The 72,089-nt window shown below is 42.3% G+C and overlaps 2 long non-coding RNA genes across 2 annotated transcripts; one reads left to right on the top strand and one right to left on the bottom strand.

The window, feature by feature from the left end:
- Positions 1-41,706: 41,706 nt before the first annotated feature.
- On the bottom strand, positions 41,707-44,592 carry LOC131277085 (uncharacterized). Its single transcript, XR_009184288.1, has 2 exons — positions 44,208-44,592; positions 41,707-41,921 (listed from the first exon to the last, which is right to left on the bottom strand). It is a non-coding gene; the product is annotated as an uncharacterized lncRNA (long non-coding RNA).
- A 234-nt stretch (positions 44,593-44,826) lies between these two features.
- Positions 44,827-69,084, top strand: LOC131277053 (uncharacterized). The gene is made up of 3 exons (XR_009184241.2): positions 44,827-45,000; positions 68,370-68,504; positions 68,806-69,084. It is a non-coding gene; the product is annotated as an uncharacterized lncRNA (long non-coding RNA).
- The last annotated feature ends 3,005 nt before the right edge of the window (positions 69,085-72,089 follow it).

Genomic DNA, 72,089 nt, shown 5'->3' with positions numbered 1-72,089 from the left:
TTCTGCCAGAGTGGGTGACATCATGGGGTAGAAACCCAAGTAGTGAGAGTGGGGGTGGACCCACATCCTGGGGAGGACTAATGCCATCAAATAGAGGGAACTGTATCCCTCGAGAGAAAGGGTGGCTCCCAGGGCATTGGGGCAGTTGAGCAAGTTAGGCCCTGAACACTATTCCATCTATCTCTGGAAGTGGCTCCTCAGGAAACGGAGGTTGGCTGTCACTGTGGGCACCAAGGTGGAAGGGAAATGGACGTTAAATGTGTGGAACCAAAGTAAATGGGGGGTAAGAGAGGAGTTTCTTGAGAGTACACAAGGATGGATATAAAACATGTAATATTACACCATAACATATAGGAGATGACAGACTGATAATGTAAACCATAATGTAAAACATAGGATAACTAAAAATGTAAAGAACTGTGTATCCTAAAGTATGCACCATAATGTAAGCACAGATGTCACCTTGTTAGAAAGCTAATGTCTCAGACTCTGTACATCACTTTAAGTAAATATGATATGAATAGGGCGTAAGAGTATCACTGTGGAAGGGAAAAGGTTTTCTGGTGGATGTGTGGGAGTGCTGTATATTATATAAATGCATTGCTGTGGTCTAGGACTCCTGTGAAGAAAAGCTGAATAATTAGGGGAAAAAAAAAAAAAAAGAAAAAGATAGGATGTGGAATTTTTTCAAGTCAACATTCTTTATCTAAGTTCTTTATCTAAATTTATCCAAGTTCTTTATCTATCCTTTAAACCCATTGCTATATGCCATTCCCTAGTAAGGGACCATGACATTATATTGGGCTTCAAATTTCGGGGAGTTCTGGATCACAGAGTGTTTCAACAATGGCAATGGAGGGATACTGGTATGGGATACCAATGACAGGTGATATATGGCTGACAGGGAGCTGTACAGAACATATGTCCAGGGTGCATGGTAATGTTTGGATATACTCATAGTGGCAACAATTAAAAACCACAGTAGGGGGGGTACTGGGTTCCTGGCCAGTGGTGCTCTGTCGTGGTCCCTAGGGGAGCAGCGACAGTCTCCCAGGTACAGTGGCGGGGACCGGGAGGGAGTGAGGGTTCAACAGTGAGCCCCTGATGCTAATGACTATGCTTGTGAGCTGATAAGCCTAAAATAAGAACAAGGCCTAGAGCAACATTGTGCCTGGGAATTTCCTCCTGTCAGCCTTCATGTTACTCAAATGTGGCCAGTCTCGAAGCCAAACTCAGCATGTAAATGCAATGCCTTCCCCCCAACGTGGGACATGACACCCAGGGATGAGCCTCCCTGGCAATGAGGGACCACTATCAACTACCACCTGATGATGCAACTGGAAAAGGACCTTATACGGAAGGTTCAATGCGGATCAGCAGAATATCCCTGTCTACATAAAATAACATGACTTTAAAATGCTGTTTGACCTAAAGTAAGGGGGAAATGGAAAGGAGAAATGAGTTTATATGGCTACGAGTTTCGAAAAAAGAGTCTGGAGGCTGGCAGAAGGATTGCCCTCATGCACAACTGAGCAGAGTCAGAGAGACAGATATAGCAGATACAACCCCCAGATATTGGTTCCTTTGAGGGCTAAAGAGACCCATGGGAGTTATGGTCATGTCCGATGGGGTTAACTACCAGGTCAGATGGCCCCTCTTTGGAAATGGTGTTTATGTGTGATGAATCTGGACTCAGATGGGATCTTCCTTCATAAGACTTTCATGCTAATGTGCTGGAGGATCAGTTAATGTTGGGGTTTAAGATATATTTAGGGGATTTGAATCTCTGGACTGACAATGTGATAGCCAGGTCCTGAGCCTCAACAGACTCAAGCACCTACAATCTGATTTATTGGACTTACCACACTCAGCTAAGATGGAGTTGAAGAAGGTCAACCACCACACCATGGAGCCTGGAGTGATTACAAGTGAAAGGGGAAGGATTGCATCCAGCATCCATGTGGAATCTGAGCCTCCTCTTGACATAGAGGTGCAATGGACACAACCAATCCAATGTCCACATAGAAGAGGTGGCATTGGATTGGGAAAAGTGGACATGGTGGACGATGGGTATGGGGAAAGGCAGGAAGAGATGAGAGGTGGAGGCGTCTTTGGGACATGGAGCTGCCCTGGATGGTGCTTCAGAGGTAATCACCGGACATTGTAAATCCTCACAGGTCCCACTGGATGTAATGGAGGAGAGTATGGGCCATGATGTGGACCATTGTCTATGAGGTGCAGAGGTGCCCAAAGATGTACTTACCAAATCCAATCGATGTGTCATGATGATGGGAACGAGTGTTGTTGAGGGGCAGAGAGGGGGGGTGGGGGGGTGGGGTTGAATGGGACCTCACATATATATTTTTAATGTAATATTATTACAAAGTCAATAAAAAAAAGAATGATATCAGTCCTAAGTCCTAGAAAAATATCATTTTTTAAAGGAATTTTGTATCAAACTTTTATACATAAGTAACTCACTACCTTCATTTTATTCTGTGGTTTTGTAGCTTATTTTTCTCTCTCATGTTTGAATATATGATTTTTAGGAGCCCAAACTCCTTCCTAAATATCAAATGAAATCATTTTTTACTGCATACCATTCCCTGGAGACCCCTGTGGATTTTCACTTTCATAAATCTGTGGTAATGGAATTGATCGACCTTTTAGGAGCAAGATGCTACTTTGCTTCCAACATGTTAATACCCTATTGGTATACAATAGGTAAGTACCAGGGGATTTATTTACAGAACCTTAGTGGTTGTTATCTCTTTGGGAGACAGGTGGAGCTTAGTAGCCGCAGAATGCAAAATGGAATCTTCCCTGCCCTGCATGAGGCTCTAGAGTGTAGATGGTAGAATATAATATACAGACCGTATTTGAATCCAGCTTGTCACAGAGTAGCAGAGTGTCTTTGCACAGTGTATTTACCCTTTTTAACCTTTTTCTGTTTGCTTTCTCATCTGTAAAATGTTAAGTAAGAAGAATATTGACCTCAAACACCTATGGTAAGAAGGAATAAATGAGGGAATAACACAGTAAGTGCTCATGTCTGTTTAGCTGCTCTTATAGTCTAGGCCTGCACTGTCCAGTATAGTAGCCACTAGTGCAGATGGCTACTTAAATTTAAATTAAACATAAGTAAAGTTTATAATTCATTTCCCTAATCATATATCACATTTCAAGTGCTCCAAAGCCTCTCATAGCTGGTGGCTACCACATTAGCACAGATAAAAGCACACAAATCCTTCCAGAAATAGCTGCTGGACTATGCTGACTTAGAGTCCACGTCCTTCCTTTCATCAATTAAAAAGTCATCTCAAAGAGAACCATCTTTATAGGCTTCAAATGGTCACATGTACCACCTCTCCTGCTCTCATGGCCCTTTCTACAGAAGGAATGGCATACACCAGAGAGCTGGGAAGGGAATTCTAGCCATGCCCCTTGGCCACATGTTGTAGTCATGGGGTGCCACGGATATGGGGTGCATTAGCTCTTAGGAGGCACTGGAAGAGATGGATGTGTTGAGCTGCTTAGTTGCCTAATTTTTCTGAACTTAGAACATTTTCTTCACTGTCTGAATTGAAAGTGTGTAGCCATTTGTAAGGAGAAGGAGGAAGTGTGTGGTTCCTACTGCTCCCCTGTTAATTTGAGGACCTACTCCTTGCTTTAGCCCAGGAAGCCTCCCTAATTTCAGGCTGACAGGCTTGTTCTTGAAGCTGAGTGAGTGAACATCCTCGCCCTCATTTGGCTGTGGTCATTACTTTGCAGTCTTCTGTCCTATTCATAAATACAGTTTGGAAGAAACAAAAATATTACAAAGAAGTAAAGGAAGATAGTGTTTGTGAGGGTATCACATGAAGATTTTTTTCTTATCTCATCAAATATTGAAATTAAATTAGATAAAGAAGGATTTGTATTACCTTTTACAGTTGATGAAGATGTACACAAATGATAAAGAAATCGTTGTAGTTTTTATGTTAAAAGGCCTGTTGAGGTGAATAGGAAAGGATCATTTTCATAAAAAGGTGAGAAAAATAGATGATTCCAGAAATTAAAAGTACATTTCAGGATATGTTTTTTGGAAATTCCTTGTAAGATTTTATTAACAGCATCATTAATTAAGCCAAGTACTTTTTCAGTAGACTAAAAAGTAACACATTCATGATTGATGTGAGAGTATTGGCCATTAGGAAAAGCCAAATCTTGAGTATACTTTGGCCAAAATAATAATAAGAATATTTTGGATTGTTATAAAAAGTAAGTTTATTTCCCTTTGATTTTCTTTTCAGAGTAGCACTATGCATTAATGGCCCCAAAAGAGTTTGTTTTAGCAGCAAAAATTTACTAGGAAAAAAGGCTATTAAACAATGGCAACTCCATTTACTTAGTTATCAAGTTGTCCAGGTATGGTTCCATTCCCTCCACCCCCCAAAGTAATCCCTAATTCATACTTGCTTTTTCCAGGGTCCTAAGTATTCTGCTAGCCCAGTGGACTTAGAATCTTATATCTCTAATTGAAGTACCCACTTTGTTCATTAGGCTTTTCAGTGTACTTGATATTTTTTATAAATCTTTGGCTTATATTTTGAAATACAGAATTTTCTTTTTTTTTTAAGATTTATCTATTTTATTTATTTCTCTTCCCTTCCCACCCCCGACCCCAGTTGTCTGTTCTCTGTGTCTATTTGCTGCATCTTCTTTGTCCACTTCTGTTGTCAGCAGCACAGGAATCTGTGTTTCTTTTTGTTGCGTCATCTTGTGTGTCAGCTCTCTGTGAGTGCAGCGCCATTCCTGGGCAGGCTGCACTTTCTTTCACACTGGGCGGCTCTCCTTATGGAGCACACTCCTTTCGTGTGGGGCTCTCCTACGTGGGGAACAGCCCTGAGTGACAGGGCACTCCTTGCTTGCATCAGCACTGCAAATGGGCCAGATCCACATGGGTCAAGGAGGCCGGAGGGTTTGAATTGCACACCTCCCATGTGGAAGACGGACACCCTAACCACTGGACCAAGTCCGCTTCCCTTGAAATACAGAATTTTCTGACCTTCAGTTTTCCAAAAGCAGAATATGCCTATATTCTTCATAATTTATGCTCAACTCTGATTTAGAGTTATTAAATTATTGGAATATCTGTTTTAATTTTCTCCTGATGTAAGTGTAAGAATAGACAAGATGACTCCCTAAAACCAATTCCTGCTGTGTGAGATTTCTAGATGGTTTCAAGTGTTGAAGGCATACAAATCTTAATATTCCTTGATTCACTTCAAGGGTTTTAAAGGGTTTAGCACGCACAATAGCCATTTGATTAAAAAGTCTGAATCTCTGAACTCTACAAATCCTAATTATTTCTGAGTGCATTTTTTAACCAAGTCAGAAATTTCACTCTTCTCTGGTAGACTTTATTTTAGGTGGTATCTGTGCTATAAAGATTCACTCTCATAAACTTCACAGCACACCTTTTTTGTGTGATTGGAAATAGTCCCAACAGACTTCCTCACCTTCTGCTTTGACCTTCAAACTTGACTCAGGATCATATTCTGGTAAAAGGTAAAGAAGTGGAAAGCCGTTACTCTTTGCTTTTAAAAATTTTTAACAATGCCAAGGCATATAAACACTAAAATTAGTTAACCCCAAACACCTCCCTTCCCTGAAATAACAAATTTGTAACTGTGCTTTCTATGCCCAACATACACAAATATATAAACCAATTTTCTTTTCTCTTTATGTCCAGTATATCATATAATTTACCATTATGTCCAGTATACATAGACCTTCCTCAAGGCCAATGTGTGTGGATCAAATACGTTCTTTCTCAAAGTGGTGCAGTATTTTATGGGACTTACTCACCAGTTTCCCAGCTTATGATCTTTCAGGTTCTTTCCAACTTTGGTCTCTATCAGCAGTGCTGTAGTAAACACCCTTGTGTGTCATTCTACTGCAAACCATGTTCCTTTAAGCTGCAGACTAGAATGTTAAGAGTGGGACCAGTGGTGTAATGTCAGTAGGTAGTGACTCTGAATGGTAGACGTCACACCTCCCCAGCAGTGAGTGAACGTGGCTGTGTTTTTTTAGTCCTGTTAACTTTTGCCACTTAGTTCAGTGGAAAAGGGTGTCTTGTCATGTATTTAAATTGCATTTGAGTGAGCAATAATGAAGTTGAGCATTTTGTCAAATGTTTATTGGCCATTTGTATTTCCTAGGAATTGCCTTCCTGCTCCCTAATTCATCTTTCTATTGCTTTGTGTTTTTAAGTTTTGTGTGGCCAAATCTACCTGTCTTTTAATGGTTCCTGACTTTTCCATCATGCATAAGATTATTTCACCAAATATGTGTTAGTGCAAATATTTACTAATTTTTCCGCATTGGATCTTTAATCCACCTGTGGTTTCCAGGCCACCATAATAAAGTGAGTTACATGCATGTTTTGGTTTCCCACTGCACGTGTACTATAGCCTTTTCAGTATGCAAAAGCCTTATTTTTATTTTTAAATGTATACACCTCAATTAAAACATGACACAGATGAAGAAAGCACACATTGTTGGAAAACTGGAACTGATAGACTTGCTTGACACAGGATTGCCACAAACCCTCAGTTTATTTAAAAAAACAAACACTAATATCTGCAAAGTGCAATAAAGCAAAACTCAGTAAAAGGAGATATGCTCATAGTCTGAAGTTTGGTAGGAGTTTAACTCTTCTTTACTAGACAGATAACTAATTTTCCAGCACTAGTTGTTCCATTGCAATCCTTTATTTATTGAATTGAGATGTCAGTTTTATCATTTCTTCTTGGATTAAAAATTTTAACTGAGTGTCCTTCAGGTCCTTAAAGCAATTCTGAGAGTTTCAGAGATGTTTCTTGAATTTGACAGCATTGTCATGATGTTTATTGTTCTTTTTTCAGGGACTACATTTAAGACACATTTTAAGAATATTTTGAGCTATTACACTTTAACTATAACAAGAATATTTTTCATTGCTGTTAAGAAAGATATCAGTCTTAAGTCCTAGAAAAATATCATTCATTAAAGGAATTTTGTATCAATCTTTTATACATAGGTAACTCACTACCTTCACTTTATTCTCTGGTTTTATATTTTATTTTTCTCTCATGATTGAATATATGATTTTTAGGATCCCAAACTCCTTCCTAAATATCAAATGAAATGATTTTTTACTCCATACCATTCCCTGGAGACCCCTGTGGATTTTCACTTTCATAAATATCTGTTAATTGAATTGATCGACCTTTTAGGAGCAAGATCCTACTTTGCTTCCAAAATGTTAATACCTATTGGTATACAGTAGGTAAGTAACAGGGGATTTATTTACAGAACCTTAGTGGTTGTTATCTCTTTGGGAGACAGGTGGAGCTTAGTAGCCACAGAATGCAAAATGGAATCTTCCCTGCCCCACATGAGGCTCTAGAGTGTAGATGGTAGAATATAGTATATAGACTGTATTTGGATCCAGCTTGCCACAGAGTAGCAGAATGTCTTTGCACAGTGTACTTACCCTTTTTAACCTTTTTCTGTTTGCTTCCTCATCTGTAAAATGTGAGTAAGAAGAATATTGACCTCAAACACTTATGGTAAGAAGGAGTAAATGAGGGAATAACACAGTAAGTGCTCATGTCTGTTTAGCTGCTCTTATAGTCTAGGCCTGCATTGTCCAGTATAGTAGCCACTAGTGCAGATGGCTACTTAAATTTACATTAAACATAAGTAAAGTTTATATCACATTTCAAGTGCTCCAAAGCCTCCCATAGCTGGTGGCTACCACATTAGCACACATATAAGCACACAGATCCTCCCAGAAATAGCTGCTGGACTATGCTGACTTTGAGTCGAAGTCCTTCCTTTCATCAATTAAAAAATCATCTCAAAGAGAACCATCTTTGATAGGCTTCAAATGGTCACATGTTCCACCTCTCCTGCTCTCATGGTCCTTTCTACAGAAGGAATGGCATATACCAGAGGGCTTGGAAGGGAACACCAGCCACTCCCCTTGGCCACATGTTGCAGTTGTGGGGTGCCACGGTCATGAGCTGCATTAGCTGTCAGGAGACATGGAAGAGATGGATGTGTTGAGCTGCTTAGTTGTCTAATTTTGCTGAAGTTAGAGGATTTTCTTCACTGTGTGAATTGAAAGTGTGCCACCATTTGTAAGGAGAAGGAGAAAGTGTGTGGTTCCTACTGCTCCCCTGTTAATTTGAGGACCTACTCCTTGCTTTAGCCCAGGAAGCCTCCCTAATTTCAGGCTTACAGGCTTGTTCTTGAAGCTGAGTGAGTGAACATCCTCATTTGGTTGTGGTCATTACTTTGCAGCCTTCTGTCCCATTGGTAAATACAGTTTGGAAGAAATCAAAACAGAACAAAGAAGTAAAGGAAGATACTGTTTGTGAGGGTATCACATGAAGAATTTTTTCCTTCTCTCACTAGATATTGAAATTAAATTAGATAAAGAAGGATTTGTATTACCTTTTACAGTTGATGAAGATGTACACAAAAGATAAAGAAATTGTTCTAGTTTTTATGTTAAAAGGCCTGTTGAGGTGAATAGGAAAGCATCATTTTCTTAAAAAGGCGAGAAAAATAGACAATTCCAGAAATAAATCTACATTTCAGGATATGTTTTCTGGAAATTCCTTGTAATATTTTATAAACAGCATCATTAATTAAGCCAAGTACTTTTTCAGTAGGCTAAAGAGTAACACATTCATGATTGATGTGAGAGTACTGGCCATTAGGAAAAGCCACATTTTGAGTAAACTTTGGCCAAAAAAACAATATTTTGGATTGTTATAAAAACTAAGTTTATTTCTCTTTGATTTTTTTTTCAGAGGAGCACTATGCATTAATGGCCCCAAAAGAGTTTGTTTTAACAGCAAAAATTTACTAGGAATAGAGGCTATTAAACAACGGCAACTCCATTTAATTGGTTATCAAGTTGTCCAGGTATGGGTCCATTCCCTCAACCCCCCAAAGTAATCCCTCATTCATACTTGCTTTTTCCAGGGTCCTAAGTAGTCTGCTAGGACAGTGGGCTGAGAATCTTATATCTCTAATTGAAGTACCCACTTTGTTAATTAGGCTTTTCAGTGTACTTGATATTTTTTATAAATCTTCGGCTTATGTTTTGAAATACAGAATTTTCTTTTTTTTTTTAAGATTTATCTATTTTATTTATTTCTCTCCCCTCCCAACCCCCAACCCGGTTGTCTGTTCTCTGTGTCTATTTGCTGCATCTTCTTTGTCCACTTCTGTTGTTGTTAGCGTCCCGGGAATCTGTGTGTCTTTTGGTTGTCTCATCTTGTTGTGTCAGCTCTCCGTGTGTGCAGCACCATTCCTGGACAGGCTGCACTTTCTTTTATGCTGGGTTGCTCTCCTTATGGGGCACACTCCTTGCACGTGGGGCTCCCCTATGCAGGGAACACCCCTGCATGGCACAGCACTCCTTGCGCACATCAGCACTGTGCATGGGTCAGCTCCACACGGGTCAAGGAGGCCCCAGGGTTTGAACCGTGGACTTCCCATGTGGTAGACAGATGCACTAACCACTGGGCCAAGTCCGCTTCCCTTGAAATATACAATTTTCTAATGTTCAGTTTTCCAAAAGCAGAATATGCCTATATTCTTCATAAGCTATGCTCAACTCTGCTTTTAGAGTTATTAAATTATTGGAATATCTGTTTTAATTTCCCCCTGATGTAAGTGTAAGAATGGACAGGATGACTCACTAAAACCATTATCTTCATCACTACCTAATGTCTAAGACCTTATAGTTTCCTTTGCAAGTTACTTAATAAGGCATTATGATGATGAGTAACTAGAATGTAGATGAATTTCCCAAGTTCTCTAAGTATTGGTGCTAGTCTGATACCTGATTTCCTCTCTGGCTTACTCTTGTCCAGTTCATCTTGCACACCCCAGACTAATCTTCTGAAAACCCTCAGCATGCCAACCTGTGATCAGAAACCTTGTTTCTTTCCTACTCACGGGATACAGTAGAACCTCCTCTGCTCTGACTTTTGGGATCCCCTGAGGCTGCACCTTGTTACCTGTCTTCAAGCTGGCGGTCTCTTCTCTCCCACCTAACCCACTCCATTCTCTCTTGCCTTGCTCCTTTGACCAGGTGTCCCTTCTACCTCCAGACAGCATCTCCCCATGACTAAATTCTGTCCATTCAGCAACACCCCACTCAGGTCTCTTCTTTCCCCACAACCTAAAACCCTGACCTCCTCTGAGGGCTGGAATGTTGATTTTCTTCACACACTCTGCTTTGGCTTGTTGCATACCTCTAGTATTGATTGTGTCTTTGAGGACAGGAATCATGTTTGATCCTTTAAATATCCCTCTTATTTAAGCAACTAATATTTATTGAGCTCTTATTAAGTACTAAGCATTGTTCTGGGCTCTGGGAGTACACAAGTAAGATAGCTGTGACTTTGCCCTCGAGGAGCTTCCATTCTTATGTGTGTGCAAGCATTTGTGGGCAAGTTGTTAGAGACAAACAAGTTCAACATGGTAATTTCAATTGTTAAGGATTATACTAGCCAGTTCCTTTTTTCTTTATTCTTCCCATAACAGATCCATTTTCATGAGGCTGAGATGATAAAATCAAGGCTTGAATTTGTCAAATCTTTATCAAGAAAATTGTTTTCTCAAAACCCCGGGGTTCAGTGCTGACAAGAAGAAATAGTGACTTCAGAACTCAGATCATGAAAGAAGTTGTGTTTTTATGGGACTCAGCATAAAAAGAGCCTTATTTGTGAATTAGCCATTTTGCAGAATCATGGACTATTTGGTGATCTGAAAAGGATCTGTCTAGATCTTACAGAGACATGGAAGGAGCCTTTATTTTCCCTATACTGTGAATACTAAGTGTCAGTGATTGATTTAAAATTAAAGTTCAATTTAATATTAGTATCATAGATACTTGATTTTATATGTCAAACAGAATCAATCAAGTAGAATAAATGAATACAATGAATGACTATTTTTAAATCTGCCATCTTGTAACAGTTATCTGCTAAATGAAAAGAATATGCTTTTTAGAGACCTTCATTTCCTCCTCCTACAAATATAAGAAATGTTTTTTTTTCCCATTTCCTGATGTACTTTGTTAGCAGATATAATGTATGGTGAGGAGGAGCAATGGGAAAACAGATGACAGCACTTTGGATTACTATAACATTTATAATTGTAGAATTATACAGAAATAATCCTTTAATAAAATATAGGGAAGTGGATGTGTCTTAAGCAGCTGGACTCGTACCCACACTGTGGTAGATCCCAGGTTCAGTTCCCAGTGCCTCGTAAAGATGATGAGCCAAATAGCAAGCTGACAGGACTAGCTGACTTGGTGAGCTGATGCAACAAGGTGACTCAGTGAGCTGATGCAACAAGATGATGCAGTAAGAGACACAGTGAAGAAACACAATGAGACATATCAAATGGAGCACAGGTGGTTTGAGTAATTAGGTGCCTCCCTCCCACATTGGAGGCCCCAGGTTCAGTTCCCAGTGCCTCCTAAAAAGAAGATGAGCAGACAGCAAGTGCAAACAACCGGGGAGAGGGGTAAATTAAAATAAAATCTTTAAGTATATATATATTCCAGGAGTATTCTCTTTTTAAATATACAATGAAGTAAAGTAAATTTAGGTAGGGTTGTAAGGGGGCAGGTTTGATTGGGGGAAAATCTTCTAAAATGTAAATCATGAGTGAATTACATTGTATTTAGTGAAGTACAGATGCTTCACCCTCCAATTACGGTCAGGTTAAAGCTTGAGGGGAGAGTGAGACAAGGCAGGCAGATGTGGAAAGGGCTGCAGAGTCTGGAGACTGGGTTTCTACCTCTGGCTAGTTCTGGGGCCTTGGACAGGGAAAGGAGCTTCCATTTACTTTTCACCCGCTCTGTGCTGAGCTCTATGCTAAGCACTTGAACACAGGCTTGTATGATTTCCAGGGGCCTTGGACTTGGGCAGTGTTTCCTCTCCAAAGCTCAGAGATGGTCAATGCCTGCCTTGGATACAGAACCACGGGTGAAAATGAGACTTGAACCTTGTCTGAGCAGCGATGCAGCAGAGGACTGAGAATCTGTTCAGGAGTCAGGCACGTGGGGTTGATTTCAACCTCTCTTGCAAATTGTATAACCTTGGGCCTCATTTCCAAATGGCTAATCAGAAAATAAGGATGAAATGAGTTAATACACCTAAAAACATTTAGAAAAGGGCCCACCACAAAGTAATCACAGGACATATTAGCTAATAGCATCTGCATTTCTACCAGTATTAGAGTTCTCTGAAGAAACAGCCAACAGCATATGGGGCCATATGTAAATAGGAAGGGATTTGTTAGTAGAATTGGCTCAGTGACCCTGGGGATAGGCAAGTTCAGATTTCCTAGGGCAGGCCATGCATTGGAGATAGCCCAGGGGATGACTTCCTTGGGAGAAGCTGGAGAAGGAGAGAAAGGATTTGCCACTGCTGAGGGCCTTGGTGTTGCTTTAAGACCTCCAGCTGCCGGGGTGATGGGACTTCCCTCCTCGCTGAAGGCAGTCACCCTTGTTTGTGGATGTCATCAGCCATAGCTTCAACCAACTGCCTAATGGTCTAAAGCCACCTACAGAATGCCCTCACACTGGCAGGCCAGGGCTTGCATCATCCAATGACTCAGCACCAACTGGATGGTGATTAACCATCGCATGACCCCATCATGCTCTAACATTTTAGATCTCTTTATCTTTACTTTTTAAGGCTTTTAATCTTTAGCATAGGTTATTGAAACTCTATGAGTTCTAGAGCTCCAAGTTCACTTTTAAATTTTATGCTTCTTTGCAGAGAAGGAATGAGACAAATAGAAGCAAATGAAAGATTGACCAGGAGAGAGCTGCAATCAATTCAGATGTGTTCATATACCCAAGTGAATTGCCGCTCACCTGGGGGCCAGGCCAAAAGGATTCTCACATCTCTGGGAAAACTGTGAAGTGGTCTCACTTACAGGTCTTAGAGCAGTTCATGGCTTTGGGCCTGAGCACCATTCTGGATCATACTATGCCTCAGAAACCCTTCCACAGTCCCTCTTTGCTACCGAGACCAAGCCCAGTGTCACTTCTGCCTTCTGTGAGCTCTCTTGTCCCTCCCTGTCACACCCTATACTCACCACCCCCCTCACCCCACTCCAACCCCCATAACAACAATCTCCTCCATCATCATGAGACATTCATTGCATTTGGTGAATACATCTCTGAGTACCGCTGCACCTCATGGTCAATGGTCCACACCATAGCCCACACTCTCCCACAGTCCACCCAGTGCGCCATGGGAGGACATACAATATCCAGTAACTGTTCCTGCAGCAACATCCAGGACAACTCCAAATCCCGAAAATGCCCCCACATTTACATTTCTTCCTCCCCCTCCCACCCCCAGCAGCCACCATGGCCACTTTCTCCACACCAGTGCCACATTTTCTTCTATTACTAAGCACAATAGTTCATGAATAGAATATCAGTAAGTCCACTCCAATCCATACTCTATTCCTCCATCCTGAGGATCTTAGAACGGTTGTGTCCATGTGTAAGGAGGTGTAGGAGGAGCACAGACTGGCTTGCTGGGTCATACTTCTAGGGGTGCCATAATTTTAGGGTTCCCTATGGCTAGGTGTGCTGTACTTCTAGGGGTGCCATATTTCTAGGGTGCTGTACTTTTAGGGGTGCCACTGTAAGTGTGTGGTTATTGCTTTTGTTAATTAGCATCAAGGACATGGTACTGAAAAATCTCTAAAACCTCTGCCTGATTCAAGGACATACAGGCAAGAAGCCTCCTGAGACGGGTGCTCGTTTGCCCGGGCCTGAGATCGCCCCCTCTCCTGCCTGCCTGTCCACCTGCACTCCCTACTGCCCTCCCCTTCTGAAAGCCGCACTGTCCTTGTCCTCCCTTTCTGCCACCCGCACATCAATGGGCTCGGCCTCAGGGCCACCACAGATGCTCTTCCCTCTGCCTGGAATGACCGACTGTTCCCCAGATTTCACAAGTCTTGCCCCTCATTATCATTTATGTTTCAAGCCAGTCTTCCTAGAGCCGCCCTGGTTAAAGTATTCCCAAGGCCTGTTTAGTTCTCCTTTTCCTTTTTACTGATACACACACATCCCAGGCTTTAGAGTTAAGTGAATTTTCGACAGAAGGAACACACCTCTTGAACCAGCATTTGACTCAAGAAACAGCAGAGCGCTGCGGAACAGCTCAGTTTTGCCAGATACCACTTGACTGGATTCGATTAGTGCCGCTGCACACCCGCACCTGCCAGTACCGTGAGCGGTGCCCGCTCCTGGTGACCGAGGCGCTGAAAACAGACTCGTTGCACGTTGACACGATGCTGCTGCGGACACACTGAGTTAATATATGATGGCAGTGAATTCCACCTGCGTCTTCCACTACTGTTCCGCGGCTCCTGGAGGGTTTCAGATGCCGCGCACGGGGGGCCTGCACTTCTCCCGGACAGCCTGCTTGGATCGCTCCCGCAGCGCAAGGGCAAGGGCAAGTGCAAGCAGGCGGAGGCCGCCAGTCCAGCAGACGCGGCTCCTTGTGTCCCAAGTGGGCCCTCCAGGGACCCGCAAGGAGACGGGAGGGCACGGTCCCATCCCCAGCCCAGCTGCGCCCTCCGCCCTGCGCCCCTGGCCCTGAGCCCCAGCCCTGCGCCCGCCGCCCAGCTTTGTGACGCGAGGCCGCGGTTCCCCGGCAACTGCGGAACGCGGGCGCCGGGTAGCCAGGGAGGCGGACTCGGGCGGGGTCCCCGGCCGGGTGGGACCGACATGGCCTGGGCGGAGAAGCTGGACGCGGGCGGCCTGGGGGACGAGGAGGAGATCACCGCCGCCACGCTGCGGGCAAGCCCCGGCCGCCGCCCATCGCGGCGCTGTCCGCCTTCAGCTACGTCCCGCCGTGGCGCCTGGACCCCAAGGAGCGCAGCCACTTCTCCCGCCAGGCCCGGGTGAGGCGGGACCGGCGGCACCGCGCAGGGGGGTGAGGCGGGGCTGGGCGCAGGGCTCCCCTGCCAGGGAGAGGCTGGGGCGGGGCTATGTAACCCCGGAGCAGGGACTGGACACCCAGCGGCACTGCGAGGAAGGGGTCTGGGGGCCAAGCAGGGCTTGGGGGTGGGGACCGGGCAGGGTGGGGGATGCTTCTGTCGGGGTGAGAGCAGGACATCATAGTGGGAAAGGGCTACCGGGAAGGTCAAGTGTGTGTGTGTGGGGGGGGGGGCAAGGAGGGAGTGCTCACCAGGGAGGAAGACTCGATGGGGCGCCCGGGGGTGGAGGGGGCAGGGGCTGCTCGGCGGGTCAGTGAGATGGGCGCCTGGACCCGAAAGAGCAGAGCTTTTAGAACTGCGAGACACAGAGGCACCCCTCCCCTGGGCTGGAGGGGCCTTGTGGCAATCCGGGGGAGCTCGGACAGTCTAGAAAGGGAGCCCGGAGGCTATCCAGTGTGCAGGGTGCGGCCCCCTGAGCAGTATGTGCGGTGGTTCCCGGGGCCGTGAATAAGCAGCCAGGCTGCTGGACGGTCCTGGGCCACAGGAACACTCGGGCCCCTTCCCACCCGACAAGGAGAACCAGGAATAGGTCTGCACCGTCTGGCCCGGCCCCTCTGGGAAGGTGTGCGTGGTGGGAAGACCTTGGGGGTCTAAGCAGCCGAAGCACCCAAGAGAGGGTGGAAGGAAGGAAGAGAAGAGTGTTCAGAGTTGTCCAGGTCACCCATTCCTTTCTTTTCAACATTGTTTCTGCCCGTCCCCAGGGCGTTCCTCAGGGCATCTGATTAGATAAAAGCCTTGGTTGGGGACCCTCAGCCTGGCAGACAGCTGGGCACCTGGGCTATCCTTCAGCCCTCCTGGAGGGATGGGACTGCCAGAAGAGGGACACCTCACTTTTCTCAGGCTGCTGTCACAAGTGCCATGAACTGGGTGGCTAAAAACACCAGGAACTGCTCTCTCAGCCCTGCAGGCTGAAGCCACAAGTGCGTGGGCCCTGCTGGTGGGTCAGTCCTGGCCGCTGGGGCACCTGTCCCTTGGCCAGCAAGCCTTGGGTTTTCAGTGCCTCCTCAGTCACCCTATGGCCTGCTCTGTTTTCCCATGGTGCCCCCACCCCCCACTTTTATCTGTGCCCACACCCCCCTTCTAAAGACACCAGCCATCCTGGAATAAGGGTCCACCCACTGCAGTCGGCCTCATTCAATTTAAATGATTCTGCTTGCAATAACGCTTTTGCAAAAAGTTCGTGTTCCCAGGTACCCAGGATTAGAACTTCAAGGTATCTTTTTGGGGTACACAGCTGAACCCATAACGTGGAACACAGATTGCCTTGGAAAGGAAGTTAATGGTATATAAAATAATCCCACAAAATGCATCCTTCCTCTTCTCCTAGCCACCCACAATCAGTGGTGCCCAGGTGAGTCCCCAGTTCAGGTCAACTCTTGCTGGAGTACTGGTAGGAGGCCTCTTGAGTCTCATGAGCTTCACTTCACACACAGAAGCGTGGTTTCCAGTTGAATCAACCATGGCCCTCAGCCTGCCCCTGGGATGTCTCTTGAATCTGAGGTACCCCTCTGCCTGGCTTCTAGCATGTGGAAGAACTGGATGGAAGAAGGGGACTTCTGGGGCCGTCTGACAAGGTACCTGTCTCTGCTGACTGTTAAAACAGGAGGGGGGTGGAAAGGAAGGGTTCCTGACCTTCTGTAAACACACACCTTATCTGTTTTCTTCCTGTGAGCAATAGCTTTTGAACAACTGTAAATAGTTTCACTACTAAGTGGGGTTTACATTTTGAGTCTACGGTACCTATGATACTGCCAGTGAGTTGATGGCCATCACGAGATAATAGTCAAAAAGCCAAGACTCTTGGTGTATGAAGTTGTTCAAATCTTCTTTATCTAGAGAATATAAAATTCATCTGGATTTTCAGAATAACAAAGACAGTTCACACTACACCGTTTTGTTTGTACATTTGAGGAGTCCCTTTCCATAAGATGGACTGCAGGCTGCTCCTTGATGGGGTGTCACTGATGGAAGGTACCGCTGAGGACTGCACAGTGGGGCTTTTGGATTCTGAAGCTTAAATGTGGTAGAAATGCAGAGCAGAGCCCCTGCCCCCTGCGGGCCAGGCCCAAGAGGGAGAAGGGCAGAGTGAGCCTGAAGACTCAGTGTCTCCTTCCAGAATTTGGCTGTCTGATAAATGGCCCCGCCTTCAGGGCTAACTGAACAAGGGCCAAAGAGGGACCCCGAGGTAGGAAGTGACCTGGGCTCTATTTCTTGGTGGGACATCAGGAATGAGCCATAAGCACACTTTTCTATATGACAGGGTTGGCAAACTAAGGCCTGCAGGCCAAATCTGGCTGCCTGCCTGTTTTGATAAAGTTTTATTAGAACACACCCACACCCATTCATTTCTCTAACGTTCCTGTGCAGGATGTTGGGGTTGAGTGATAACGACAGAGCCCACAGGGCCAGAAGAGTTCCCCCCTGGCCCTCCAGAAAGAAAGTCGCTGACTGCTGCTCGAATGCCTTATTGCCTCCTGGAAAATGGAAGTGTCTTTATTTATTTATTTTTTTGTCTTTATTTTTTTAATATTACATTCAAAAAATATGAGGTCCCCATATACCCCCCCCACTCCCCTCACCCCTCTCCTCCCCCCATAGCAACAACCTCCTCCATCATCATGAGACATTCATTGCACTTGGTGAATACATCTCTGAGCACCGCTGCACCTCATGGTCAATGGTCCCCATTATAGCCAACACTCTCCCTCAGTCCACCCAGTGGGCCATGGGAGGACATACAATGTCTGGTAACTGTCTTTAGAACGCATTCATTCAAATGGGATTTTATGTGTTTAAAGCATTTCAGGGCAGTTTTGGTTAGCTGAGGTTACAGGCAAATTCAAGTCCTGGGGCTTTGTGCATGCCAAAAGGAAATTATGCAACTGAAATAAATATTAATTAAAATCTAAAGAAAAGAGCCTTAAAAGCAACAAGAACAGCAAAAGGCATTTCAAAGTCTACTTGAACCAATGTTCACACCATGGTATTGGGATTATGGGCACTGGTATCTGATCAGCTCCAGGGCTCCAGGAGCAGTTTCTCTGACCTTGGGATCATTGGTCATAAAGAGGGCGAATTCTGTACTACAGCTGATCAAACTCTGTACTAAAGCTGATCAAATTCTTCCTAAATCAATTTCCTTGGAGCACAGTTAACAGTAGTCAGTGTATTGGTTAGCAGCCCAGGATGAGGAGTCCCGAGTGGAAGTATCAGCTCTATGGTGACTAGCTGTGGAGCCTTCACAAGTCACAGCCTCTCTGTCTCACTTTGCCATTCTAGGACAGATCAAACAGAACTGACCTCATGGACCACTTAAGAGAATGAATGTGCTTAGTGCGCATACAGTGGCTCACAGTAAGTCCTGGGTCGGTGGAGCTCTAATTACTGTTTTGTTTTTATTTTTTTATTTTTTAATTATCTTTTTTCAAAGTTAATAGATCACACAAAATGTTACATTAAAAAATATAAGAGGTTCCCATATACCCCACTCCCCACCCCACCCCTATCAATTTTTTAGTTGTATTTTTTGAAGATATAGATCACAAAAAATGTTACATTCAAAAAATATAAGAGGTTCCCATATACCCCCAACTGCCTCACTCCACTCCTCCCACATCAACAACCTCTTTCATTAGTGTGACACATTCATTGTATTTGGTGAATACATTTTGGAGCACTGCTGCACCCCATAGACTAATTGGCTTTGGCTAGTGATGGTCAGTGCCCTTTTGCTGAGGACTGGTTCCACAGGAACAAGCCTTTCCTTCCTGATCTGATCACTGTCAGAGAAGCACATGATAGAACCTTCAACCTGGGGGCTTAAATAAGCAGTTCTGGGGCATTGTCAGACTAGCTCTGGCAAACTGAGACAGCGGCTAAAAGTAAAGATAGACTTCCCATGCCAAAAGGTGTGTGTGTGTGTGTGTGTGTGTGTGTGTATGTGTTTGTGTATGTGGCAGGGAGGCTCTGCCCAGTCCAGTCTCAGGAACCCAGGTGGAGGGCGGGTCACCAGTCAGGCTGTTGTCCTTTCAGTGTGAAGTCTCTGGAGCTCCTGGCCATGGGTGCTTACATGCTTCTGCCTGAAGAGTCACACATGGTTTCTTGGTCACATGCAAGCACCTAGCAGAGGAGCAGGGACGGTTACTCCTGTGGGTGACCAGGAGTGGAGGAGAATTGGCTATTGGTGCCATCTACCCCTCAGCTGATCCTGAACAACGCTCTGAGGTTGTGTCTCTGGCTCCACTTCCCACTGTTGGAAAGCCCTTGCTTCTCCTACCAAGTGCCCTTTCTCAGCCAGCAGCTCTACCTGCAGTAGCAAGGTCTCCTCCACTGTCACGTCTGTTTCCTATCCCCAGCACCAACAACCTCAGCAACCCTCCTTCTGTGTCACCCTGCACTTTGTTGACACCTCAGCTATTTTCTGAGGGAAAACTGATGGTAGACAGCAAGGGCCAAACCAGTATCAGGAAACACCCAATTTCAACAATACTCAAAACACAAAGGGCTAAATGGACATCAAGAGAGAAAACATCCTTCCCTTCCCCTTTAGGATCTTTCTCTCAGAATAAGAACCCTAGGGGTTAACTCAGCTCAGAAGGATCAGAGGAAGCACAAGCCCAGCCTTTTCCGGGAGGATCTTCTGTTTCCTTGTTCCCCTGCTGTTAGCGCTGCCCCCTGCTGGCTGCCCTGCTGCCCTGTCCCCTTTGGCACCAGGCTTTCAGGTGTGAGAGAGGAAGGTGCCTCCCACCTCTCCACCACGTGTCTGGAGACCTGGTCTATGTGTTGGACCCTGTGGCTCTTCTCCAGCCACACATGTGTTCCACTGGTGGGCTGGCCAGGAAGGACTTAAGCCACAGAATGACCAGGAGCCCAGCTTCCTTCTAAGTCCTTAATTTACTAGGCATATGGAGGTGATGTGAGTGATGGGGACCATGTTATCTTTTTTTCTTTCCAGATGGCCTCAAGTGGGCTGGGCAGTAACTCTGAACCTCAGAGGGGAGGGTCTGGATTCCAGAACTTTCCCTGACAGGACACCAAGTTCCTCCTCTGGAGAATTGACCTTGTATCATCCCAGAAGAGTGGGTGGGGTGCTTGGGCTTCCTTGGGTTCCTGAAGGGCCTTCTGATCTGGGGGTTTACCTACAAAGTTTCCTTCAAGAGGACATAACACTGCCAGCAAGAGGTGACTCTCGGCCAATCAACATCCTACGTTATGTATGTTAAAGATAATGTGATCTCTCCACGGTGTATTACATTTCTTAAAATGTTGGATTTTATTTGATTTAATTCAAATATCTTTAATTTTTATATAGTATAGCCATTTGATACTGTTTATGAATTCCAAACATAGATATTGGATTATGTTTGTAAACTGGTCTCTTCCTATGGGCATAATAGATTGTATTAACTTCAGAGGTTTCACTTTTACTTTGTTAAATTATGATCAGGGGTTGAAATGGCCCATGTCAGTAGGACATTGAGTCTTCACCCCTTGGTGGGCAGGGACTCACTAAGAAAAAGACATGGCAAAGGAAGTAGTTGGAGTTTTGATGCTGGATCCCAGGGAAGTAAACACACAGGAGAAGAACACAGAGGAACAGAGATGGCTCTATAGACATGGCAGAGGCCTGGAAAGAGAGAGAACCTGATGGTCTACTGTTGACCTTGTGGCAACACCAGAGCCACCAAGCCCATAAAGAAACAAGCCCCAGACAGAGAGACAAGCCTTATGCCAGCCTACAGCTGAGACCAGAAGAAGCTGGGACCATGGAGTCTGAAGAAGAAGGCTGAATCCTCACAGAGACCAGCAGCCATCTTGCTCCAACATGTGGCAACAGACTTTGGTGAGGGAAATAACTTACACTTTATGGCCTTGTGACTGTAAGCTTCTACCCAAAATAAACCCCCTTTGTCAATGCAAAAGATTTCTGGTATTTGCATCAGTACCCCTTTTTTGACTAAGGCATATAGTCAAAGTGTTTGATATTTTCTTTTTGATTTCTCCCCATTGCTTTGATGATTAAAAGACCCTTAGAGCTGTTTTTTCACTTACCTTTTAAAATCCATCCAGAATTTTCTTTTGTCTGCAATGAAGTGGGAAAATACAAGTTTATTTTTAACCCAAAGAGCTATCCAGTTTTCACAGTACCAAACACTGAAAACTTTATCACTGGCCATGGTTTGGGCTTCTTGTTAACCTAGGTGTGTAGGAGCCATACTGGAGGTGATGCTTTCCACAGAAGTGAAGGCCACAGTGGAACAGGGCACCCTGTGACCATGCCAGAAGTGGACAGGCACAGTGGACCAGGGCACCCTGTGACCATGCCAGAAGTGGACATGCTTGAAGGCCACATTGGGAGGAAGCTCAGGTGTGGTGGGCTTGTTCTGGCCAGTGGTGGTGTGTGAGCAGGAGCCCTGAGCCCATACTGGGAGGTTTTCTGTCCTCCCCATCCTGTAAAGTGACTTGGAGCATAGGCACACCAGATTTTCCAGCAGCTGTGAGACAAGTTCTTTTAGCATGGCACCCCTGGAGTTCTTAAGAACTTTAAGACAATACTAAGGATTGCCTTGCTGGCCTTAGCAGGGTGGCTGTGGACAACAACCAGGCTGACTTATCTTCACACCGCTCCCAGAATGACCAGGTGTCTTGCACAGGATGGAAGGTGTGTGAAGGGTCTGTAGAGACTCAGTTGAAGCTGCTTTCACCCAGTCTGAGTTCCTGGAGTCAGTGAGCTTGGGGGTTACTGGGTTTTCCAACATACTCTGCATATGTGCTGCATTCTCTTAACTGTACTTTCTACCTTGTGCCTTGTAGTTGGTAGAAATGCTTCCTTTTGTTACCAACCCAGAGGAAAAAAGTAAGGCAAAAACAAACTTAGGCAACCTGGCATTAGGTTCGAGACCTGATCCTGCCCAAATCCAGCAAGACCACGTGTCTGAGTTCACTGTCGGGAGGATATAAGCAGCCAAAGTGATATACATGGCTAACCAGGGGAGGATTAAAGAACAGCTAGCAAGTGCATTTCTTCATCTTTTTTAGATAATGAGGCAGACGTACTTTCCCTTTAAGGACAAGCTGGGATGAACAAATGGAGATATTAAAAGATGATAGCTGATGGGTGGGGCAAGATGGCACCTGAGTGAATGCACTTCATAATTGTTCCTGCAAAAGGCCGGCTGAGTACAGTTGGAATCTTGCTGCAGTGGGCTGTTTCAGGGACTTGCAAGGCAGGAAGTGTTTGGACATTGATTTGGAGAGACTGGAACAGAAGTCGTGCTTGCTAAGGGTAGAATTGTGGGTTTCTAACACTGAGGTCAGAAGTTGTGGAGAGGTGGGACTCTTCCCCCTAGGGCATTCCCTGAACTGTTAGTAGTGTGGCAACATTCCCAAGCCCTGTGTTCCCCAAAAGAATGGTCCCCAGGTCCATGACCTCTAAGCCACCGCAGCCCACTTTCCACAGACCCACAGGCCCCAAGCGGACAATATCCCAGACTTCCCACTCCCAAATCCAGCGCTCTGCCAAATCCAGTGCTCCCTGCCGTAAGGGAATGCACTAGCCATTCAGTTTTGGAGTGACTCTGTGAGTTGGAGGGTTTTGGTGGCAGGTGCAGAGGGGCCAAATGAGATGGGGGTTCAATTTTCAGGTCCTGACACCCCCCCTCTTTTTTTTTTTTTGAGCTGAGGAGCATTCCAGCTGGCTTGGGGAAAACTGGGGAAGAAAGAAAAGGCAAATCTGCCGAGAAAGCCCAATTTACCTAAAAGTGCTGGGATCGGAAACTTGGTCTGGGAGAAGGTGGAGTCAGAAAATCAACTAGGCAGCAGACTTGGCCCAGTTGTTATAGTGTCTGCCAACCACATAGGAGGTCTCCGGTTCAAACCCCCGGGCCTCATTGACCTGTGTGGAGCTGGCCCATGCACAGTGCTGATGCACGCAAAGAGTACCCTGCTAAGCAGGAGGATCCCCACATAGGGGAGCCCCATGTGCAAGGAGTGTGCCCTGTAAGGAGAGCCACCCAGCATGAAAGAAAGTGCAGTCTGCCCAGGATTGATGCCGCACACACGGAGAGCTGACACAACAAGATGATGCAACAAAAAGAAACACAGATTCCCGTGCCCCTGACAACAGAAGCGAACAAAGAAGACACAGCAAGTAGACACAGAAAACTGTGGGGGGGGGGGAGGGGAGAGAAATAAATAAATAAATCTTTAAAAAAAATTCAACTAGCCCTCCTGTAGTACAACTAAGGGAGATGGACTGTAAGATGTGTTTTGAGGGGACCGGGAGAGAGTCAGGGTTCAACAGTGAGCCCCTGATACTAATGACTATGCTTGTGAGCTGATAAGCCTAAAATAAGAACAAGGCCTAGAGCAACATTGTGCCTGGGAATTTCCTCCTGTCAGCCTTCATGTTGCTCAAATGTGGCCAGTCTCGAAGCCAAACTCAGCATGTAAATGCAATGCCTTTCCCCCAGAGTGGGACATGACACCCGGGGATGAGCCTCCCTAGCACCTAGGGACCACTATCAACTACCAACTGATGATGCAACTGGAAAATGACCTTATATGGAAGGTTCAATGCGGATCAGCAGAATATCCCTGTCTACATAAAATAACATGACTTTAAAATGCTGTTTGACCTAAAGTAAGGGGGAAATGGAAAGGAGAAATGAGTTTATATGGCTACGAGTTTCGAAAAAAGAGTCTGGAGGCTGGCAGAAGGATTGCCCTCATGCACAACTGAGCAGAGTCAGAGAGACAGGTAAAGCAGATACAACCCCCAGATATTGGTTCCTTTGAGGGCTAAAGAGACCCATGGGAGTTATGGTCATGGCAGATGGGGTTAACTACCAGGTCAGATGGCCCCTCTTTGGAAATGGTGTTTATGTGTGATGAATCTGGACTCAGATGGGATCTTCCTTCATAAGACTTTCATGCTAATGTGCTGGAGGTGCAGTTAATGTTGGGGTTTAAGATATATTCAGGGGATTTGAATCTCTGGACTGACAATGTGATAGCCAGGTCCTGAGACTCAACAGACTCAAGTACCTACAATCTGATTTATTGGACTTACCACACTCAGCTAAGATGGAGTTGAAGAAGGACAACCACCACACCATGGAGCCTAGAGTGATTACAACTGAAAGTGGGAGGATTGCATCCAGCATCCATGTGGAATCTGAGCCTCCTCTTGACATAGAGGTGCAATGGACACAACCAATCCAATTTCCGCATAGAAGAGGTGGCATAGGACATAGGACATGGTGGCTGATGGGTATGGGGAAAGGGAGGAAGAGATGAGAGGTGGAGGCGTCTTTGGGACAAGGAGCTGCCCTGGATGGTGCTTCAGAGGCAATCACCGGACATTGTAAATCCTCACAGGGCCCACTGGATGGAATGGAGGAGAGTATGGGCCATGATGTGGACCATTGACTATGAGGAGCAGAGGTGCCCAAAGATGTACTTACCAAATCCAATGGATGTGTCATGATGATGGGAACGAGTGTTGCTGGGGGGGGGAGAGGTGGGGTGGGGGGGGTGGGGTTGAATGGGAACTCACATATATATTTTTAATGTAATATTATTACAAAGTCAATAAAAAAATCAAAAAAAAAAAAAGATGTGTTTTGAAAACTTCCATTAGCATATTTGGTGTTCCTGGTGATGTGTGGGCATGCTCTCTTTGGAAATTAAGAGACATTGTTTTCTCTGGTGATTTGGTTCACCAAGGACCCACTTGATTCTCCTACTGGACACCTCACACAGCTTTCCTGCTGCCCTGGGAGAGAGAGAAGGGAAAAAGGGAGAAAGGGGGAAGGTCAGACTCCTAAGCATTTTATTTAAATGCAAAGAGGATTCCTTGCTTGAAATGTTGGTCTTTTTTATTGGCTTATTTTTTTGTTTTTCCTTCCTCTTTATAACCCCACAGCCCTTTCCTCCTCCCCCTCCTCCTTCTCCTCCTCCTCCTCTTCTTCTTCATCCCCCTTTTCTTGCTTGAATTTCCACCCCCACTTTTCCCCCTTTTTTCCCTTTCGTTTCTTTTTTATATTTTTTATATTAGGTGTGGCAGGGAGTGATTCACATTTGCTGTGTTTCCTCATCCTCTATTTCCTCTTTTCTGTGTGTACTGATTTTGGCTACCAATACTTACCCCTTTCCTCTACATCTTTCTATCCTCCATCATTTAGTGTTTCTCTTACATTCCACTGCTCTTAATTTAGCCCCCAATTTTTATTTCTAATACCTTTGTACTGTTTTCTGTCTTTTATTCACTCTCTATATTATTGTCCTTTCCTTTCTCTTCCCACTTTCCTGACCACACTGGTCTTTTAATTAATACTATATTCCTCACCATATTCAGGTTACTGTCTCATTATAGATACTCCATTTTTCTTACTGTTATAACTCTACACAGCTTACATGAGTCTAATACCCATTCTTCTAGATCTCACATGGTTCTTCTGCTAATATTTACTAACAATACTACTATTATACTTTTTTCTTTTCTTACTCTTTTTGCTTTCACTTACCCTAATATTTTCCTTCAAGTGAACTTAGCCAACAGGACAGAAATAGAATAAGAAGAACAAAATGGCAAAGAGAAGACTTAACACACATGAAAAGCAGCAACTAATTAAACCCTGACACTAGACAAAGAAGCTAATCAACCCACCAAGATAAAATGATGACCAGACAGCAATAAAAAACTGCAAACCAAACCAATAATCAGGAAAACATGACCCAATCCAATGAACAAACTAAAAAGTAGGAAGAAGAGCAGAACATCAAACAAGTAATTAAAGCTCTCAAAACATTTAATAGAGGCCAATTTAATGAGGTGAAGGAAGAGATAAGACTATGAAGAAAACACTTAGAGAGCATACAGAAGAAATTGCAATCATGCAAAAAAAAAGACAATGGATATGATGGGGAGTAACAGCACAATCCAAGAAATCAAAAATACACTCTCAGCAAATAACAGCAGATTTGAAGAGGGAGAGGAAAGAACTAGTGATGTACTGTCTTCCACTATGGAAGATAGTACATCCTAAATCAAACAGACAGTAGAATTGATAGATAAAAAGAGAGAAAAAATTCAACAGGGACTTTGGGACCTGAATGACAAAGCAAAATGTGAAAACATATGCATTATAGGCATCCCAGAATAAGAAGAGAAGGGAAAGGGAACAGAAGGGGTGTTGGAGGAAATAATGGGTGAAAACCTCTCAAACCTATTGAGGGAGATGAATGTCCACATCCAGGAAGCACAATGCACCCTAAATAGCATAAATCCCAACAGGCCTACCCAAAGACATATACTTGTCAAATTATCCAATGCTCAAGACAAAGAGAAAATACTAAAAGCAGCAGGAGAAAAGAGAAACATCACATACAAAGGAGGCTTCATAAAACTAAGTGCTGATTTCTCATCTCAAAACAAGGAGGCAAGAAGGCAGTGGGATGATATAGTCAAAGTACTAAAAGAAATAATTTCCAAAAAAGAATACTCTGTCCACCTAAACTGACATTCAATATTATAGAGAGTTCAAATATTCACAGACAAACAGAAATTAATAGATTATACCAACAAGAATACTGCCCTTCAAGAAATACTAAAGGAAGTTCTATAGGGGGAAAGATAAAAAACAGGAGAGACAGAGTTGGAGGAGAGTGTAAGAACAATAAAAAGACAAAAAAAAGTAAAAAACCAAACAAAATATAACAAACACAAATCCAAAGAAAATATGGCTAATATAAATAATTCCTTGAAAGTGATAACACTGAATGTCAATGGATTAAACTCACCTGTCAAGGGACTCAGACTGGAAGATTGGATAAGAAAGTATGATCTATCTATATGTTGTCTACATGAAAAACATCTTAGACCTAGGGATTCAAGGAGGTTGAAAATGAATAGCTGGAAAACATCTTACAGGCAAATAATAACCAAAAATGGGCAGGAGTAACTATGTTAATATCAGACAAAATAGACTTTAAATGCAAAATAATTGTGAGAGACAAATATGGACACTACATATTAGTGAAAGGAATAATCATTCTAAAAGGAAAGAACAGGTATAACCATTTATGCTCCTGGGAAGCAGACTTGACTCAGTGATTAGGGCATCTGTCTACCACATGGGAGGTCCACGGTTCAATCCCTGGACCTGCTTGGGGCCTCCTTGACCCATGTGGAGCTGGCCCATGCACAGTGCTGATGCGCACACGGATTGTTGTGCCAATCAGAGGGGGTGTCCCCATGTAGGGGAGCCCCAAGCGTAAGGAGTGCACCCTGTAAGGAGAGCTGCTCAGTGTGAAAGAAAGTGCAGCCTACTCAGGAATGGCACTGCACACACAGAGAGCTGACACAGCAAGATGATGCAACAAAAAGAAACACAGATTCCAATGCCACTGACAACAGAAGCAGACAAAGAAGATGCAGCAAAAAGACAGAGAACAGACAACTAGTGTGTGGGGGAGGGGAGAGAAATAAATAAATACATCTTTAACAACAAAAACAAAAACAAACAAAAACATTACACTCCTAACAAGGGTGCCTACAAATATGTAAGACAAACACTGGAGAATCTAAGGGAAGGAATTGATGCCTCTACAGTTATAGTGGGGGACTTTAATACACCACTATCACCTTTGGACAGAACATCTCAAAAGAAAATCAATAAAGAAGAAAAGACTTTGAACAATATATTAGAGGAACTGGACCTAATAGACATATACAGAACATTACATCCAAATAAAGCAGGATAAACATTCTTCTCAAGTGCACATGGATCATTCTCCAAGATAGACAACAGGATAGGTTGCTGAGAAAGGCTCAGTGAATTCAGAAAGTTTGAAATCATACAAAATAATTTCTCTGACTACAGTGGAATGAAGCTGGAAATCTGCAAAGGTCAGAGACCTGGATTTGGCAACAAGATATGAAAGTTAAATAACACACTCTTAGAAAAACAGTGGGTCAAGGAGGAACTCTCAAAAGAAATCAATAACTACCTTGAAACAAATGAAAATGATAATGAACATATCAAAACTTATGGGATGCAGCAAAAGTGGTACTGAGAGGGCAATTTATAGCCATAAATTCACACGTGATAAAAGAAGAGCTAAAATTGAAAAACTAACTTCACAGTTGGAGGATTTAGTAAAAAAAACAATGACAAACTAAACACAAAGGAAAAGGAAAGAAATAACAAAGATCAGAGCAGAACTAAATGAAAAAATAAGAAAGCACTCGAAAAAATAAACAAAACCAAGAGCCAGTTCTTTGACAAGATCTATAAAATTGACAAACCCTTAGCTAGACTAACAAGAAAAAAAAAGTTGCAAATACAGAAAATAAGAAATGAGAAAGGGGATATCACCACTGACCCCACAGAAAAAAAGACTATCATAAGAAGATACTTTGAAAAACTGTATTCCAACAAAAATGAAAATTCAGAGAAAATGGACAAATTCCTGGAAACACATAAGCAACCTATATTAATGAAAGAGGAAACTGACAATCTCAATAAATCCACCACAAGTAAAGATATAAATCAGTCATTAAAAGCCTCCCAACTAATAAGAGTTCTGGGCCAGATGGCTTCAGAGGTGAATTCTACCAAACTTTCCATAAAGAACTAATGCCAATCTTGCTGAAACTCTTCCAAAAAATTGAAACAGAAGAACATTGCTTAACTTATACTATGATGCCAATATTGCCCTAATATCAAAGCTGAACAAAGACGCCACAGGAAAGGAAAATTACAGACCAATCTCTCTAATGAACATAGATGTGGAAATCCTCAACAAAATACTTACTAATCATATTCAGCAGCACATTAAACGAATTATACACCATGACCAGGAGGAATTCATTCCTCGTATGCAAGGATGGTTCAACATAAGAAAATACACTAATGTAAACACCACATAAACAGATTGAAGGAAAAAAATCACATGATCATATCTGCAGATGCAGAAAAAGCATTTGACAAAATACAGCACTATTTCTTAATAAAAACTCTGCAAAAGATTGGAGTAGATGGAAACTTTCTGAATATGATAAAAGATATATATGGAAAACCCCCAGTTAACATCATTTACAATTTTCTAAAATCTGAAAATCTTTCCCTCTAAGATCAAGAACAAGACAACGATGCCCATTATTACCCCTTCTATTTAATATTGTGTTAGAAGTGCTTGCCTGAGCATTGAGGCAAGAACCAGACATAAAAGGCATTCAAATTTGAAAAGAAGAAGTCAAAATTCCACTATTTGCAGATGATATGACCCTATACAGAGAAAACCCTGAGAAATCTACAACAAAGCTTCTAGAATTTATAAATGAGTTCAGTAATGTCACAGGTTATGAGATCAATGCACAAAAATCAGTAGCATGTCTGTACAACACTAATGAAAAACCTGAGGAGGAAATCAAGAAAAAATACCATTTGCAATAGTAAATTAAAAAATCAAATACCTAGAAATAAATTTAACTAAAGATGTACAAAATTTATACACAGAAAACTACACAACACTGTTCAAGGAAATCAAAGAAGACTTAAATAAATGGAAGAATACTCCCTGTTCATGGATAAGAAGGCTAAATATTATTAAGATGTCTATCCTACCAAAACTGATCTACACATTCAATGTAATCCCAATGAAAATCAACACAACATTCTTTAGTGAACTAGAAAAACTCACTAAGAAATTTTTTTGGAAAGGAAAGAGGCTCCGAATAGCCAAAGACATATTGAAAAAGAAAAAAACAAAATTGGAGTAATTACACTACCTGACTTCAAAACATAGTACAGTAGTGAAAACAGCATGGTACTGGCACAAGGAGAGACACACTGACCAATGGAACCAATTTGAAAATTCTGATATAGCTCCTCATAGATACAGTCATATGATATTCACAAGACCACCAAACCCACTGAAAGAGGATTACCAACTCACACCTTATAAAAAAATCAACTCAAGATGGATCAAAGACCTGAATATAAGAGCCAAGACCATAAGACCATAAGGACCTTAGAACGCAATGTAGGGAAACACCTACAGGACCTTGTAATAGGAAATGGCTTCATGTACTTCACACCAGAAGCACGAGTAGAAGAACAAATAGATACATGAGACTTCTTCAAAATTAAAGCCTTTTGCACCTCAAAGGACTTTGTCAAGAAAATGAAAAGAGAGGCTACACCATGGGTAAAAATATTTGGTAACCATATATCTGATAGGAGACCAATATCCTTCAAATATAAAGAATTCCTATATCTAAAAAATAAAAAGACAACCCACCCATTTTAAAAAGTGGCAAGACTTAAATAGAAACTCTTCGGTTCCAACCATTTAACTTCCATTTTCCCTTCCACCTTGCTGCCTAAATTGACAGCCAACCTCCGTTTCCCGAGGAGCCACTTCCAAAGATAGATGGAATAGTGTTCAGGGCCTAACTTGCTCAACTGCCCCAATGCCCTGGGAGCCACCCTTTCTCTCGAGGGGATACAGTTCCCTCTATTTGATGGCATTAGTCCTCCCCAGGATGTGGGTCCACCCCCACTCTCACTACTTGGGTTTCTACCCCATGGTGTCACCCACTCTGGCAGAATGAGCATGTAGACATTCCCCAGGAGCCCGTCCTGCATCAGACCCTCCCCTCCGAGCGTTCTAAACAGGTAACCCTCTTTATTATATTTTGATATGATTTTCTCCACATTTTACTCTCCACCAACACCTGACCCTCTCCTGTGTTCGTATGCTACTCCTCCCTCCCCCCACTTTTGGGCATTGTTACCCATCCGCCCCTCCCCAGCCACCCTCAAACCCGCAAACCAAGGTAAATGGGGGGTAAGAGAGGAGTTTCGTGAGAGTACACAAGGATGGATATAAAACATGTAATATTACACCATAACATATAGGAGATGACAGACTGATAATGTAAACCATAATGTAAAACATAGGATAACTAAGAATGTAAAAAACTGTGTATCCTAAAGTATGCACCACAATGTAAGCACAGATGTCACCTTGTTAGAAAGCTATTGTCTCAGACTCTGTACATCACGTTAAGTAAATATGATGTGAATAGGGTGTAAGGGTATCGCTGTGGAAGGGAAAGGTTTTGTGGTGGATGTATGGGAGTGCTGTATATTATATATATGCATTGCTGTGGTCTAGGGCTCCTGTGAAGAGAAGCTCAATAATTAGGGGAAAAAAATAAAAAAGAAAAAGATAGGATGTAGAATTTTTTCCAAGTCATCACGTATTCTTTATCTAACCTTTAAACCTATCGCTATATGCCATTTCCTAGTAAGGGACCCTGACATTATATTGGGCTTCAAATTTCAGGGAGTTCTGGATCACAGAGTGGTTCAACAATGGCAATGGAGGGATACTGGTATAGGATACCATTGACAGGTGATATATGGCTGACAGGGAGCTGTACAGAACATATGTCCAGGGTGCATAGTAATGTTTGGATATACTCATAGTGGCAACAATTAAAAACCACAGCAGGGGGGTTACTGGGTTCCTGGCCAGTGGTGCTCTGTTGTGGTCCCTAGGGGAGCAGCGACAGTTTCCTAGGTGCAGCGGTGGGGACCGGGAGGGAGTGAGGGCTCAACAGTGAGCCCCTGATGCTAATGACTATGCTTGTGAGCTGATAAGCCTAAAATAAGAACAAGGCCTAGAGCAGCATTGTGCCTGGGAATTTCCTCCTGTCAGCCTTCATGTTACTCAAATGTGGCCAGTCTCGAAGCCAAACTCAGCATGTAAATGCAATGCCTTCCCCCCAGCATGGGCCATGACACCCGGGGATGAGCCTCCCTGGCACCGAGGGACCACTATCAACTGCCAACTGATGATGCAACTGGAAAATGACGTTATATGGAAAGTTCAATGCAGATCAGCAGAATATCCCTGTCTACATAAAATAACATGACTTTAAAATGCTGTTTGACTAATGTAAGGGGGAAATGGAAAGGAGAAATGAGTTTATATGGCTACGAGTCTCTAAAAAAGAGTCTGGAGGCTGGCAGAAGGATTGCCCTTATGCACAACTGAGCAGAGTCTGAGAGACAGATAAAGCAGATATAACCCCCAGGTATTGGTTCCTTTGAGGGCTAAAGAGACCCATGGGAGTTATGGTCAAGGCCGATGGGCTTAACTACCAGGTCAGATGGCCCCTCTTTGGAAATGGTGTTTATGTGTGATGAATCTGGACTCAGATAGGATCTCTCTTCATAAGACTTTCATGCTAATGTGCTGGAGGTGCAGTTAGTGTTGGGGTTTAAGAGATATTTAGGGGATTTGAATCTCTGGACTGACAATGTGATAGCCAGGTCCTGAGCCTCAACAGACTCCAGAACCTACAATCTGATTCATTGGACTCACCACACTCAGCTAAGATGGAGTTGAAGAAGGACAACCACCACACCATGGAGCCTAGTGTGATTACAACTGAAAGTGGGAGGATTGCATCCAGCATCCATGTGGAATCTGAGCCTCCTCTTGACATAGAGGTGCAATGGACAAAACCAATCCAATGTCCACATAGAAAAGGTGGCATTGGATTGGGAAAAGTGGACATGGTGGCTGATGGGTATGGGGAAAGGCAGGAAGAGATGAGAGGTGGAGGCGTCTTTGGGACATGGATCTGCCCTGGATGTTGCTTCAGGGGCAATCACCGGACTTTGTAAATCCTCACAGGGCTCACTGGATGGAATGGGGGAGAGTATGGGCCATGATGTGGAATATTGACCATGAGGTGCAGAGGTGCCCAAAGATGTACTTACCAAATGCAATGGATGTGTCATGATGATGGGAATGAGTGTTGCTGGGGGGGCAGAGGTGGGCTGGGGGTAGTGGGGTTGAATGGGACCTCATATATATATATATATATTTTAATGTAATATTATTACAAAGTCAATAAAAAATAAATAAATAAATAAAAAATAAAAATAAAAAAATAAATAGAAACTTCTCCAAATAAGAAATGCAAATGACTAAAAAGCACATGAAAAATGGTCAAAATCACTAGATATTAGGGAAATGCAAATCAAAACTACAATGAGATACCATCTTACTCCCACGAGACTAGTAGCCATCAAAAACACAGAAGACTACAAGTACTGGAGAGGATGTGGAGGAATGGGAACACTCACTCATGCTGGTGGAAATGCAGAAGGATACAGCCATTCTGAAGTACAGTTTGGTGGTTTGTCAAAAAAAACTAGCTATGGATTTGCCATATGGCCCAGCAAGTCCACTGGTGGGTATTTACCCAGTAGAACTGAAAACAAGGATACAAACTGATATATGTACACCAATGTTCATAGCAGCATTATTTACTATTGCCAAAAGTTGGAATCAATGCAAATGCCCATCAATAGATGAATGGATAAATAAAATGTGGCATATACATACAATGGACTACTACTCAGCTATAAGATGGAATACAGTACAAACACATGTGATAACATGGATGAATCTTGAAAACCTTATGTTGAGTGAAGCAACCCAGGCATTGAAGCACAAATATTACATGATAAGTTGTCTCAGAGAGCTATAGACTGGTTGATAGGCTTAAAGAAAGTTTGGAAGAGAGCTAACACCTACATGGGTGAAATCTATGATAAGCTGTATGTAAATATTTGTAGAGCGAAGGGATAAAATGGGGGCATAGGGATGCCTTGGGTGGAGCTTTAATGGCTTGACCGGGGCTAAGGATGGGAGGAAGGGTCAGATGGCCCTAGACATTGGGGGGAGGGTGGGGAAATATTTGGACATAGTAGATTGTCAGGTATGTGGTTGAAACTGTAATGTTGAGAAAACTTTTTAGAAAATATAATAAGGAAGTTTACATGTTTAAGATGCTTAAGGTGGGACATCTTACACAGGTCAGGCTTCCAGGTAGTGTGTGAATGCTCATTTTGTCATAGTGGGTTATATCACTTGGTGGCGATCCATACAATTAGTGTGAAGTTATACCCACATCCTGAGGACTGATGTTCTCAAACAGGGAAATGTGTCTCTCAAGAATACTGGTGGCTCTCAATGGGTTAGGACAGTCGAGTATGTCAAGCCATCAACACTGTTGCAAGTATCTCTGAATATGGTCCTTCAAGTAATGAAGACTGATTGTCACTGTGGGTGCTATGGGGAGGGGGAGAGGGATATTGAATAGATGGAATCAGGGTAACTGTAGGGTAATGGAAGTGTTCCACAAGATCATGCAATGATGGATATAGGACATGTTAAATTACACCAAAATTGTATAAACGTATATAGGTTAAAATGTAAACTATAATGTAAAACATAAGATACCTAAAAATTTAGAAAATTGTATAGTCTAAAATATAGATCATAATGTAAGCCAAAATGGAACCTTGGTTGCAATCTATGTTTCAATATCTGTACTTCAAGTGCAGCAAACACAATATGAACATGTAAAAATATCATTGCTAGGGAAGGGACAAAATGTTTGATTTGGATATGTGGGAATACCCTATATTATATATGTGAATTACTGTGATCTAAACATTTTGTGAAGACAAAACAAATAATTGGAAAAAAAGAAAGGATGTAGACACTGAGGAAGAAATGAAATTGCCTTGCCACTGTACATACGGGGCAACACCTATTGCATTAATGAAAGACAAAACATCAAAAATGAAACATTTTCATTTTTTGATACCCCAATTTATTTTACTTTATTTAGCTTTTCTAAATTACTATGTATTCTATATCTAACCTTTAAATCCATCACTATCTTCCACTTTATTATTTGTGGAACTTGACAATATATTAGGCTTCAATTTTTAAGAAGATTTTTTTTGTGTGTTGAACAAAATTTTAATATTCTAAATTTAATCAACATCCAGCAGGTTATTTTGACTATATATTGTACATTGGAAGGAAGAATCAATTATTTTCAAAATCACATTTAGATTTCAAAGAGTAAATATTAAAATAGTCTCAGTGTGAACAGAGAGGTTCAACTCTGGCAGGGGAGGAACACTGTGTGGGGTGTTATTGATGGGAGCCACATGGTTGGGAGAGAGTTCGCCAGGCATGTATAAAAATGTTTGGATATTTTCATAGTGGTTACAATTAAAAACTTCAAATAAGGGAATGTTGAGTTCCTAAACTAGGGAGCTCTATCACATTCCCCAATGGAACAGCATCATCCCCAAATGCAATGACAAAGACTAATAAGGATGGTCCAACAATGAGCCCTTTATACTGATGACTATGCTTATGAGCCTGTGTGCCTAAAATATGAACTAGGCCTAGAGGTGCAGTTTGCCTAAGAGTTACCTCCTGAGATCCTCCATGTTGGTCAAATGTGGCCACTCTCTAAGCCAAACTCAGCATGAAAATGCATTACTTTCCCCCAGCATGGGACATGACTCCCAGGGATGAGATTCTCTGGTGCTGAGGGATTACTACCAAGCACCAGCTGATGATGTAACTAGAAGACTTTGAATAAAAGGGTCAAGTCAGACCAGCAGAATATCTCAACCTTCACATAATAACGTAATAACAGTTGTTAAAAACTGTTTTTTGACCTTGAATAAAAGGGGGAAATGGAAAGGAGAAATGAGTTTATATGGCTATGAGTTTCCAAAAAAGAGTCAGGGGGTCATCAGAAGGGTCGTGCTTATGCATGCCTCAGCAGGGTCCCAGAGACAGCCAAAGTAGATAGAAGGCCAGGTACTAGTTCTCCTGAAGGCTGCAGAGACCCACGGGTTCTATGGTCATGGCAGCTGGCTCTGGAGTTCAGCACCATGTCAGTGGGCCCTACTTTGGAGTTTGTATTCCTGAGTATGATGGAATTTTACTCAGATGTGACCTTTCTGCACATCCTTCATTCATTTTTAATTTTAGTCATTCAACAACCATTTAGTCATCAAACACATCATGGAAGTTACTAAATAATATTTTGTGAATAAAGAGATAAGTAAAATATTCTTCCACATCTTATAGAGATTATGTGCAAGCAAAAATAGTAGTGACTACATGAAATACCCTGAGATGGCACTGACATCCTGGTGAAGTGGATCTAAAAGTTTATGCTCATTCTGGGGAGACAAGTGAAGGCTTCACAAGGGAGATGACTGCACTGACAATGAAAGTAGAGGTTGGGGTAACTTCAAGAGGAGAAAGGTGTAGAAGCACACCAAGAAGAAACAAGAGGGAAACAATCCAATCAAGGTAACCATATGGTGTGGTGAGGTTTTAAAATTAGTTCTTGCTATCTGATGAACAATGAAGGGGTAGGATGTGAAAAGGGGATAAGCAGCCTGACCAGTTTGGCAGTAGCCATAGTATAGAGAGCCTGGTGTTTTGTGCAGAAGATGGATATTTATGTTTTAAATTATTGAGAGTCAGGGCAGGTTTATAGAAGGTGATGGTCGTGAAATTACTTGCCATGATGAAAGCTTACTCTCAGTCAACATGACGATTGCTGTTGCCAAAACCCTACAGAGAGGATGAGGGATGGAAATAGCACAATTGTAGTGGGAAGTGAATCTGTGTGGGCTTGGACTACAAAGAAAAATATTCATTTTTATCCTAAGCACAATGTCAGGCATTTTGTATTCATTATTTCATTTAATTCAATTATTCCATGAAATTGTTTTTCACTATTCTGATTTAATGGAAGAATAATGTGAGGCAGCAATGCTATATTCTTATCCAAGGTATGTAAATGTAATTGTCATGGATTGAACCTTGGAGTTCAAAGTTTCTAGAATTTTGCACTTAACTAATAATTTATTAATAAAATTAATATTTTAAAACTGTGTTAGATTTACAGAAAAGTTGCAAGGATAGTAGAGAGGATTTTCAAGAACTTCTCACATACTTTCCCAATATCTTAACACCTCCAAGCCAGAATAGCAAATTGTATTTATTTTCAAATATTCTTAAGCCATTCAGGCAGTGGCAACGTCTCAGATTTTCTCCTCATGTTTTATGACTTGTATACTTTTGAGGAGTGTAGGTCGGGTATTTTGTAAAGTGCCCCTCACTCTGAATTTGCCTGATATTCTTCTCATGTTTAGACAGGGTTAATGGGATTTTGGAGGAAGATCCCAGGATAATGTGTTATTTTCATTGCATCATATCTAGGGTGCATCCTATCAACATGACTTATCACTCTTGATGTTGACCTTGATCAACAGTGTTTGGAGCTTCCCTAGCTTCCCCAATACTCATCAATTCTCTGCATTTCCATATATGGCTTTTGGAATGAAATTAATACATGAAGCCCACATTCAGGAGTGTGATGTTTGTGCCACTGCCTTGAGAGAAAAATATCTCCATATATTATGGAATTCATCTTCACAATAAATATGTATCTTTTAAAAATCAATTATTTATATTAGGATTGCCTCATGACATTTATTTCTTACTTTGTGTTGTGATACAGTACTACTTTATTTTGTTTTTCAGTTTATTCCAGTTTTGACCTTTGGAATCCTTTTGGCTATGTCCTATGTCTATTTGAAATTATCCCCACATTACCAGTTTTATTTTAACACATACTAACTTTTTGGTACTAAGAGATACTCCAGACTCTTTTTGTATATTTCTTGACCTAGTCCTGCAGGCAGCTATTTCTCCAAGAAAATTCTTATTGCAAAAATGCTTTTAATATCTAAAGTCTAGACACTATATGTGCCTTGCTACTGGGCCATCTCCATGGATATTACAAAAACACACATGTGTACACAATCCTATGTATATATACATATCTGCAAATATTTCTACAAGCAACCCTGTGTAACTATATTTACCTCCACGCGAATTCACACTGATGTGTCTGTCTCTAAATCATTAACAGAACAATCTAACATCCTCCCCTTGCTTATCTGAATCCTTCCACACCATGTTGGGAAGCATATTTCCCATATTCCATTGATTTACTTCATTGCTTAATTCCAGTGTACATGTATAAAAGTAAAATTTGTTAACCCATACCCTGATGGGACACAATATCAAATAGAGTAGCATACCTGTGTACAGTGCCCATTGATTTCATATTACAGACACTGTTCATATCCAATATTACTAATCCAGCATCTTTTCCTCCCATACCCCTCAGATAGGGCATTTGATGTATTTACAATACAGTTAGATTATTTTGGAACTTGGATGTTGTCAAGTTCAATGGGTTTTGAAAAATGCATAATGTCATATGCCTGCAATCCCAGTATAATAGAGAATAATTTTACTGTTCTGAAAATTTCTGAGCTTCACCTACTCAATGTACCTCCCTCTGCCTAAGGCCTGGGCAAACAGTGATCATTCTAATATCTCTGCTGTTTTGTCTTATCCTACTTAGACTGGTTTCTTTTTTAAAAAATATTTTTTTAAAATTATTTTATAGGTACTTAGATTACATAAATGTTACATAAAAAGTGTAGGAATTTCCATATGCCCTGCTCCTCGTAGCTCCCACATTCTCCCACATAAACAACATCTTTCATTACGGACATACATTAATTGCAATTGATAAACACATTTCAGGATATTGCTAATGAGCATTGATTATAGTTTACATTGTAGTTGACACTCTCTCCCACATAATTTTGTAGGTTATGGGAAGACATATAATGGCCTATATCTGTCATTGCAAAGCCATTCAGAACAACTCCAAGTCCCCAAAATGCCCCCGTGTTACAACTGTTTTTCCCTCTCCTTGCCCTCAGATCCTCCAGCGGTCACTGCCTCCACACCAATGTTATAATTTCTTCCATTGCTAGAATTACAATAAGTAACAATAAGTATAGACAATAAGGCTATAGAAGAATACCAGTAAGTCCACTGTAGTCCATAGTTCTTTCCCATTCTTAAGGATTCTGGGATGGTGATGCCCAATCCACTTCTAATTGAGAGGGGAGTTTGATCCCATATATGGATGGGATGCTCTTGCTGGCAGTTGTAGGCTTTCTTATTTCCTTGGTATAGTGGTTGCCCATCCTCACCTCTTTGTTAATTGCCCTGGGTGGGTCCAATGAACTGGAGAGTAGGTGTTGCAACTCCACTGAGGCTCAGGGCACAGCTGGCACATGGACAGTCCAAAGACTTAAGTTTCTTGGGTGTTCACCTACTAACACCATCACCAAGTATAAGTTCAAATAGAAGGGACAGATGAGCTATGTGCAGGGAAGTCATAACTGAGTCCCAACTCTGTCACAATGGGGAGCACAAACCCCAAGGTAGGCCCACTGGGAAGGTAACAAATTCCTGACATATCTACCATGACCATAGGACCTAGGTGTCTCCAGAGCTCTCAGGAGACTCACTATTTGGGGTAGTATCTATTTTGGCAGTCTATGAGATCCTGCTGAGATGTGCCTAAGTGCTACCTCTGAAATGACCTCCCAATTCACTTTGAAGTCTCTCAGCCTTCTGAACTCGTTTGTTTTTACATTCCCACCCCCACCCCCTTTTCTTTTACATCTTTTTCCAGTTACCCTGCTATTTGATTGGTGATGGTAATCCCTCAGTGTACAGAAGGCTCATTCCTAGGAGTCATGTCCTACTCTGGGGGGAAGACAACGCATTTGTATGCTGAATTTGTCTTAGAAAGAGGCTACATTTGAGCAACAAGGAGGATCTCAGAAGGTAACTTTTAGGCACCCTAAACACAAGGCTAAGTTTCAATTTCAAGAACAAAGGCTCATAAGCATAGTCATCAATATCAAGGGTCCATCAATGGGCCATTTTTCTTCACTAGTCATTGCCCCTATTCTTGGGGGATTGCTGCTGTTCCATTAGAGAGTGTAGCAGAGCTCTCCAGGATTAGAATTCAATATTCTCTCAGTTTTTGTGTGAGTCTGCACCCACTGTGACATTGCCACATGAATATTTGAAAACATTTATATACCTAGAAAAGAACAGTTAAACTCCTACCAAACATCAGACTATGGGCATATCTCCTTTTACTGAGTTTTGCTTTATTGCACTTTGCAGATATTGTGTTTGTTTGTTTTTTTAAATAGACTGAGGGTTTGTGGCAATCCTGTGTCAAGCAAGTCTATCAGTGCCAGTTTTCCAACAACGTGTGCTTGCCTCATCAGTGTCACATTTTATTTTGCCCGTTTTCCAACAACATGTGCTCGCTTCATCTGTGTCACATTTTAATTGAAGTATATGTATTTAAAAATAAAAAATAATGTTATAGCATACTTAAAAGACTATAGTATATGTGCACTGGGAAACCAAAACATGCATGTAACTCACTTTATTATGGTGGTCTGGAACTGAACCTGCCAAATCTCTGAGGTATACCTATATAATAAATCCCAGGTGGATTAAAGATCCAATGGGGAAAAATTAGTAAAATATTTGCAGTAACACATTTAGTGAAATAATCTTATGCATGATGGGAAAGTCAGGAACCATTAAATGACATGTAGATTTGGTCACACAAATCTTAAAAACACAACGCAATAGAAAGATGAGTTGGGGAGCAGGAAGGCGATTCCTAGAAAATACAGATGGCCAATAAACATTTGACAAAATGCTCAACTTCATTATTGCTCACTCAAATGCAATTTAAATACATGACAAGACACCCTTTTCCACTGAATTGAGTGGCAAAAGCTAACAGGACAAAAAAACTGTATGGTGGAGGTGGGGGTGACACAGCCACCTTCACTCTCTGCTGGGGAGGTGTGACATCTATCATTCAGAATCACTATCTACTGACATTACACCAGTAGTCCCACTCTAAACATTCAGTCTGCCGCTTGAAGGAGCATGGGCCCCAGTAGAATGACATGCAAGGATGTTTACTACAGCATTGTGGATAGAGACCAAAGATGGAAAGAACCTGAAAGATTATAAGCTGGGGAACTGGTGAGTAAGTCCCATAAAATACACCACTTCAAAAAAGAATGTATTTGATCCGCACACATTGGTCTTGAGGAAGGTCTATATATACTGGACATAATGGTAAATTGTATGATACACTGAACATAACAAAGAGAAAAGAAAATTGGTTTCCATATTTGTGTACATTTTGCATAGAAAGCACAGTTACAAATTTGTTATTTCAGGGAATTGAGGTGGTTGGGGTTAACTAATTTTAGTGTTTATCTTCATAGGCCTTGGCATTGTTAAAACTTTTTTAAAAGAAAAGAGTAATGACTTTTCATATATTTAGCTTTTACCAGAATATGATCCTGAGTCAAGTTTGAAGGACAAAGTAGAAGGTGTTGAAGTCTGTTGAGACTATTTCCAATCACACAAAAAAGGTGTGCTGTGAAATTTATGAGAGTGAATCTTTATAGCTCAGATACCACCTAAACTAAAGTCTCCCAGAGAAGAGTGAAATTTCTGACTTGGTTTAAAAATGCACTCAGAAATAATTAGGATTTGTAGAGTTCAGAGATTCAGACTTTTTAATCAAATGGCTATTGTGCGTGCTAAACCCTTTAAAACCCTTGAAGTGAATCAAGGAATACTAAGACTCATACACCTTCAACACTTGAAACCATCTAGAAATCTCATACAGCAGGAACTGGTCTTATAGGACAAGACAGAAATGGGGTCAATTTACCAAAGAAAAGGCCAGCTATTTCACATAGCTCCAAGTAAATGAAAGTTTTCCCTTTTAATAAAGTTATGGAGACAGGTCAAAAGAGAAGCGACTTAATTTTCAGAAGGGGCACAAGGAAACTGTTCGCCCTAAGTGAAATAATGCCATACACTTTTTGTTTTTACCTTATAGAAAGGATATTCTAGGACTGAGGCTAAGTACAGTTGTGTCAGTTGTGCTAGACTCAGTCTGTCCAGACATGATTCTTCACCTGAAATGAAAAGCATCCCAATCAGTTACATTTCAATTTTCCTACATGTAATGAAAAAAATCATGAACATCCAGCACTAATTAATTCATTCCAGAAGTGTGATGGATTTTTAAGTGACACTAGAAAATGAACTTGTTAGAATTATGCCCTCATGCTTGCTTAACCAGTGACATCTTATTTTGACTTCTACAAACCCAAGCTCCTAACTTCTGCCCCTTGTTGGGAGTCAGGCAGTTACAGCAGCAGACCCCTGCTAATGGGAGCATCTCGATGATCCCCCACAGGATCATGAATGGCCTGTTGAGGTGCTGATGTCTTCCACCTATAGGAAGCACATCCACCAGCCCATCAAGCCACTGAACCACCACCATGGCAGCGCCAACCATGTGAGGGCTGACTTCTAAGGAAGAACGACATCCCCAGCATCAAGGCTCCCAGCTTTAGGTACTTTTCTCCAGCCTGAGGGTCACCTCAGGCCCCAAAGGCCCAGGAGCTCCTTTCACGGGGGAGGAGGGACACCTGGGGCCTTAAATCCTCATTGTGCTGACATCTCAAAATTGCAGAGATTCCCCCATTTGGCCTTATGGTGGGGACAATGAACGACAAGAGATAATGGGCGATAATGCTGGGCCATCTGAATTTCCTCATATAGTCTGCCCATCAACCCTGTAGTGGTGTTAGACAAAGCAGGTGACATCTAGTAGCAAGTGAAACCAAGATTCAAACCATTTTAGTATTCACTGCGTAGCACTAGTCTCTGATGATGACCCTGAAGAATTTGAGGTGACATTCACATAAATGGTTAGAGATTAGCAAAACATTTCCCAGTGTCCCTGTTGGAAGTGTTGGAGCCATGCATATGAAGATAATTTTGAACACAGCATCTTCTTGCCATTAGTCTTCAAAATTAAAGCAGAGAAAGGAAAATGATTAAAAAGAGCTGTACTTGTGAGCATCACCTCTTAAGCAATGGAGTTATTCTCCGGTCAGTAGGCGGCAGCAAAGCTTAGATTTATTGGCCACCCTTGAAACTCTGGATGGTCCCTGGATCCTGTAATTGCTGGGCAGAGCAGTAGATGCAGAACGGTACAGTGACAGTTCCGGCTGAGCAAAAGGGGAGCAGTTTCTCTTGCACTGTTTACCTTCCTCCCAGTGAAGAAGCACTTTGCCTGAGCCAGGCCTGGAGGCAGAGGGATGGTGCTGCTGGGAGAGGTGCCTGTGGAGTGTGTGGTCCTAAAGTTGCTGCCTTCCAAGCCTTCGTAGGCTGGTGCATAAGGAACTTGGGGAATGCTTGTCAGATGGAAGGAAGACTAGGGAGGAGCAGAAATCAGTGTAGTTGAGATAGTCCTGGGGAAGAAGAGCAGTCAGTTCCCTCCAAAAATGCTACACCACCACAAGGGCTTGGGCCACAAATCCAGAGGGGATTTTGGCTCATTGGTGAACTGAGCACCTCTGGAGGCTGAGATATTCCCAAAATTTCAAATAAGTGTAGTCAAAATAGTGGAGGATAGTCAATGAAACATGCCATGGAATTGCTTAGGGCAGCACCTGGCAAACAGTGAAGGGAATGCTTAGTCAAAGGCAGGTGCTATCGTCGCTTCTCATAGAGGTGCCTAGGGTGCTTTCTTTTCCAGTCAGATTTTATTGACACAGCTTTTGGTGAGGGTATGTGTAAGGAAGGGTAGGAGGAGCACAGACTGGCTTGCTGGGTCATACTTCTAGGGGTGCCATAATTCTAGGGTTCCCTACTGCTAGTGTGCTGTACTTCTAGGGGTGCCATACTTCTAGGGTCCTCTACTTCTAGGGGTGCCACTGTGAATGTGTGGTTACTGTTTTTGTTAATTAGCATCAAGGACATGGTACTGAAAAATCTCTAAAACCTCTGCCTGCAGCAAGGACCTGCAGGCAAGAAGCCCCCTGAGAGGGGTGCTCCTTGGTCCCAGCCTGAGACAGCCCCCTCCCCTGCCTGCCTGTCCACCTGCACTCCCTGCTGCCTTCCCCTTCTGAAAGCTGCACCGTCCTCATCCCCCCTTTCTGCCGCCTGCACATCAATGGGCTCAGACTCAGGGCCACCACAGATGCTCTTCCCTCTGCCTGGAATGACCGACTGTTCCCCAGATTTCACAAGTCTGGCTCCTCATTATCATTTATGTTTCAAGCCGGTCTTCCTAGAGCCGCCCTGGTTAAAGTATTCCCAAGGCCAGTTAAGTTCCCCTTCTCCTTTTTACTGATACACACACATTCGAGGCTTTAGAATTAAGTGAATTTTCGACAAAAGGAACGCACCTCTTGAACCAGCATTTGACTCAAGAAACAGCAGAGCGCTGCGGAACAGTTCAGTTTTGCCAGATATCACTTGGCTGGATTCGATTCGTGCTGCTGCACACTAGCACCTGCCAGTTCCGTGAGCGGTGACCCCTCGTGGTGACCGAGGCGCTGAAAACTAACTCGTTGCACGTTGACACGATGCTGCTGCGGACACACTGAGTTAATATATGATGGCAGTGAATTCCACCTGTGCCTTCCACTACTGTTCCGCGGCTCCTGGAGGGTTTCAGATGCCGCGCTGGGGTGGCCTGCACTTCTTCCAGACAGCCCGCTTGGGACCCTCCGCGAGCTCAAGGGCAAGGGCAAGGGCAAGCAGGCGGAGGCCCCCAGTCCAGCAGACGCGGCTCCTCGCGTCCCAAGTGGGCGCTCCAGGGACCCGCAGGGAGACGGGAGGGCACGGTCCCATCCCCATCCTGGCAGCGCCCTCGGCCCTGAGCCCCTAGCCCTGCGCCCCAGCCCTGCGCCCCCCGCCCAGCTTTGTGACGCGAGGCTGCGGTTTCCTGGCAACTGCCGAACGCGAGCGCCGGGCAGCCAGGCAGGCGGACTCGGGCGGGGCCCCCGGCCGGGTGGGACCGACCTGGCCTGGGCGGAGAAGCTGGATGGGGGCGGCCTGGGGGACGAGGAGATCGCCGCCGCCACGCTGCGGGGCAAGCCCCGGCCGCCGCCCACCTCCGCGCTGTCCGCCTTCAGCTACTTCCCGCCGCGGATCCTGGACCCCAAGGAGCGCAGCGACTTCTCCCGCCAGGCCAGGGTGAGACGGGAGGGGCGGCATCGAGCGGCGGGGGTGAGGCGGGGCTGGGGGCAGGGCTCCCCTGCCAGGGAGCGGCTGGGACGGGGTTGTGCCACCGGAGTGGGGACTGGACACCCAGCGGCACCGCGTGGAAGAGGTCTGGGGGCCAGGCAGGAGGTGGGGGCGGGGCCCGGGCAGTGTGGGGGATGCTTCTGTAGGGGGTAGGAGCAGGACATCATACTGGGAAAGGTCTACCGGGAAGGTCAAGTGACGGGAAGGGGGAGGAGATTGGTCACCAGGGAGGAAGACTCGATGGGGCGCCCAGGAGTGGAAGGGGCAGGGGCTGCTCGGCGGGGTCGGTGGGACAGGCACCTGGACCCTGAAAAGCAGAGCTTCTATTACTGAGAGACACAGATGCACTCCTCCCCCCCAGAGCTGGAGGGGCCCCGCGGCAATCCGGGGGTGCTCGAAGAGTCTAGAAAGGGAGCCCCGAGGCTATCCAGTGTGCAGGATGCGGCCCCCTGAGCAGTATGTGCGGTGGTTCCCGGGGCTGTGAATAAGCAGCCAGGCTGATGGACGGTCCTGGGCCACGGGAACCCTCGGGCCGCCTTCCCACCCGCCAAGAACCAGGAATAGGTCTGCACCATCTGGCCCGGCCCCTCTGGGAAGGTGTGCGTGTTGGAAAGAGCTCTGGGGTCTAAGCACCTGAAGCACCCAAGAGAGGGCAGCAGGAAGGAAGAGAAGGGTGTTCAGAGTTGTCCAGGTCACCCATTCCTTTCTTTTCAACATTGTTTCTGTCCGTCCCCAGGGCGTTCCTCAGGGCATCTGATTAGATAAAAGCCTTGGTTGGGGACCCTCAACCTGGTAGACAGCTGGGCACCTGGGCTATCCTTCAGCCCTCCTGGAGGGATGGGACTGCCAGAAGAGGGACACCTCACTTTTCTCAGGCTGCTGTCACAAGTGCCACGAACTAGGTGGCTAAAAACACCAGGAACTGCTCTCTCAGCCCTGCAGGCTGAAGCCTCAAGTGCGTGGGCTGTGCTGGTGGGTCAGTCCTGGCCGCTGGGGCACCTGTCCCTTGGCCAGCAAGCCTTGGGTTTTCAGTGCCTCCTCAGTCACCCTTTGGCCTGCTCTGTCTCTCTTCCCATGGCACCCTCCCCTTCTATCTGTGCCCACACCCCCTTTCTAAAGACACCAGCCATCCTGGACTAAAGGTCCACCCACTGCAGTCGTCCTCATTCAGTTTAAATGATTCTGCTTGCAATAACGCTTTTGCAAAAAGTTCATGTTCCCAGGTACCTGGGATTAGGACTTCAAGGTATCTTTTTGGGGCACACAGCTCAACCCATAACGTGGAACACAGATTCCTTTGGAAAAGAAGTTAATGGTGTGTAAAATAATCCCAAAAAATGTCTCCTTCCTCTTCTCCTAGCCACCCAATATTAGTGGTGCCCAGGTGAGTCCCCAGTTCTGGTCAATTCTCACTGGAGTACTAGTGGGAGGCCTCTTGAGTCTCATGAGCTTCACTTCACACACAGAAGCGTAGTTTCCAGTTGAAGCAACTATGGCCCTCAGTCTGCCCCCCGGGATGTCTCTTGCATCCAAGGTACCCCTCTGCCTGGCTTCTAGCATGTGGAAGGACTGGATGGAGGAAGGAAGGAAGGGGACTTCTGGGGCCATCTGACAAGGTACCTGTCTCTGCTGGCCATTGAAACGGAGATGGGTGGAAAGGAAGGATTCCTGACCTTCTGCCAACACACACTTCATATATTTTCTTCCTGTAAGCAATAGGTTTTGAACAACTGTAAATAGTTTCACCTATTAAATGGGGTTTACATTTTGAGTCTACGGTACCTATGATACTGCCAGTGAGTTGATGGCCATCATGTGATAATAGTGAAAAAGCCAGGACTCTTGGTGCCTGAAGTTGTTCAATGCTTCTTTATTGAGAGAATATAAAATTCATCTGGATTTTCAGAAAACAAAGAGAGTTCATGCTACACCGTTTTGTTTGTACCTTTGAGGAGTCCTTTTCCATAGCACCCTAAGGTGGATTGTAGACTGCTCCTTGATAGGGTGTCACTGATGGAAAGTACTGCTGAGGACTGCACAGTGGGGCTTGTGGCTTCTGAAGCTCAAATGCGGTGAAGAACAGAGCAGAACCCCTGCCCCCTGCGGGCCAGGCCCAAGACGGAGAAGGGCAGAGTGAGCCTGAAGACTCAGTGTCTCCTTCTTGAATTTGCCGGTCTGATAAGCAGTCCCACCTTCCAGGGCTGACTGAACAATGGCCGGAGAGGGGACTGGAGGTAGGAAGTGACTGGGGCTCTGCCCCTTGGAGGAAAATCAAGAATGATCCATAAGCACGCCTTTCTATATGACACTGTTGGCACACTAAGGCCTGTGGGCCAAATCTGGCCCCCAGCCAGTTTTGATAAAGTTTTATTAGAACATAGCCACACCCATTCATTTCTCTATCCTCCCTGTGTAGGATGTTGGGGTTGAGTGATAGTGACAGAGCCCCTGGGACAGGAGAGTTCCCACCTGGCCCTTCACAGAGAAAGTCGCTGACTCCTGCTCCAATGCCTTACTGCCGCCTGGAAAATGGGAATTGTCTTTAGAATACATTCATTCAAATGGGATTTTATGTATTTAAAGCATTTCATAGCCATTTTGATTAGCTGGGGTTACAGGCAAATTCAAGTCCTGGAGCTTTGTGTATGCCAAAAGGAAATTATGCAACTGAAATAAATATTAATTAAAATCTAAAGAAAAGAGCCTTAAAAGCAACAAGAACAGCAAAAGGCATTTCAAAGTCCATTTGTACCAATGTTCACACCATGGTATTGGGATTATGGGCACTGGTATTTGATCAACTCCAGGGCTCCAGGAGCAGTTTCTCCAATCTTGGGATCATTGATCATAAAGAGTGTGAATTCTGTACTACAGGTTTGCTGAAGGACCAAACTGCCCCAAAATTCATTGCAGGTACTTTCAGCCCCTAACAAAGCTGATCAAATTACTTCTTAAGTCAATTTCCTTGGAGCACATTTAACAGTAGTCAGTGTGTTGGTTAGCATCCCAGGCTGAGGAGTCCTGGGTGGAAGTATCAGCTCTATGGTGACTAGCTATGGAGACTTCACAAGTCACAGCCTCTCTGTCTCACTTTGCCATTCAAGGCAGATCAAACAGAACCGACCTCATGGATCAATTATGAGAATGAATGTAATTAGCATGCATACAGTGGCTCACAGTAAGCCCTGGGTCAGTGGAGCTCTAATTACTGTTTTGTTTTTAGTTTTTAATTTTTTAATTATCTTTTTTAAAGTTAATAGATCACACAAAAAGTTACATTAAAAAACATAAGAGGTTCCCATATACTCCACTCCCCACTCCCATCAATTTTTTAGTTGTATTTTTTAAAGATACATAGATCACAAAAAATGTTACATTCAAAAAATATAAGAGGTTCCCATATACTCCCACCCCCCTCACTCCACTCCTCCCACATCATCAACCTCTTTCATTAGTGTGGCACATTCATTCTATTTGGTGAATACATTTTGGAGCACTGCTACACCCCATAGACTAATTGGCTTTGGCTAGTGATGGTCAGTGCCCTTTTGCTGAGGACTGGGTCCACTGGGCCAAGCCTTTCCTTCCTGATCTGGTCACTGTCAGAGATGCACATGATAGAACCTTCAACCTGGGGGCTTAAATAAGCAGTTCTGGGGCATTGTCAGACTAGCCCTGGCAAACTGAGACAGTGGCTAAAAGTAAAGATAGACTTCCCATGCCAAGGTGTGTGTGCGTGTGTGTGTGTGTATGTGTGTGTGTGTGGCAGGGAGGCTCTGCTCAGTCCAGTCTCAGGAACCCAGGTGGAGGGAGGGTCACCAGTCAGGCTGTTGTCCTTTCAGTGTGAAGTCTCTGGAGCTCCTGGCCATGGGTGCTTACATGTTTCTGCCTGAAGAGTCACACATGGCTCCTTGGTCACATGCAAGCACCTAGCAGAGGAGCAGGGACAGTTACTCCTGTGGGTGGCCGGGAGTGCAGGAGAATTGGCTATTGGTGCCATCTACCACTCAGCTGATCCTGAAGTGCCCTCCAGGGTTGGGTCTCTGGCTGCATTTCCCACTGCTGGAAAGCCCTTGCTTCTCCTACCAAGTGCCCTTTCTCAGCCAGCAGCTCTATCTGCAGTACCAAGGTCTCCTCCACTGTCATGTACGTTTCCTACCCCCAGCACCACCAACATCAGCAACCCTCCTTCTGTGTCACCCTGCACTTTGTTCACACCTCAGCTATTTCCTGAGGGAAAACTGATGGTACACAACAAGGGCCAAACCAGGATCAGGAAACACTGAATTTCAACAATACTCAAAACACAAAGGGCCAAATGGATATCAAGAGAGAAAGGTAAATGGAGTTTGTTTTGCTTTGTGTTTTTATTTTTTTAATTCATTTTTTAAAATATTACATTAAAAAAATATGAGGTCTGCATGTACCCCCCATCCCCCTAACCCCACTACTCCCCCCATAGCAACATTCTCCTCCATCATCATGACACATTCATTGCATTTGGTGAATACATCTCTGAGCAGCGCTGCACCTCATGGTCAATGGTCCACATCATAGCCCACACTCTACCACATTCCATCCAGTGGGCCATGGGAAGATCTACAATGTCCAGTAATTGTCCCTGCACCACCACCCAGGACAACTCCAAGTCCCGAGAATGCCTCCACATCTCATCTCTTCCTCCCATTCCCCACACCCAGCAGCCACCATGGCCACTTTTTCCACACCAATGCCACATTTTCTTTGAATACTAACCACAATAGTTCATGAATAGAATATCAGTAAGTCCACTCTAATCCATATTCTATCCCTCCATCCTGTGGACCTTAGATTGGCTGTGTCCATTCCACATCTATGTCAACAGGGGGCTCAGATTCCACATGGATGCTGGATGCATTCCTCCTGCCTTCAGTTGTAGGCACTCTAGGCTCCATGGTATGGTGATTGACCTTCTTCATCTCCATGTTATCTGAGTGGGGTAAGTCCAATAAACCAGAGTGTAGGAGTTGAAGTCTTTTGAGGCTCAGGGCCTGACTTTCACGTGGTCAGTCCAGAGATTCAGATGCCCTAGAAATATCTTAAACCCCAGCACCAACTCAATTCTGATAAATTAACAGGAAAGGCTTGTGAAAAGAGATCACATCTGAGTCCAGCTCTATCACACATAAACACAAACTCCAAAGAAGGGCCAACTGACATGGCACTTAACTCCATCTGCCATGACCATAAGACCTGTGGGTCTCTGTATCCCTCAGAAGAACCAATACCTGGGGTTGTATCTACTTTATCTGTCTCTGAGACTCTGCTCAGGTGTGCATAATGGCAAACACACTGAAAACATCCAGGCTCTTTTTTAGAGACTCATAGCCATATAAACTCATTTGTCCTTTCCATTTCCCCCTTGATTTAGGCCAAAAAGCATTTTTAACTCCTGTTATTATATGTAGACAGGGATATTCTGCTGGTCCGAGTTGAACCATTTATTCAAGGTCATTGTCTAGTTACGTCATCAGGTGGTACTTGGTAGTGATCCCTTGGCACCAGGGAGGCTCATCCCCAGGAGTCATGTCCCATGCTGGGGGAGGGAAGGTAATGCATTTACATGCTGAGTTTCGCTTCGAGACTTGCCATATTTGAGCAACACGGAGGCTCTCAGGAGGTAACTCTTAGGCACACTACTGCTTTAGGCCTTGCTCTTATTTCTGGTGCACAGACTCACAATCATAGTCATTAGTATCAGGGGCTCATTGTTGGAACTTCATTCCTTTTTTGTCTTTGCCGTTGCATGCGGTCACCCCTCGGGCTGAAGTGTGGCCCGGCGGGGGAGCGGCCGCGGCAGGCCAAGCCGCTGCCCCCATAATAGGGTGGCTGGTTGGACTCACCGCCACCCCTGAAGGGAGCTTGGCATGGGCAGAGTGCCCTCGGGTCTCCCCTTCTCGGCAGCCATGCTTCCGTGGCTGCCCCTCCTCCCGGATGGCGCCACACGATGCCTGTGGGGCAGTACCCTTCTTCTTCTTTCTCCCTGCGCAGGTGCAGGGCGGAAAATTCCAGTCTGCCCTTTTCCCCTCCCCCGACAGCAGCAACAGCCAGGCGTGGGCGGAGAAATCCAGTCTGCCCTTTTCCCCTCCCCCGACAGCAGCAACAGCCAGGCGTGGGCGGAGAAATCCAGTCTGCCCTTTTCCCCTCCCCCGACAGCAGCAACAGCCAAGTGTGGGTGGGAAACTCAAGTCTGCCCTCTACCCCAGCAACTGCAGCCACCAATCCCTAAACCCTGCCCCTTCCCCCAGCAACAGCGACAGCCAATCCCTAACCACCACCCCTCCCCCATCCAGTACCACCCACTGACCTTTCGCCAGCAACCAATCAGAACAGGGCATGGCTTCGACCAATCAGCCTTCCCCAGCCCCTATAAAACTGTTGCCTCTCCCTCAATAAAGTGGACTTGCGTGTTTACCTTGTCTCCGCGGTAGTTTTTCTGCCGTGCGCCCTCCAGTCCTGAGAGCCCCCGACAAGGGCCTGGCCTCCCTTGTCCCCAGTTCATCACCTGCTTCTCCGGGCGACCCCTTTGTCGCCTGCTTCTCCGGGCAACCCCTTTGTCGCCGGCTTCGCCGGGCGACCCCGTCAGCCGAACCGCGCAACCCCTTGTGAGACCGATCCCTCGTCTGCTGCCGGACCGACCCCTCATCCCAAGCGGGACCGACCCCTCGTCCAGAGCTGGACCGACCCCTCGTCCGCAGCCAGACCCCACCTCTACCGACCGAGCAAGCCGTCGCAGTTGCACTTGGGGGATTGTTGCTGTTCCCTTAGGGACTGTGATAGACCTCCCTGGTTAGGAATACAACACTCCCTCAGTAGTTATTTTTAATTGTTTCCACTAAGAAAATATCCAAACATATATGCCCTGTAGAACTCCCTGTCAACCATATGTCCCCTGTCAATAATATACAACACCAGTATTCCTCTGCTGCCATTGTTGAACTACTCTGTGATCCAAAACTTCCTGAAAAGTGAAGCCCAATATATTGCCAGGTTCCCTTAATAGTAAAATGGAATACAGCAATGAGTTTTAAGGTTAGATATAGAGTACATACTAATTTGGAAAAATTCAACATCCTATCTTTTTCTTTTCTTTTTTCTAATTATTAAGCTTATCTTCACAAGAGTTTTAGATCACAGTAATTCATATATACAATATACAGTAATCCCACATATCCATCATAAAACCTTTTCCCTTCCACAGCAATAATCTTTTAACATAGTCATACCATATTTACTGAAACTGATGTACAGACATTGAGACAATAGCTTTCAAACAAGGTAACATTTGTGTTTACATTGTGGTTTATACTTTAGGCTATACAATTTTCTAATTTTTAGTTATCCTATGTTTTACATTATGATTTACATTTTAGCCTATCAGCCCCTATGTATTTTTGGTGTAATTTTACATATCTTATATCCATCCTTGCGTACTATTAAGAAACACTTCTATTGCCCTCACAGTTATGTTGGTTCCATCTATTCAATGCCTATTTCCCCCTCCACTTAGGGCCTACAGTGACAGTCCATCTTCATTTCTTGAAGAGCCATGTTCAGAGATACTTGCAACAGTGTTGAGGGCTTGACATGCTCAACTGCCCTAATGCCCTGGGAGCCACCATTTCTCTTGAGAGATACAGGTCCCTCTATTTGATGGCATCAGTCCTCCCCAGGATGTGGGTATAACTTCACTCTCATTATATGGGTCTCTACCCAGTGATATAACCCTCTCTGGCAAAATGGAAATTCACATATTCCCTAGGAGTCTGTCCTGCATCAGATTTTTCCCTTTAAGGATGTTAAACAGGTCACTTTCCTTATTATATTTTTGAAAAGGTTTTCTCAGCATTATACTCTCAACCAAATACCTGACAATCTTCTATGTTCGTATGTTGCCCCAAACTCCCCCCAATTTCTTGGCAATATTACCCATTTGCGTATCCCTAGCACTCCTAAAGCCCACAAAGCCCCAACCAAAGGTAACCCTATGCCCCAATTTTATCCCTTCCGGGTACACATATTTAACTCCAGCTTATCACAGATTTCACCCATGTAGATGTCAGCTTACATCCTTCCTCTACACCACGATTTCCTGTAAGCCTATCATCCAGTCTCTAGCTCTCTAAGGCACCTTGTGTTTACTTATTTCATATGATTAATGTCATGTAGTATTTGTCCTTCAATGCCTGAGTTGCTTCACTCAATATAAGGTTCTCAAGATTCATCCATGTTATCACATGTGTTTGTAGTGTATTTGTTCTTAAAGCCAAGTAGTATTCCATTGAATGTATATACCACATTTTGTTGATCCATTCATCTGTTGATGGGCATTTGGGTTGATTCCAACTTTTGGCAACAGTGAACAATGCTGCTATGAACATTGGTGTGCATCTATCAGTTTGTGTCCTTGTTTTCAGTTCTGCTGCGTATATACCCAGCAGTGGAATTGCTGGGTCATATGGCAAATCTATGGTTAGTTTTGAGCAACAGCCAAAATGTCCTCCAGAATGGTTGGATCCTTCTGCATTCCCTCCAGCAGTGGATGAGTGTTCCCATTCCTCCACATCCTCTCCAGCATTTGTACTCTTCTGTTTCTTTCATAGCTACCAATCTTATGGGAGTAAGATGGTATCTCATTGTAGTTTTGATTTGCATTTCCCTGATAGCTAGAGATTTGGAGCATTTTTGCATGTCCTTTTTAGTCATTTGTATTTCTTCTTTGGAGAAGTGTCTGTTTAAAAATTTCCCCCATTTTTTAAATGGGTTATCTTTTTATTTTCAAGATATAGGATTTCTTTATATATGCAAGTTATAAGTCTCCTATCTGATATATGGTTACCAAATATTTTCTCCCATTGTGTAGGCTCCCTTTTTACTTTCTTGACAAACTCCTTTGAGGTCCAGAAGGCTTTAATTTTCAGGAAGTCCCATTTATCTATTTGTTCTTTTGCTGCGCGTGCTTTTGGTGTGAAGTTCATGAAGCCATTTCCTATTACTTGACACTTATATTTAGGTCTTTGATCCATCTTGAGTTGATCTTTGTATAAGGTGTGAGATGGTAATCCTCTTTCATTCTTTTACATATGGATATCCAGTTCTCCAGGCACCATTTGTTGAATAGGCCATTCTCTCCTGGTTGAGAGTGTATGGTGGCTTTATCAAATATTATATGGCTATATATATGAGAATCTATGTCAGAACTTTCAGTTTGGTTCCATTGGTCTGTGTGTCTCTCCTTATGCCAATACCATGCTGTTTTCACTACTGTAGCTTTGTGGTATGTTTTGAAGTCAGGTAGTGTGAATCCTCCAATTTCATTTTTCTTTTTCAATATGTCTTTGGCTATTCCAGGCCTCTTTCCTTTCCAAATAAATTTCACAGTTAGTTTTTCTAGTTCCTTAAAGAATGCTGTGTTGATTTTTATTGGGATTGCATTGAATGTGTAGATCAGTTTTGATAGGATAGGCATCTTAATAATATTTAGTCTTCCTACCCATGAACAGGGAATATTCTTCCATTTATTTAGGTCTTCTTTGATTTCCTTGAACAATCTTGTGTAGTTCTGTGTGTATAAGTTCTTTACCTCTTTAGTTAAGTTTATTCCTAGGTATTTGATTTTTCTATTGACTATTGTAAATGATATTTGTTTCTTGATTTCCTCCTGAGCTTGCTCATTATTGGTGTACAGAAATGCTACTGATTTTTGCGCATTGATATTATAACCTGCGACTTTACTAAACTCATTTATGAGTTCTAGAAGCTTTGTTGCAGACCTCTCAGGGTTTTCTATGTATAGGATCATGTCATCTGCAAATAATGAAATTTTGACTTCTTCGTTTCCAATTTGAATGCCTTTTATATCTGGTTCTTGACTCAGTCCTTGAGCAAGTACTTCTAAGACAATGTTTAATAGAAGACGTGATAGTGGATATCCTTGTCTTGTTCCTGATCTTAGAGGAAGAATTTTAGGATTTCACCATTGTAAATGATGTTGGCTGTGGGTTTTTCATATATACTCTTTATCATGTTCAAAAAATTTCTTTGTATTCCAATCTTTTGCAGTGTTTTTATCATGAAAGTGTGCTGTATTTTGTCAAATGCTTTTTCTGTATCTATAAATATAATCACCTCATTTTTTTCATTCAATAAGTTTATATGGTGTATTACGTTGATTGATTTTCTTATGTTGAACCATCCTTGCATACCTGGAATGAATCCCAATTGGTCATGGTGTATAATTCGTTTAATGTGTTGTTGAATATGGTTAGCAAGTATTTGTTAAGTATTTTTGCGTCTAAGTTCATTAGAGAAATTGGTCTGTAATTTTCCTTTCTTGTGGTGTCTTTGTTTGGCTTTGGTACTAGAGTATTGTTGGCATCATAGAATGAGTTTGAAAATGTTCCTTCTGTTTCGGTTTTTTGGAAGAGTTTTAGCAAGATTGGTGTTAGTTCTTTCTGGAATGTTTTGTAGAATTCACTTGTGAAGCCATCTGGCCCTGGGCTCTTCTTAGTTGGGAGGTTTTTAAAGACTGACTCTATCTCTTTACTTGTGATTGGTTTGTTGAGATCAGTAATTTCTTCTTTTGTCATTGTAGGCTGCCTATGTGTTTCTATGAATTTCTCCATTTCCTCTGAATTGTCATTTTTGTTGGAACATACTTTTTCAAAGTATCCTCTTATGCTAGTCTATTTCTGTGGGGTCAGGGGTGATATCTCCTTTCTCATTTCTTATTTTGTGTATTTGCATATTTTCTGTTTTTTTCTTTGTTAGTGTAGCTAAGGGTTTGTCATTTTTATTCATCTTCTCAAACAACCAGCTCTTGGTCTAGTTTATCTATTCAAGTGTTTTCTTATTTTCTATTTCATTTAGTTCTGCTCTTATCTTTGTTCTTTCTTTCTTTCTTCTTTCTATGGGGTTACTTTGTTGTTTTTTTCCTAATTCCTCCAAATGTGCAGTTAGTTGTTTAATTATTGCTCTTTCTTCTTTTTTGATGTATGAATTTATGGTTATAAATTTCCCTGTCAGTACTGCTTTTGCTGCATCGCATAAATTTTGGTATGTTTTGTTATCATTATCATTAGTTTCAAGGTAGATATTAAGTTCTTTTGAGATTTCCTCTTTTACCCACTGTTTTTCTAAGAGTGTGCTGTTTAATTTCCATATCTTGGTGTGAAATCTGGGCCTCTGGCCCTTGCAGATTTCCAGCTTCACTCCACTGTGGTCAGAAATATTATTTTGTATGATTTCAATCTTTCTGAATTCATTAAGCCTTTCTTTGTGGCCTAGCATATGGTCTGTCTTGGAGAATGATCCATGTACCCTTGAGAAAAATGTATATCCTGCTGTATTCTGGTGTAATGATCTGTATATGTCTATTAAATCCAGCTCCTCTAATATACTGTTCAAATATTTGGTTTCTTTAGTGATTCTGTTTTGAAATGTTCTGTCCAAAGTTGATAGTGGTGTATTAAAATCTCCCATTATACAGATGGGGCTCACTGCCATGTCAGATGGCCCTTCTTGGAGTTGGTGTTTCTGCATGATGGAACTGGACTCAGAGGGGATCTCTTTTCACAAGACTCGCATGCTACTTTACTGGAATTGTAGTTGGTGCTGGGGTTTGGGATATATTTGGGGGATTTGAATCTCTGGACTGACAACATGATAGCCAGGCCCTGAGCCTCAACAGACTTCAACTCCTACACTCTGATTTATTGGACTTACCCCACTCAGCTAACATGGAGTTGAAGAAGGTCAACCAAAACACCATGGAGCCTAGAGTGCCTACAACTGAAAGCAGGAGGATTGCATCCAGTATCCATGTGGAATCTAAGCCCCCTCTTGACATAAATGTGCAATGGACACAACCAATCCAAGGTCCACAGAGAAAATGTGGCATTGGTGTGGGAAGGGTGGCCATGGTGGCTGCTGGGTGCGGGGAATGGGAGGAAGAGATGAGATGAGGAGTCGTTTTCGGGATGTGGAGTTGTCCTGGGTGGTGCTTCATGGACAATTACAGGACATTGTAGATCCCCCCAGGGCCCACTGGATGGAACGTGGGAGAGTGTGGGCTATGATGTGGACCATTGACTATGGGGCACAGTGATGCTCAGAGATGTACTTACCAGGTGCAATGGATGTGTCATGATGATGGGAGAGAGTGTTGCTGTGGAGGGAGTGGGGGGTGGGGGCGGTGGGGTTGAATGGGACCTCAAATTTTTTTAATGTAATATTTTAAAAAAAAATCTCCCATTATAGTCGTAGAGGCATCTATTCTTTCTCTTAGTTTTTCCAGTGTTTGCCTCACGTATTTGGAGGCACCCTTGTTAGGAGCGTAAATATTTATGATTGTTCATTCTTCTTGAGAGATTGTCCCTTTCACTAATATGTAGTATCCTTCTTTGTCTCTCACAATTGTTTTGCAATTAAAGTCCATTTTGTCTGATAAAAATATAGCTGCTGCCTTTTTTTTTTTGGTTATTCTTTGCTTGTAAGATTGTTTTCCAACTATTCACTTACAGCCTCCATGAATCACTGGGTCTAAGATGTGTTTCTTGTAGACAGCATATAGATAGGTCGTATTTCCTTATCCAATGTCTCAGTCTGAATCTTTTGATAGGTGAGCTTAATCCATTGACATTCAGTGTTATTACTTTCAAGGAATTATTTATGTTAGCCATATTTTGATTGGACTTGTGTTTGTCATATTTTGTTTGTTTTTTTCCTTCTCTTTTTGTCTTTTTTGTTGCTCTTACACTCTCCTCAAACACTGTCTCTCCTGTATTTTCCTTTCTTCCTGCAGAGCTCCCTTTAGTATTTCTTGAAGGGGAGGTTTCTTGTTGGCATACTCTTTCAATTTCTGTTTATCTGTGAATATTTTGAACTCTCCATCATTTTTGAATGCTAGTTTAGCTTGGTAGAGTATTCTGGGTTGGAATTTTTTCTTTTAGTACGTTGACTATAGCATACCACTGCCTTCTTGCCTCCATGGTTTCAGATGAGAAATCAGCACTTAATCTTATGGACCCTCCTTGTATGTGATCGTTTTCTTTTCTCTTACTGCTTTTAGAATTTTCTCTTTGTCTTGAGCATTGGATAATATGACAAGTATATGTCCTGTGGTGGGCCTGTTGGGATTTATGATGTTTGGGTGTATTGTACTTCCTGGATATGTACATCTGTCTCTCTCAGTAGATTTGGGAAATTTTCAGCCATTATTTCCTGCAACACCCCTTCTGACCTCTCTCCCTTCTCTTCTCCTTCTGGGATGCCTATAATACGTATGTTTGTGCATTTTGCATTGTCATTCAGGTCCCTAAGTCCTAGCTGGATTTTTTCTATCTTTTTATCGATGAATTCTAATATCTCTTTGATTTCCGATGTACTGCCTTCCAGTTTGCTAATTCTCTCCTCTGCCTCTTCTAATCTGCTATTTGCTGCGGGTGTATTTTTGATTTCTTGAATTGTGGTGTTCATTTCCATCATATCTGTTACCTTTTTGTGTATGTCTGCAATTTTCTCTGCAAGTGCTTTCTTCATATTTTTAAACTCTTCCTTCACTTCATTAAGTTGGTCTCTAATATATGTTCTGAGACTATCATAAGAGGATACTTTGAAAAACTATATTCCAACAAAAATGACAATTCAGAGGAAATGGACAAATTTCTAGAAATACATAACCAGCCTATATTGATGAAAGAAGAAACTGATGATCTCAACAAACTAATCACAAGTAAAGAGATAGAATCAGTCATTAAAGACCTCCCAACTAAGAGCCCTGGGCCAAATGGCTTCACAGGTGAATTCTACCAAACTTTCCATAAAGAACTAACACAAATCTTGCTGAAAATCTTCCAAAAATTTGAAACAGAAGAACATTGCATAACTCATACAATGATGCCAAAATTACCCTAATATGAAAGCCAAACAAAGACACCACAGGAAAGGAAAATTACAGACCAATCTCCCTAATCAACATAGATGTGGAAATCCTCAACAAAATACTTACTAATCATATTCAACAGCACCATAAATCATTTACACTCCATGACCAGGTGGAATTCATTCGTGGTGTGCAAGGATTGTTCACCATAAGAAAATACATTAATGTAAAAACCACATAAACAGATTGAAGGAAAAAAATCACATGATCATATCTATAGATGCAGAAAAACCATTTGACAAAATACAGCACTATTTCTTAATAAAAGCACTGCAAAAGACTGGAGTAAAGGGAAACTTTCTGAACATAATAAAAGATATATATGAAAACCTCCAGTTAACATCATTTACAATTTTGAAATCTGAAAATCTTTCCCTCTAAGATCAGGAACAAGGCAAGGAACCCATTATCACCCCTTCTATTTAATATTTGTTAGAAGTACTTGGGTGAGCATTGAAGCAAGAATCAGACATAAAAGACATTCAAATTGGAAAGGAAGAAGTCAAAATTTACTATTTGCAGATGATATGATCCTATACATAGAAAACCCTGAGAAGTCTACAACGAAACTTCTAGAACTTATAAATGTGTTCAGTAATGTTGAAGGTTATAAAATCAATGCGCAAAAATCAGTAGCATGTCTGTACACCAATAATGAAAATTGTGAGGAGGCAATCAAGAAAAAAAATACCATTTATAATAGTAAATTAAAAATCAAATACCTAGGAGTAAATTTAACTAAGGATGTAAAAAATTTATACACAGAAAACTACAGAACACTATTCAATGAAACCAAAGAAAACTTAAACAAAAGGAAGAATACTCCCCGTTCATGGATAGGAAGGCTAAATATTCATATGATGTCTATCCTACCAAAACTGATCTACACATTCAATACAATCCCAATAAAAATCAACACAGCATTCTTTAAGGAACTAGAAAAACTAGCTATGAAATTTATTTGGAACGGAAAGAGGCCACGAATAACCAAACATATATTGAAAAAGAAAAATGAAATTGGAGGAATCACACTACCTGATTTCAAAACATAGTACACTAGTGAAAACAGCATGATATTTACACAAGGAGAGGCACACTGATCAATGGAACCAATTTGAAAATTCTGATATAGATCCTCATAGATACAGACACATGATATTCTGAAGGCCACGAAACACACTGAAAGGGAATTACCAACTCACACCTTATACAAAAACCAACTCAAGGTGAATCAAAGACCTAAATATAAGAGCCAAGACTATAAGGACCTTAGAAAGCAATGTAGGGAAACATCTACAGGACCTTGAAATAGGAAATGGCTTCATGAATTTCACACCCAAAACACGAGCAGCAAAAGAACAAATAGATAAATGAGACTTCTTCAAAATTAGAGCCTTTTGCACCTCAAAAGACTTTGTCAAGAAAATGAAAAGAGAGCCTACCCAATGGGAAAAAATATTTGGTAACCATGTATATGATAGGAGATTAATATCCTTCAAATATAAAGAACTTCTATATCTCAAAAAATAAAAAGACAACCTACACATCTTAAAAAGTGGCAAGACTTAAACAGACACTTCTCCAAATAAAAAATACAAATGGCTAAAAAGCATATGAAAAATACTCAAAATCACTAGATGTTATGGAAACGCAAATCAAAATTACAATGAGATATCATCTTACTCCCATGAGACTGGCAGCTATCAAAAACACAGAGGACTACAAGTGCTGGAGAGGATGTGGAGGAATGGGAACACTCAGCCATTGCTGGTGGAAATGCAGAAGGATCCAACCATTCTGGAGGACAGTTTGGCAGTTTCTCAAAAAACTAGCTATAGATTTGCCATATGACCCAGCAATTCCACTGCTGGGTATATATCCAGTAGATCTGAAAACAAGGACACAAACCGATATTTGCACACCAATGTTCATAGCAGCATTGTTCACTATTGCCAAAAGTTGGAATCAACCCAAATGCCCACCAACAGATGAATGGATAAATAAATAAATAAAATGTGGTATATACATACAATGGAATAATACTCAGCTTTAAGAATGAATACACTACAAACACAAGTGAATACATGGATAATCTTGAGACCCTTATACTGAGTGAAACAACCCAAGCATTGAAGGACAAATACTACATGATCTCAATGATATGAAATAAGTAAACCAAGCTGCCTCAGAGAGCTAGAGACTGGATGATAGGTTTAAAGAATATTGGGGGGGTAGAGGAAAGATGTAAGGTGACACTTACATGGGAGAAATCTATATAAGCTGAAGGTATTTGCACAAGGAAGGGGTAAAATGGGACATAGGGCTAAATTTGGGTAGGGCTTTGTGGACTTGAGGGGGGCTAGCAATGGGATTATGAGTAATATTGCCCAAGAAATTAGGAGGATGTTGGGGTAACATAGGAACATAGGAGATTGTCAGGTATTTGGTTGAGAATACAATGCTTAGAAAACTTTTTCAAAAAATATAAGGAAAGTTACCCAGCTAAGATGGAGGTGAAGAAGGACAACCACCACACCATGGAGCCTAGAGTGATTACAACTGAAAATGGGAGGATTGCATCCAGCATCCAGGTGGAATCTGAGCCTCCTCTTGACATAAAGGTGCAATGGACACAACCAATCCAATGTCCACATAGAAGAGGTGGCATTGGATTGGGAAAAGTGGACATAATGGTCAAAGGGTATGGGGAAAGGCAGGAAGAGATGAGAGGTGGAGGCGTCTTCGGGACATGGAGCTGCCCTGGATGGTGCTTCAGAGGTAATCACCGGACATTGTAAATCCTCACAGGGCCTACTTGATGGAATAGAGGAGAGTATGGGCCATGATGTGAACCAATGTATTGCCCAAAGATGTACTTACCAAATCCAATGGATATGTCATGATGATGGGAATGAGTGTTGTTGGGGGGGGGGAGAGGGGGGGTGGGGGGGTGGGGTTGAATGGGACCTCACATATATATTTTTAATGTAATATTATTACAAAGTCAATAAAAAATAAAAAAAAAAAAAAAAGATGCTCAAAGGTGATAATCTGATGCAGAACAGGCTTCTAGGGAGTGTGTGAGTGCTCATTTTGCCATAGCAGGTTATATCATTGGATAGAGACCCATATAATGAGAGCAAAGTTATACCCATTTCCTGGGGAGGATTGATGTTCTCAAATAGAGAAAATTGTATCTCTTGAGAGAAATGGTGGCACCCAATGCATTAGGACAGTTGAGCATGTCAAGCCCTCAACACTGTTGCAAGTATCTCTGTACATGGCCCTTCAAGCAGTGAAGATTGGCTGTCACTGTGGGCCCTGATGGGAGGGGAAAAGAAGTATTGAATAGATGGAACCAATATAACTGTGTGGGCAATAGAAGTGTTCCACAAGATTATGCAAGGATGGATATAAGACATGTTAAATTACACCAAAAATGTATAGGGGCTGATAGGCTAAAATGTAAATCATAATGTAAAACATAAAATAAATAAAAATTTAGAAAATTGTATAGTCTAAAATATAAACCACAATGTAAACACAAATGTTACCTTGTTTGAAAGCTATTGTGTCAATATCTGTCCATCAGTTTCAGTAAATATAGTATGAATATGTAAAAAAAATTATTGCTGTGGAAGGGAAAAGGGTTTAATGTTGGATATGTGAGAGTACTGTATATTGTATATGTGAATTATGGTGCCCTAAAACTTTTGTGAAGGTAAGCTTAATAATTAGGAAATAAAAGAAAAAGAAAGGACATAGACAGTGAGGAAAAGATGGAAGAAGTTGCCTTGCCAATGTGCATACAGGGCAACACTTATTGCAGTGATGGAAGACAGAGCATCAAAAACAAAGCTTTGAATTTTTTAATTTTTTGATTCCCCAATTTATTTGTACATTATTTTTTCTTAATTAATATGTATTCTATATCTAACCTTTACACTCATCACTATGTTCCTTTTTACTATTAATGGACCTGGCAATATATTGGACTTCATTTTTGAAGAAGATTTGGATCACAGAGAAGTTCAACAATGGCAGGGTAGGAATACTGGTGTGGGATGTTATGGACAGGTGATGCACGTTTGGGAGGGAGTTTTCTAGGGCATATATCCAGGGTACATAAAATGTTTGGATATTTTCATAGTGGTTACAATTAAAAACAACTAAGGGAGTGCTGAGTTCCTAGTCAGGGGAGCTCTATCACAGTCCTGAAAGGAAGAGCAACAATCCTCCAAGTGCAATGGCAAAGACCAAAAAAGAAGGAAGATCCAACAATGAGCCCTTGATACTAATGACTATGCTTTTAAGCCTGTGCACCTGAAATAAAAACAAGGCCTAGAGCTGCAGGGTGCCTAAGAGTTACCTCCTGAGAGCCTCCGTGTTGCTACAATGTGGCCAGTCTCAAAGCCAAACTCAGCACGTAAATGTGTTGCCTTCCCCCCAGTGTGGGAAATGACTCCTGGGGGTGATCCTTCCTGGCACTGAGGGATTATTACCAAGTACCAGCTGATGATGTAACTAGAAAATGACCTTGAATAAAAGGGTCAACTCAGACCAGCAGAATATATCAGTCTACATAGAATACCAGGAGTTAAAATGTTTTTTGACCTGAATAAAAGGGGAAAATGGAAAGGACAAATGAGTTTATATGGCTATGAGTCTCCAAAATAGCTGAGAGCTTATTAGAGGGGTTGCCCTTACGCACACCTCAGCAGAGTCCCAGAGACAGATAAAGTAGATACAACCCCAGGTATTGGTTCTTCTGAGGGCTACAGAGACCCACAGGTTTTATGGTAATGGCAGATGGAGTTCAGTGCCTTGTCAGATGGCCCTACTTTGGAGTTTGCGTTTCTGTGTGATGGAGCTGACCTCAGATGTGTTCTTTGTCCACAAGCCTCTCCTGTTGCTTTTACTGGATCTGTAGTTGGTGCTAGGGTTTAGTGTATACCCAAAGGACCTGAATCTCTGGACTGACCATCTGATAGCCAGGCCCTGAGCCCCAACAAACTTGCAACCCCTGTACTCTGGTTTATTGGACTTACCCCACTCAGATAACATGAAGGTCAAGAAGGTCAACCACCACACCAGGAAGCCAAGAGAGCCTACAACTGAAAGCAGGAGAAGTGCATCTGGCATTTATGTGGAATCTAAGCCCCCTCTTGATATAGGTGTGGAGTGGACACAACCATTCTAAGGTCCACAGGATGGAGGAATAGAGTATGGATTAGAGTGGACTTACTGATATTCTATTCATGAACTATTGTGATTAGTAATCGAAGAAAATATGGCATTGGTGTAGAGAAAGTGGCCTTAGTAGCTTCTGGGGTAGGGAGTGGGAGGAGATGAGATGTGGGGGCGATTTTCGGACTTGGAGTTGTCCTGGAGGGTGCTGCAGGGACAGTTAGAAGACATTGTATGTCCTCCCATGGCCCACTGGGTGCAATGTGGGAGTGTGCACTACGGTGTGGACCACTTACCATGAGGTACAGCGGTGCTCAGAGATGTATTCATCAAATGCAATGAATGCCCCATGATGATGGACGAGATTGTTGTTATGGGGGGAGGAGTGTGGTGAGGGTTGGGGGGTATATGGGGACCTCATATAGAGGGAGTATATGAGGACCTCATATAAAGAAAACAAAAATGAAAATTTTTATAAATTTTTTTTAAGGTTTTGCCTTTCATCACTCTAATAGGTGTTGTCTTGTATATATAGTGGCAAGGCAATCTCTTCCATTTCTTCCTCAGTGTCTTGCCTCTTTTATTTTTCATTATATCTTCAAAAAAGTTTAAGGTCACAGTAAAGTCATGCACAGAATATAGGTATCTCCCATATACCCAACATCCTCCCTCTTCCTCACCAATGATGTTTTTACATGTGGATGTTACATTTGCTACAACTGATATACAAATATTGGATAGCTACCAACCATGCTCAGTAGTACACAATATGGTTTACAATTTAGACCATACACTTTTATAAATTTTTGTTGAAATTTATCATGGCCTGTATCCATCATTGCAAGATCATACAGAACACTTTCATTTACCCCCAGTTATCCCCTCTTCCATCTATTTTCTCTCTCTCTCCCTCTCCTTGGGGCACACATTGGCAACCAAGCTTCATTGCTTGAAGGACAAGATTCATAGATACTTGCAACAATACTGAGGGCTTGACAAACTGGTCTATCCTCTTCCATTAGGAGCAAGCCTTGCTCTTGAGAGATACTCTCCTCTCTTTTTGAGAACATCTATGTGTCCTCTCCATTATCGGTGTACAACAATTCTTGCTCATTGTATTGCTCTACACCCACGAGTATAATACACTGGGTCAGATGGTCCATGGAATTGTGGGTATGTTCGGGGTGGAAAGGTGAACACGCAGGATTGATGTGTGCGTGGTTGAAATTATAATGTTGAGAAAACACTTTTTTTTTTTTTTACTATAATCCTGTTTCTGCATCTTTATTTTATTTTCATTTTTGGTCTTTATTCATTTTTTTAATATTACATTAAAAAAATACGAGGTCCCCATATATCCCCTACCCCCCTCACCCCACTACTCCCCCCATAGCAACATTCTCCTCCATCATCATGACACGTTCATTGCATTTGGTGAATACATGTCTGAGCATCGCTGCACCTCATGGTGAATGGTCTACATCATAGCCTACACTCTCCCATGTTCCATCCAGTGGGCCATGGGAGGACCTACAATGTCTAATTGTCCCTGCAGCACCACCCAGGACAACTCCAAGACCCCAAAATGCCTCCACATCTCATCTCTTCACCCCATTCCCCACACTCAGCAGCCACCATGGCCAATTTCTCCACACCAATGCCACATTTTCTTCGATTACTAATCACAATACTTCATGAGTAGAATATCAGTAAGTCCATTCTAATCCATATTCTATTCCTACATCCTGTGGACCTTGTATTGGTTGTGTCCATTCCACATCTATGTCAATAGGGGGCTTAGATTCCACATGGATGCTGGATGCAATTCTCCTGCTTTCAGTTGTAGGCACTCTTGACTCCATGGTGTGGTGGTTGACCTTCTTCAACTCCATGTTATCTGACTGGGGTAAGTCCAATAAACCAGAGTGTAGGAGCTGAAGTTTATTGAGGCTCAGGGCCTGGCTATCATATGGTCAGTCCAGAGATTCAGATCCCCTGGGTTTATATTAACCCCCAGCACCAACTACAATTCTGGTAAAGTAACAGGAAAGGCTTCTGAAAAGTGATCACATCTGAGTCCAGCTCCATCACACAGAAACACAAACTCCAAAGAAGGGCCAACTGACATGGCACTGAACTCCATCTGCCATGACCATAAAACCTGTGGGTCTCTGTAGCCCTCAGAAGAACAAATACCTGGGGTTCCATCTACTTTATCTGTCTCTAAGACTCTGCTGAGTTGTGCATAAGGGCAACCCCTCTGATAAACTCCCAGCTCTTTTTTGGACTCATAGCCATATAAACTCATTTGCCCTTTCCATTTGCCTTTGATTTAGGTCAAAAAGCATTTTTAACTCCTGTTATTATATGTAGACAGAGATATTCTGCTGGTCCAAGTTGAACCTTTTATTCAAGGTCATTTTCTAGTTACATCATCAGCTGGTACTTGGTATTAATCCCTCGGCACCAGGGAGGCTTATCCCTGGGTTTCATGTCCCACGCTGGGGGGAAGGCAACAAATTTACATGCTGAGTTTGGCTTCAAGACCGGCCATATTTGCGTAACACAGAGGCTCTCAGGAGGTAACTCTTAGGCACATTGCTGCTCTAGGCCTTGTTCTTATTACAGGTGCACAGGCTCACAAGCATAGTCATTAGTATCAGTGGCTCATTGTTGGACCTTCATTCTTATTTGTCTTTGTTGTTGCACTTGGCGGATTGTTGCTGTTCCTATAGGGACTGTGATAGAGCTCCCCTGGCTAGGAACTCAGCACTCCCTCAGTTGTTTTTAATTGTTTCCACTATGAAAATATCCAAACATTTTTATGTACCTTGGATATATGCCCTGTAGAACTCCCTATCAACCATGTGTCCCCTGTCAATAACATCCCACACCAGTATTCCTCCCCTGCCATTGTTGAACCTCTCTGTGATCCAAAACTTCCTAAAAAGTGAAGCCCAATATATTGCCAGGTTCCCTTAATAGTAAAATGGAATATAGCGATGAGTTTAAAGGTTAGATATAGAGTACATATTAATTTGGAAAAATTCAAAATCCTATCTTTTTCTTTTCTTTTTTCTAATTATTAAGCTTATCTTCACAAGAGTTTTAGATCACAGTAATTCATATATACAATATACAGTAATCCCACATATCCAACATAATATCTTTTCCCTTCCACAGCAGTAATCTTTTAACATAGTCATACCATATTTACTAAAACTGATGTACAGATATGAGACAATAGCTTTCAAACAAGGTAACATTTGTGTTTACATTGTGGTTTATTTTTTAGACTATACAATTTTCTATATTTTTAGTTATCTTATATTTTACATTATGATTTATATTTAGCCTATCAGCCCCTACATATTTTTTGTGTAATTTTAAATGTCTTATATCCATCCTTGAGAAAATACTGTAGATGATATAATAAGGAAGGGTTACTGTTTTAGGGTATTGGATGGTGGACATATGGCACAAGGTGCACCAGGGGCAGGCTTCTAAGGATTGTGTGAGTGCTCATTTCTTGGCTTTTTAAAACTGTGAACAGTTTGTTAGGAAACACAGTTCCTTTGTCTTCTCTTCATTCCCAGAATGTACTTTAGGATTTACCATACAGTATTGCTGAATAAATATTGTTGAATGACTGAGAAACCAGATGGTAATGTGGGTTGAACAGATATTGCTAATTATGGGGGAGAAAGGAGAAGCAGTGACACAAGAGGAAATTCACTTGTGAGTGGGTGTCTCCATTCATGACAGCCAACTCCAGAGGAGAAAAATTGGGAAATATGATAGTTTAATGTATTCAGAATCTTTCTCCAGAAGCAACAAGAGGGAAATCAGTATGGGAAACCTGACAAGACTAGAGCCCACAACTTAATAAGGGTGACCTCCTCCTGGGAGGTAGGTGTCCACAGGGATTAGAGATGAACATGTAGCTCCAAAGCTGTCACAAGGGACTAAAATGGCACAAATTTGCATTGTGTTTTCCTTTCTTATCTCCAGAGAAATAATTATCTCAGGGAGATTGATACAAAAGAATACTTCATTAATGTGGTTCATGGAAATGGAATCCCTAATTGCTCAGATACTCTATGTGCTTCTCCTTCACTATATCAAAGAAAACACAATTTGTCTTCTACAGACCTTATGACTCATTCCATCTCACTTCACTTGGGAACAGAGCTTCCAACTTCTTTCATCATTCAAGGAAGAACCTGCATTGGTGAACTTAGAGCCTGACTTAATAATTTCAGAGCGACTTACAGAATCTTCACAGGTACTGTGGGAATATATTTTTGACTCCATGGACACCTTTTATTGGTAGAAGCTTTAAGGAAATCAGCAGATTATGACCACAGAGAAAGCTTAAAACAAAAGTTCTGTCTTATTAAAAAGCCTGAGTGAAAATAGCAGATAAACTAAAATAGATTTTTTTTCCCAATCTGTTTCCTCTAATCTCTTACTCTTGGGTCTTCCCTCTCTCAGAAGGATTGTTTCCTTGTTTCACTCATTCTTCTTTCTCTACACTTGTAGAAATTATCTGTTTACCTGTGTTTATTCATTTTTTTTTCTTTTAGTCATTCAATATATGTGGCTCTGGAATTCTGGTGAAGTGGATCAGAAATTACAGACTCATCCTGGGGCATCACAAGGAAGATTTTAATTGTAATAAGGCTTGAAGGAGGATTTAGAGTAATTTCAGAAGGAGAAAAGGCTAGAAGTACATGAAGAAGAGATGACATGGACACAAATATGGAGTCAATAATTATATGGTGTGGTGAGGTTTTAAAAATAGTTCTTTTTAAAAAAGAAATGAAGTTTATTGATACATATTAAAAAGCATACAATTCCTGTGACATGTATAATTTGTTGTATTTGCTATAATGACATAACTGTGCATTTATTACTTCAGTCATTCTTAGAGTATGTTCACTGAGAGGTAAAGATTTTTCTTGTTTGTTTTTATAAATTCGCTATGAGATTTCTTTAGCAAAAATTATTATGGTCTTCTTTTTTTAAGATACATAGATCACACTAAATTTTACATTTTAAAATATGACGTTCCCATATACCCCACTCCCTAAATTCCCCATCCTCCCACATTAACAACCTTTCATCAGTGTGGCACATTCCTTTTATTTAATGAATACATTTTGGATCATTGTTACAAAGCTTGGATTATTGTTTACATGTTAGTTTACACTCTCTTCCAGTCCATTCAGTGTGATATGGTACGATATAAAATATCCTGCATCTGTCCATGTGATATACTTCAGGACAACCCCAAGTCCCCAAAAAAGCCACCATATCACCCCCTCTTCTTCCCTCTCCCTGCACTCAACAACTCCAGTGGTCACTGTCTCCCTGACAGTGACACAATTTCTTCCATTGCTAGAGTCACAATAAGTCCATAGTAGAATACCATTAAGTCTACTCTAATTCTTATTTTATTCCTCTATCTTGAGGATCTTGGGATGGTGATGACCACTACACCTCTAAATCAAGAGGGGCCTTAGATCCCACATGTCTGATGGATGGAATTCTGCTTGCAGTTGTGGACTCTCTCTGTTGCCTGTTGTGGTGGTTGACAAACATTTTGTTTGCTTTCAGATTTGGTGTTTACAAATAAAGCTGCTGTAAACATTCAAGTGTGGACTTTTGTGTGGCCTCTAATTTTCATATCATATATATATATACCTAAAAGCAAAACTGCTGGATTGTATGGTAAGACAATGTTTAGTTTTAAAAGAAACTGTCTTCTGGATGAACCATTTTGTGTTCTCACTAGCAGTGAATGAGAGATGTATTGTTCCATATACTCAACAGCAATTGGTATTCTCAGTTTTTAGGTTTTTATCTCTTCTAATAAACATGTGGTCATATATTATTGTATTCATAGTCTTCCAAGTCCCTGACAGATGATGTTTAATTTTTAAAAGAGTTTTAATGAGTTTATTTATTCATTTATTTATTTAAAATTTAAAAATTTTAAAACAGGTTTAGATTACATAAATGTTACATAAAATATAGAGGGGACCCATATGCCCCACCCCTTCACCCTCCCACTCTTTCCCATAGTAACAACAACTTTCATTAGTATAGTACATTTGCTACAATTGATGAATGCATATAGAAACAATGCTGCTAACCATGAATTATAGTTTATATTATAGTTAAGAGCCTGTCCTGCACACTTTTAGGTAATGATAAAACATATAATGGCCTGTATCCGTCATTGCAATGTCATGCAGAACAATCCCAATGTCCTGAAAATGCCCTGATATAACACCTATTCTGCCTGCTCCCTCCTCTCAGAATCTCTGGTGGCCATGGCCTTTATATCAATGATAAACATTCTTCCATTGCTAGAATAGTAAGTCTATAATATAAAAATAATGTCTACTTTAGTCCATTGTTCATTCCCCAATCTTCAGGATTTTGTGATGGTGATGCCCACTGTTTCTAATTGAGAGGGGGCTTAGATCCCTTGGGATATATGGGTGGAACTAGCTTGCTTAGAGGTGCAGACATTCTTTGCTCCTTGGGATAGGTGTTGTCCATTACCATCTCCTTATTAGTTGTTCTACATAGGTCCAATGAACTGGAGAGTAAGTGTTGAAACTCTAGATTAAGCGTTCAACTGGCACATGAACAGACCAAAAACATAATGCTCTGGCTCATGTATTTAACAAGGATAGTGCCAACACATGGCTTTATGTAAATAACATTTAGAGAAGAGCCACATGTTGGGAATCTACAAATGAGGCTAACTCTTTTACACTGGGGAGCATAAATTCCAAAGTAAGGTCTACTGACAGGGTGCCAAATTCCTGAGATTCCCTGCACTATTTACAGTGTCTAGATATCTCTAGAACCATCAGGATCCCTACTGTTTGAGGCACTGTTTACTGTAACAGATAGTGAGATTCTGCTGAGATGAGCATAAGCATAACCTCTGGAATGACCACCAAACTCACTTTAAAATCTCTTAATCATAAAATTTCATCTGCACTGAATATTTCCCCTTTTTGGCCAAGGTCTTTTTCAGAGACATTGCTAGTTGGCATTTGGTCATAATACCTAGGTGCCAGTGAAGTTGAATTTCTTTTTATATATTGTATTTTGTATTTGTATTTTGAATTTCTTCCTAAGTTAGGATTCTGTTTATATCTTTTGCAGATTTTTGAATTCAGCTTATGCTTTCTTATTTTGTGGTGTTAATATTAATTTCTACATTTGTATACAAATCTTTTATCAGATGTGTTTTGTAAGTATTTTTCCAAACCTGCATGTTTTCTTACAACCCCTTATCAATGCCTTTCACAGAGTAGATATTTTACATTTGAATAAAAACTGACTTATAAATTTTAATCTCTCATGAATCATGCTTCCATGACTATATCTAAAAACTCTTTTCCAACCTATGGGCCCTTAGATTTTCTTCACATTTTAGTCTAGCACTTTCACAATGCATTTTACTTTAAAATGGTATGATTCATTTTGATTTAATTTTTGTGAAATGAATTCAATCAGTGCCTAAGTTCCTTTTTTATTTGGCATGAGTGCATCCTATTGTTACCATATTCTAACTAAGTTCTTGGCTATGCTGCAGAAGTGAATTTCAAGAACACGCCAGGTGAGTTAGGCCAGTAATTAATTCAGGTAGGAAGGGAAGAGAAATGGGAGAAAATAACAGAGCAGGGCCCCAGCATGTAGTGAGGAAGGGGCTGAAAAGGGATGAAGAGGGCTAATTTACAAGCTACAATTCCCCATTATAGATTATAAGTCCCAAGGGTAACTTGCATGGCCACATGGCAGAGGAAAAATGATGAAAGTGACATGCAGAAGGCAAGACGGGTCA

Source organism: Dasypus novemcinctus, chromosome 31 (genome assembly GCF_030445035.2).
Source record: "Dasypus novemcinctus isolate mDasNov1 chromosome 31, mDasNov1.1.hap2, whole genome shotgun sequence".
NCBI classification, from domain to species: Eukaryota; Metazoa; Chordata; class Mammalia; order Cingulata; family Dasypodidae; genus Dasypus; species Dasypus novemcinctus.
The sequence above is the reverse complement of the archived record's forward strand: the minus strand, read 5'-3'. Positions and strand labels throughout refer to the sequence as shown.